This window comes from Scyliorhinus torazame, chromosome 19 (assembly GCF_047496885.1).
Source record: "Scyliorhinus torazame isolate Kashiwa2021f chromosome 19, sScyTor2.1, whole genome shotgun sequence".
Taxonomy (NCBI): Eukaryota; Metazoa; Chordata; class Chondrichthyes; order Carcharhiniformes; family Scyliorhinidae; genus Scyliorhinus; species Scyliorhinus torazame.
In genome coordinates, this window is record NC_092725.1 from 34,095,983 (window position 1) to 34,168,071 (window position 72,089).

Genomic DNA, 72,089 nt, shown 5'->3' on the forward strand with positions numbered 1-72,089 from the left:
ATTACGCAATCATATAATTCATCTCAATCCTTCATAAAGTAACTTATGTAAAGCTGTTCTAGTGGCATGCGAGCTATTCATTTTAAAGAGGTATACGTACGTACATAGATACATAGAAGATAGGAGAAGGGCAAGGCCTTTTGGCCCTTCGAGCCTGCTCCGCCATTCATCACGACCATGGCTGATCATTCAACTCAATAGCGTAATCCTGCTTTCGCCCCATAGCCTTTGATTCCATTCTCCCCAAGTGCTGCATCCAGCCGCCTCTTGAATATATACAACGTTTTAGCAACAACTACTTCCTGTAGTAATGAATTCCACAGGCTCGCCACTCTTTGTGTGAAGAAGTGTCTCCTTATCTCTGTGCGAAATGGTTTCCCCTGAATCCTCAGGCTGTGACCCCTGGACACACCTATAATTGGTAACATCTTCCCTGCAGCTACCCTGTCTAGTCCTGTTAGAATTGTATAGTTCTCTATGTGATCCCCCCTGATTCTTCTGAACTCCAACGAGAACACTCCCAACCTAGTCAATCTCTCCTCATATTACAGTCCCGCCATCCCTGGAATCAGTCTGGTAAACCTTCGCTGCACTCCCTCGAGAGCAAGAACATCCTTCATCAGAGAATGAGATCAAAACTGTACACAATATTCCAAAACTGCACACAATATTCCAAGTGTGGCCTCACCAAGGCACTGTGCAATTGCAGTAACACATCCCTGCTTCTATACTCAAAACCGCTTGCAATGAAGGCCAGCATACCATTAGCTGTCTTTACCGCCTGCTGCACCTGCATGATTACCTTCAGCGGATAGTGCACAAGGACACACATACTCCCCTTCCCAATTTACAACCATTCAGGTAGCAATCTGCCTTCCCGTTTTTACTTCCAAAATGAATAATCTCACACTTATCCAAATTATACTGCATCTGCCATTTGTTTGCCCACTCGCCCAACCTGTCCAGATATTGCCTTAGGATCCCTGCATCTTGGTCACAATTCACCCTCCCACCTAATTTGGTATCGTCTTTGCGATGTTACATTTTGTTCCCTCATCCAAATCATTAACATGTATCGTGACTAGCTGGAGTCCCAGCACCGATCCCTGTGGTACCCCACTGGTTACTGCCTGCCAATTTGAAAAGGACCCATTAATCCCTACTCTTTGTTTCCTCTCTGCGAACCAGTTTTCTATCCACCTCAATACATTTCCCCCAATCCCATGTGCTTTAATTTGGCACAATAATCTCTGATGTGGGACTTCATAAATCCATGCTGACTCTGACTGATCCTGACACTGCTTTCTAAATGTTCCATATAAAGTCCTTGATTAAAGGACTCCTTGATTCTCCTCCATTAGTCCTCCTCCTCCTTCAGTCTCCTTCATTAAATGTGTTTCAGATAAAAATAGATAGTTTTTTGAAGAATAAAGGGATTAAGGGTTGTGGTGTTCGGGCCGGAAAGTGGAGCAGAGTCCACAAAAGATCAGCCATGATCTCATTGAATGGTGGAGCAGGCTCTAGGGGCCAGATGGCCTACTCCTGCTTCTAGTTCTTATTCTTATGAAACTTATAATGGATTCAAGCATTTTCCCCACTACCGATGTTAGGCTTACTGGTCTATAATTCCCTGCTTTCTCTCTACCTCACTTTTTGAATATCGGAGTGAGGTGAGCTACCCTCCAATCTGCAGGGAACGGTTCCAGAGTCTATAGAATTTCGGAAGATGACCACCAATGCATCCACTATTTCCAGAGCCACCTCCTTAAGCATTCTTGGATGCAGATTCGCAGACCTTGGGGTGGCGGGGATGTACGCCCCGCCACCCCCTTCAGCCCATTCTCTGACTGTCTCCGAGGAGAACACCTCGGAGGTGAGCTCCGAGGATACAGGTATTATAGTCACAGCACCGCTGTCCTCCCCACACTCCACCAACGCAGAAACACGCACCGCGGTGGGAAATGTTAGTGGTCAGGCTTCTGGGGCACAATCTCGTGAGCACTATACTGATGCTGATGTACAGCTGGTGTAGGTAGGAACCCCCAGGTGAGGCACACGTTGGAGGTCTGCTGGATCCCTGGACCCGGTTGGCTCCCAACCTCACGCTGAGCCTCTGAAACAGGGTTACCCAGAGCTGTTGGAGACGATAGGGACCGGCCGGGACGTTCAGAGGGAGATATCATAGTCACTTCAGCAGATTCTTGGCCGCTTGGAATTGTCCCAAAAGCTATGAGTGCAGGAGATGGCGACAGAAATGAGTGGCACTGAGGCCAACACGGGTGACCGCAGTTGAAAGCCTGGTGCACAACGTCGGCACCATGAGTTAAAGATGCCCAATGCATTGCACAGTCGGTAACGGCAATGTCTGAGGGTCTTGTCAGGATGTCTGCCTCAAAGCGGGATGTCACCCAGTACCAGGTCGACTTTGATGGGGTTCTGCGGGACATGTCCTGCTCTCAAATGGGAATATCCGTGGATTTGGTGAGCACGTCCCATGTGCAGATGGGCATGGCTGAGCCACTTCAGAGCATGTCCTAGTCACTGGGGAATGTGTCCCAGCCACTGAGGAGCATCACACGATGGTACAGACTGTGGGGAACCACAAATGCTGGCAGAGCCAGATGATACAGCGACCGTCGGGGCTCCAAACAACTGCCCTCATGTCCCGAAGTAAACCCTAGAGCCCTATGGGCACAGACCGGGAAGAGGGTTGCTGCGTGACAGCATGGGCAGCTCCCATGGGGAGGTGGGCCAACAGCACTGGCAAGTTCCACCCCACTGATTAAGGCGCCTCTCGCACCCAGCACACGATACAGGGTGGCACGATGTGCATGTGCCGTCGACAATTGAGCTGGGGCCCTCCGGTCACCGAACCTGCAGAGGGCGCCAACCACGGGCATGGAAGGCCACGTAACGAGGAAAGCGGCTGGCTTCTCCCACCTCAGATATGCATCTGGGGACACATATAGACATAGTGCTAGAGCTAGGGGTAAAGCATGTTGAGCATCACTAAGAGTACCAGGATAGGGGAGAGTGGTTATGTAGGGTGTGGGGATGAGTTGGGTTTTGGGGTTGGGGGCAGAACAATCGGGAAAGGGGTATTGTACAACACATCAATCAGCTTTTTTCAAAAACATGGTGGTGCGTTTTTCCAGAATGCGGGATGACCTCCAGACTCTTTGCCTATCTCTCCAGTCAGACTGCAACACCCCCCTCCCCCCACCCCACACTCCCCCCCACCCCCCACCCCCCACCCCCACCCCCGCCCACCCCGGTGTTCGGATGTTGGCTGCTGTGTGTGTGGTGTTGCCTCCCACATGGTGTCCAGGCAATTGCTGATCAGAATGCTAGGCAATGACTCTCGCATGCGACAGACTGTCGATCGCGTGCGTCCAGAATCCTCAGCAGTCGGTGGGGGTTACAGATGTGACAGACGGGCAGTGACAAGGGTTGCCCCCGGACAAGGATTGGTGTCCAAAGGTTGGCATGGGGGTGCCGCGAGCGATTTCTCTCTCAGTTGCGCCCCCCAGCGGCTCCCTCTCCCCACTCCTATACACCACCCCTGAGGAGGCTCCCCACCCCTAGACGAGGGCGCCCCACCCCCCCGCCAAACACAGCGCCCTTGGTCTTCTTGTCTGTGAGCAACATGCGCCACTCCCCTCCTCGGCTACCAACGCGAGCCTTCCAGGACGTTCACATTGTTCTCAAGGGGCACTAATCGGCACCTGCATGATTATTTGCTGGGGAGACCGCTGACTGAAAGAAGGCCATTGGAAAACAGGTGGCTCTCGTTAATTGTGTGAAAATGGGGCTTAAATTGTGATAATTGGTTTCTAACCACGCTGACGTGAGATTCCGATTTCGCCTACGTGAGCAGGCCTGTTGCATTGCAAACTCTTTCGGGCCTGGTATGGTTCCCGTTTTTGACCTCTCATGCTATTCATTACGCTTGGCTGCGAGTGTATCGTGGCCAGAAGAAGGCACCCATCAAATGCAATTTCATGTTACCTATCTTCATTACGCCAATACTTGTCAATGACATTGGCCTAAAAAAAGTGCTTGTAGAACCGCTCTACAGTTACATAAACCATTCATCCCTCTAAAATGTATCACAAAAAGGCCAATTTACTGTTTCTGCAAATAAACCTATGAGAACAAATTAATTCAGATTAAGCCATTCTTTCGAGGTTGTCGCAATTAAATGATTATCATTATTAGTAGTAAATCGCAAAAGATACTTGCAGACCACTGCAGCAATTTCGGCGCCATCTCTGGAGGCTCGCGTTCACAATTACAACTGCATGCACATGTCTATGGAGTTATTGAACAATGAGAGGAAACATTGCATTTCTGTGTGACTTTCAGCAGGAACAGGTGCATCAGTTAACGTTAAACAACCCGCTACATTTTAATGTCCATTGATTTTGCTCCAGCACCAACTGGAAATTCCACCCAGATTTGGTTAAAATTTAATTTCAGCTGTACAGAACACGCGGGGGTTAATTAATTATTCCTGACAGGCAAATAAATAATTATCTTGCTATTGATCTCTAGACAAACGAAAATATTTCCAGAGTTAACTTATGTTTGGTTTATTGTTGCTAATATCACATTTGTATGATGAAAGCGAGTTTCATTTCATTGAATATCTTGATGAAAGCGTTGAATCATTTTCCTGACTTAATTATAAGAATAAAGGGATATCTGAACAGATTTGTAAGTTCCTTCCTGAATTTCCTCTGGGATACTGCATAAATAATTGTATTGGTGCAAGAACTCAAATCTTGCAGCATATATCCAATTCGCTCCATGATGGTGAACGGGTCATTGTAGCCTGTCTGCAAATATTGTACTGCTGTAATCTGAACAAGTATGGAATGAATAAACATTACCATCCACAATAGTACAAAGCTACCAGATATAACCAGCAGTAAAATAATGGACTTCCTTCGGTTTTCCATTTCCAGGTCACTATGGTTGATCCGGAGGGCCGACCTAACCTTGCTACTGAGCAGAATATATCGGATGGTCAGACCGTTTAATAAAACAATACAAAGAAATGGAGCAAATGGCATTAACACCGCGTCAATCCATAAGAATGTAACCCATATAGGAAAACTGTAGATATTTGAATTTAGTACGCAGTACCAAGGTATATTTTCAACGATTGTGTGAGGTTCAAAGGTGAAGTAGATTGGTAAATTTTGAAGCAAGCTGATACACAATATGGTTGCTACTACTGTGGCTGCAGTTTTCTCTGTGCAATATTGTGTTCTAATTTTTTGACAACAAATGGCAACAAATCGATCAAAGGTGAACACGACAGTTAACCAGACAGAACATTCAATCGAAGTAAAAAGCAGGAAAAATTTCAGTCTGCAGATTGGAGTGTAGTCCAGAATTGACTCTGAGAAGTAAACGTCTTTAATCTGATATAGGACGACATCCACTGACAGGACAAGCAGATCAGCGGCTGCCATGGACATCAGGTAAACAGTGATGCATTTTGAGAGGCCACACTTACCCCGTGACAGAACAGCGATGGTCGCCAGGTTGCCTGTAAGTGGGAGAGTAACAGAATTAAAGAGGATTGTGCACGTGAAATAATTTCACAGAACACCTTAGTATCAAAAGTTTTGATATTTACTTCATTCAATTAATAGTCCTTAGGCGGGATTCTCCGTCTCTGAGGCTAAATACTGAGGCCAATGGGGAATCTGTGGACTTTCATGGCAGAAAAATCGGTTGCACACCTGACCCGATTCAACGACTATTAAGGGACTAACGCCAGTGCCACATGGAACGCAATCGATTCTAACGGAAAACGGTGTGAGATTCGCCGGTTCCGGGAGTGACCCTTAGGAGGCTGATAAGCTGCAGCCGCACAGACATGTTACACTCCCCACACACACTTATCCAAGTCAAACCAGATGACACTGTTTGTGCCACTGCGCCCATACAGGCGATGCATTGCCTGGGGCCAGAGGGCACCCAGGGGTGTGCCCTGAGGGACACCTATACTATACTACCCATGGCACCATGTTCAAAGTGGGCTTTGAGAGGTGTGCGCAGCTGCATGGCTGCCTTGCCAGCTGCGGCAATGGTGCTCTTCCAACCCGACCTCACAACCCACCTCCTGGCCACCCGCTACTCCCACCAGCCCTGGCAGAAGTCCCCGGCCAGATTCATAACTGTCAGCATACCATTGTGAAGTTGGACACTTTCCGTACCCACTCTTTCTTCCCCCAGCAACCGCCACGCCGGTTTCACGATTTATAAAAGCACAAGTGACCTGCGCGGTTTGGAACTCAGCGCATTCGAGGCGGAGAAGCGCGGAGTCCCTGGAGAGTACCAGTTCGGGCCCGATAATGATATGGTGTCTACTGTACGTGTGGAGTGAAATGCATTGATGCCGTTTTTGAGGTGATGGGGAACAGCAATTTGGCGTCAAATCTGCACCTGCTGCAATTTTCGCGTCCTAAGCTATTCTCCGCCCAATCGAATTTCGGTGTCGACCAACGCCGAATCCCACCGCTTGTATTTGAAACAAACGTGACATTTTTGAGTATGTGTACTCTCGGTCATATTTTGAAATATGAGTTACCACGAAGGAGCATTAGAAGCTTCTGTGAAATTGCTTAGTAACTTTATTCTACATATCATAGATCATAGAATTTACAGTGCAGAAGGAGGCCATTCTGCCCATCGAGTCTGCACCGGCTCTTGGAAAGAGCACCCTACCCAAGGTCAACACCGCCACCCTATCCCCATAACCCAGTAACCCCACCCAACACTATGGGCAATTTTGGACACTAACGGCAATTTAGCATGGCCAATCCACCTAACCCACACATCTTTGGACTGTGGGAGGAAACCGGAGCACCCGGAGGAAACCCACGCACAAACGGGGAGGATGTGCAGACTCTGCGCAGACAGTGACCCAAGCCAGAATCGAAACTGGGACCCTGGAGCTGTGAAGCAATTGTGCTATCCACAAGGCTACCGTGCTTCCCTATGTGATCGAAGTATATAATATCAGACCAATTAATCATGCTGTGTTGTGTTTTAAAAAATATATGATAATACAAATATAACAGTTTCAAATGGTTAATCCAATTTTTTAATCATTGTATTATTGTGGTGACCTGATCGATGAAATGGTGGGAAGGTTTACAAACTGATAGGAGAATTTTCCTCCGACGAAATTGGGTCGATTGGGCTTATATGCACTGGATGTTAGAGGAATATGAGGGAATCGAACTAATTCGTAAATTAGTCTGCCAGGAGTGGTCAGCCTTAATTTAGGGATGATATCTTCTTCGGCTTGGGGGTCAAGGGCATTGGACTAGGTTCTCTGAATGCGGAATAGTACATTTAGGAACCTTACACAGAGAAACATATTTATTCAGAGGGTGATGATCCTGTGAAATTATCTATCTCAGAAGGTGCCAAGTAACTGGATACATTTAACATGGGTCCAACCGGGAAAGAGTAATCAAAGAGTACGGTGAATGGTTTTCGGATAGCGGATCAGCCACGGTCACATTAAAGTGGTGGTTCTGGTGTAATGGTGTTGCCACTGGGTGAGTAATGCAGAGTTCTAAGCCAATACTTTGGGGATGCAGTTTCTAATCCTACCATTGCAGATGGTGAAATCTGCATCAATTAACCATCTTGTATTGAAGTTTTAATGATGACCTTGAAACAGTTGTCGACAGCCGTATAAAGCCTTCTGGTAAACAAATCTCCTTTGGGGAAGGAAATCTTCCATCCGTACCTTGTCTGGCCTACATTTGAATATAAATCCACAGTTTTGTGGTTGATTCTTAAATGCACTTTCTAATGACCTAACAGGCCATTAATTAAGGGGAAGTAGGTGTGGGCAATAAATGTTGGCACAGCCAATGACACCACATCCCTTGAAGGCTACAGAAATGCCGAATATCCTCGAAAGGCCGTTTAGTCTTCCGCTGCTCTGAGGCGTCCATGTTTCTGTCGTTTACGACTGTAAACATGACTATCTCTGGAGCTGCGAAATAGGGAAGCATATAATCAGTCACATTACGTCGTCATCCATGACGAATTAACAGCAATGCAGAGCAGCCTGGTCCCGGTGTCTGCCAATGACAATGGCCTAAATCAGGTTAAGGACCATCATGGAAAGGAAATGAATGACTAATCAGATGGACGGAAACTGTTTTATTCACCCAAGATGGTTCAGAACCATGTTGCATACTGTATAGAGCAAATTGTTGTATTTTATTAATCCTGCATCACTTATAAGGAGTAGAGAGACTCGAAAGCAATCTACCACGAAGAAACAGGGCATCCAGTAGTCCGATTGGCGTTCCGTTCGTGAATGTAGCTGGTGATCAGTAGCTTTTTCGAACTATCATGATGCTTGCTGGAATTCGACGATTGAGATTCGCTGTTCGCGGGCAGCGTGTGCCAGTACATGAATTTCCCGTCGGCATGGGGTGGCTTCAATGGGGAATTTCAATGGTGGCCGGCGGGAACGGAAAATCCCGTTGCCTGGCAACGACGCTTATCCGAGAAACACGTGGCTCAGGGTTCCGGAGGGCCCGCTCGCTATCTTTATTGTGGAATACTTATTGTGAAGCTTGTGATCACACACTCGCACCCATGCGTTTGGTTATAGCTATTCAGGTCTGAATGCCCCGTTTTCATTGTCTCTCCAATCGAATTCAATTTTCAAAAAGTCTCAGCCTGAAACCTGAATTATTCAAAATCGAAAGCTTAGAGGTCAGGAAATCAAATTAACACTTCCCTTCCGTTTATCATATCAGAGGAGGTCAAACCCATGTTCAGCTGGTACTTGCCTGTAAAACCCAACACGTAACATGCAGTTTAATTCCGTTATTGCAAAGATCTTGCCGAACAATTGCGAGTGAACGGACATCTACCATGAAAATTAGTTCACGATAATCGGTCGAAGTCGCAATGTGGCTCAATTATGCTTGCTTCTAGAAGCGTCATACTCAGGATTCGTAACTTTATAATAATAATCTTTATTGTCACAAGTAGGCATATATTAACACTGCAATGAAGTTACTGTGAAAAGCCCCTACTTGCCACATTCCGCCGTCTGTTCTGGTACAGAGGGGGAAATTCAGAATGTCCAAATGACCTAATTGCACACCTTTCGGAACTTGTGGGAGGAAACCGGACCACCCGGAGGGAGTCCACGCAGACACGGGAAGAACGTGCAAACTCCGCATGGACGGGAAGAACGTGCAAACTCCGCATGGACAATGACCCAAGCCACGAATCGAACCTGGGACCGTGGCGCTGTGAAGCCACAGTGATAACCACTATGCTACCGTGTTGAAAGCATAAGGGTGTATCTAAGCTTTCCGCTTTTTATATTTTAATTGCCAGACACCTTGGTGAGCATATATTTGCCCATCCATTCATTGGAGGCACGTTTCGGTCAATGAGCCTCGACTTAACCAACAGTGAGCGGCGTTTTCTTGTGCTATCAAATTTGTTGTGAACAATAGACATTTCCATTCAATTGTCTACTCGCATGGGGTAAAGATAAAACAAATATTTGGCAACGTGTATATCTTTTCATCACCATTCAGCTGTTGTACAACAAAGCGCCTGTTAATATTCAGTTTTGCCTTTAAACTAAAAGTGCTTCGACAGCTAATATGGAATCCTGATGTGTGTGATCAAAACTGCACTTGTGTCTCTGTGCTGTGGTTGCAAGTGATATCAACATATTCCAAACTGAAATGTAAGAAGGACAAATACGTCCCTAGTTAACAAATTTCGAAACTGAACAGCTGAGTCCATGGAAGACATTAGGTGTTTTATACGTTCGAATATACTATGGTTTAAATAATCAGACAAATTTGTATATTTACCTTTAAAGTGCAGGACAATTTTACATATTCCTTGACGGTTTGATCATTTGTAAAACTGTAGACAAATTTTGAAAATAATATCTGGTGACATGACAAATAACTTTTGATGGAATGGATTGGCGACTCTGAATCTGTGCTGCCCAATAAGCACGTCGCGCACAACACTTTTCCCCTTTCTCCGAACCGTTTACTGATCCACATCGGTGAGTACTGCCACCACCAAGTGAACAAAAAAACCCTCAAGATAATGCAAACGGGAACCAGAAGGAGTCTAGAATAAACAATTCCCGCCATAACATTACATTTCTGCTGTTGCCGAAACCTAAAAGACCCTTTCGTGTCATTCGGATTAGCGCTCCATCAGCAAGAGGAAAGCCAATCAAATATTCAAATCTCCTCTCAAGCGGATAGCCAGCAACACCGCGAAAGATACAATTGAGGTGCTGAGCACAGTCTGCTCTTAACGAATGTAGCAGCTCTTTCAGAGAATGTTTTTGCATTATGCAGCAGGAAAAGTAATGATCTCCTGTATTTACCTTTAGCATTTTGAATTATGCGTCTCCAATTGTGAAACAATAAATGATTGTATTGCCGTCCATAATAATTAAGTCACTAATAGCAAATCCAGACGGGAACTTCATCTGCTTTACAATCGAAGTGTCGTGTGAACTGCAACCCATTGAAACAGAAAAAAACTCCAAGCTTGCTTTTGTTTTCCAAGTTCAGGGAAGACTAGCATCAACGATGCCATTCAGGCAAAATCACATTTGGAAAATGACTATTGTCAATAAAGTGACAAACTAAATGTATTAGTATGATAAAACGTAATTACTACATACGCAGAAGGATAACTACGAAATTCAGATGTTGGGAAACAAACGTCAAATCGGAGAGAATACCCTTACCAGGAATACCAAGTATAGCAAGAATAGGGTAGTAGATTGCCTCTATCTGTGGGAGAACTGGACATGTCATTTTAGGTGAAGAGCGATGCAGCTGGTCGATCAACAACCCCGGAAGGGTTGCCTTCCAAACAAACCTCTTATGTAGCGAAGGACGGTCCCTTGAGTTAGATTTCACAATCGATATGAGTCATCGCATTCGAAGTTAGAACGTTAGGCACGTACTCATGTGATTGTGTAACAGTTTGCATCTCTGTCGTAACTGAAGAAGGCACAATGAACATCGGACCGAATATTCATTATTTCACTAAATCCAAGCAGCAGATGTATTAAGAAATGTTCTAAAATTGTAACTGAAAAGAAATGGGGAAATCAGACAGCTAATCCTGATACACTTTTTGACGACAATGCAAGGACCCACAGCCTAACATCTTGGCAACGTTCAAAAATTAGCACAGATTTCCCATGGACGCTGAAATCAACAGCCTCCCATTCCAACATCATGAGGTGATATCTCACAGAGATTGACCCAGAGAGCACCATCAGCATCGCGGGTTTTCTGTATCATCCGGTAAGAGAGAGCCAGCGGAGATGGTGGTACAAGTATATACAGTGGGGACGGGATTTATTTCGGAGTCCTCCCCATCGACTCCAGACTGATAATGTCGCATGGCATTAGAATACACATGGACAAATAATACTGCTGATTACCACGTACGGCCTAGACACCAGAATTCCCTTCCCCGCGTTGCAGCAATCATCCATGTTGAATACCAGAAAACACCAATTGTTGAACGGGCACATCAGATGACCTTGCTGCTTGTTGCTCTTTAATGTCCATCATCACCAATGGCTCATTGGCATTGCTGCTGTCAGAATTGCTCAAATCTTAGCTGCGAGGCTGGTTCATCAGCAAGCAGTGAGGGAACACAAAATAATGATCGAAACATATTTGAACATAGAACAAAGAAAAATACAGCATAGGGCCAGACCCTTCGGCCCTCCAAGCCTGTGCCGTCCACGCTGCCTGTCTAAGCTAAAATCTTCCATACTTCCTGGGTCTGTATCCCTCTATTCCCATCCTATTCATGTATTTGTCAAGATGCCCACTAAATGTCACTATCGTCCCTGCTTCCACCACCTCCTCCGGCAGCGGTTCCAGGCACCCACTACCTTCTGTGTATAACACTTGCCTCGTACATCTCCACTGAACACTTGCCCCTCGCACCATAAACCAACAGGCCTTAACTACAGGCCTCCCAAAAGCGAAGGTGAAGTAGAGGTACAAATATGTAGACAGATTATAGAAAAATGGAGGCGCAATAGGGTGGTCCTGATGGGAGATTTTAACTTCCCCAACATTGAATGGGACTCATGTCGTGTTGGAGGCGTAGATGGAGCAGAATTTCTAAGTAGCATCTAGGGGAGTTTTTTAGAGCAGTATGTAAATAGTGCAACTCGGGAAGGGTCCATACTGGACCTGGTATTGGGGAATGATCATAGCCAGGTGGTTAAAGTTTCGGATAAATTGGGGAAAGACCAGGTATAACAAAATACGGCAGGAGCTAGGGAATGTGGATTGGGAGCAGCTCTTTAAGGATAAATCCACATTTGAAATGTGGGAGTCTTTTGAGGAAAGGTTGATTAGAGTGCAAGACAGATATGGCCCTGTGAAAATGAGGGATAGAAATGGCAAGATTAGGGAACCATGGATGACGGGTGGAATTGTGAGACTAGCTAAGATGAAAAAGGAAGCATACATAAGATCTAGGCGACTTAAATTTGATGAAGCTTTGGAGGAATATCGGGAAAGTAGGACAAATCTCAAACGCGCAATAAAGAGGGCGAAAGGGGGTCATGAAATATATTTGGCTAACAGGATAAAGGAAAATCCAAAAGCCTTTTATTCGTAGATAAGGAGCAAGCGGGTAACTAGAGAAAGGATTGGCCCACTGAAAGTCATAAGAGGGAATTTATGCGTGGAGTCAGAGGAAATGGGTGAGATTCTTAATGAGTACTTTGCATCGGTATTCACCAAGGAGAGTTGGTGAATGATGGTTGTTAAGGCTACGGATGGATGTTTAAATACTCGAGGTCAAGTCGGCATAAGGAAGGGGGAGGTTTTGGGTATTCTAAAATACATTAAGGTGGACAAGTCCCCAGGTCCGGATGGGATCTATCCCAGGTTACTGAGGGAAGCGAGGGAAGAAATAGCTGGGGCCTTAACAGATATCTTTGCAGCATCCTTGAGCACGGGTGAAGGCCCGGAGGACTGGAGAATTGCTAATGTTGTCCCTTTGTTTAGGAAGGGTAGCAGAGAAAATCCAGGGAATCATAGACCTGTGAGCTTGACGTCAGTGGTAGGCAAACTTCTGCAGAAGATACGGACGATAGGATCGATTAGCATTTGGAAGAAAATAGACTTATCAGTGATAGGCAGCATGGTTTTGTGCAGGGAAGGTCATGTCTTACAAACGTAACAGAATTCTTTGAGGAAGTGACAACGTTAATTGATGATGGAAAGGCTGTAGATGTCATATACATGGACTTCAGTAAGGCGTTTGATAAAGTATCCCATGGCAGTTTGATGGAAAAAGTGAAGTCGAATGGGGTTCAGGGTGTACTAGCTAGATGGATAAAGAACTGGCTGGTCAACAGGAGACAGAGAGTAGTGGTGGAAGGGAGTGTCTCAAAATGGAGAAAGGTGACTAATGGTGTTCTGCAGGGATCCGTGCTCGGACTACTGTTGTTTGTGATATACATAAATGATCTGGACGAAGGTATAGGTGATCTGATTAGCAAGTTTGAAGGTGAAACTAAGATTTGGGGAGTTGCAGGTAGCGTTAAGGACTGTCAGAGAATACAGCAAAATAAAGATAGATTGGGCAGAGAATTGGCAGATGGAGTTCAATCGAGGCAAATGCGAGGTGATGCATTTTGGAAGATCTAATTCAAGAGCGGACTATACGGTCAATGGAAGAGACTTGGGGAAAATTGTTGTCTCGAGAGATCTGGGCGTTCAGGTCCATTGTACCCTGAAGCTGGCAACGCAGGTCGATAGAGTGGTCAAGAAGGCATACAGCATGCTTGCCTTCATCGGACGGGGTATTGAGTACAAGAGTCGGCAGGTCATATTACAGTTTTATAGGACTTTGGTTAGGCCACATTTGGAATATCGCCGCAGTCGCCACATTACCAGAAATATGTGGATGCTTTAGAGAGGGTGCAGAGGAGCTTCACCAGGTAGTTGCCTGATATGGAGGGTGCTAGCTCTGAAGAAAGGTTGAGTAGATTAGCATTGTTTTCGTTGGAAAGACGGAGGTTCAAGGGGGACCAGATTGAGGTCTACAAAATTCTGAGAGGTATGGACAGGGTGGATAGCAACAAGCTTTTTCCAAGAGTGGGGGTGTCAATTACAAGGGGTCACGATTTCAAGGTGAGAGGGGGAAAGTTTAAGGGAGATGTGCGTGGAAAACCTTTTACGCAGAGGGTGGCGGGTGCCTGGAACGCTTTGCCAGCGGAGGTGGTAGAGGCAGGCACGATAGCATCATTTAAGATGCATCCAGACAGATATATGAACGGGTGGGCAACGGAGGGAAGTAGATCCTTGGAAAAGAGAAGGCAGGTTTAGAAAAAGTGTCTGGATCGGCGCAGGCTGCGAGGGCAGAAGGGCCTGTTCCTGTGCTATAATTTTCTTTGTTCTTTGTACTGACTTCTACCTCACATAGGCTGAGCGCCAATACTCAGGCACGTCATGATACGCCCCCCACCCCCCCCCCCCCCACCCTCCCGAGACTATGACCCCACAATCAAACATCATGACATTGTTTCCAGGACTTTGACTGACCTCACAGACCCTGTAGATCTTCTGTCCAGAGCCGCCATCATCATAGTCCCACAACTCAACACGTCCTTGATCAACCTACTGCTTCTATCTCTTTACCAAAGTCCACAAACAGGACTATGCCAGTACATCCAATGTTTCAGCCTTTTCCAGCCCACGGACTCATTTCTTCTTAACATGATCCCCACAATTCTTTCATTTTTCAGATACTCAACAGGAAACCAAGTGCAGGCTGAAAGTCGGCTCAGCTAATCAATGGTCAGTCCGAATGACTGGAAACATTTTCATAATGATTGTTGTATTATTGTCACAAGTAGGCTTACATTAGGACTGCAATGAGGTTTCTGTGAAAATCCCCCAGACGCCACACTCTGGCGCCTGTTAGGGTACACTGAGGGAAAATTCAGAATGTCCAATTCACCTAACAAGCACTTGGGATTTGTGGTAGGAAACCGGAGTACCGGACAAAACCCACGCAGGCACGGCTAGAACGTGCAGACTCCGGAGACAATGACACACGCGGGAATCTATTCCCGGGACCCTGGCGCTATTAAGTAACAGTGCCAACCACTGTTAACCAACACAGAATACGAAACGCTGACTGACAGCAGCATCAGCTAATCAGGTTCTGCCGGTGAATGAAAAACATTTGAGCAATCAGGGACTTCGGCACATTTACTAACAGACGCCACAGCCAATCCGAGACTCCACTTTCAGGTTGATTCCCACCACAACCAATAAGCGACCTCCAGATTCTGGCATAGACCAACTTCAGCGAATCAGAGATTCTGCCCGCTGACTGACAGCTGCCCCATCCAATCAGTGAGATGAATCTGTGACCGGAAAACGGTTCAACCAATCTGAGAACCTGAGTTCTATATCTCAACAGTCTCCAAAGCCAATTATCTAGCTCCGCCTCGTGCCTAGCCCAATCAGCCGTGCCCAACAATGCCCGCTGCAAGTATTCCGGTCCAATCATGAGTGGGATGTTGAAGCCTCAGCCGACGAGAAAGGCAGACATTCCCTACAACCTGCTGGATGTGTAGCGTGTCCAATCCATACCAATGTATTTGATTCACTTCCACATCAAAGCCTAATTCCTCTTTGAATGTTTCAACTGAACCTCTCTTCACCACCAACTGAGGCAGTGGATTCGGTATGCTCACCATTCGCTGTGTGAAAAAGTCATCATTTATATCATGCCTTCTTTAATTTAAATCAGAACCGCTCTTTCTCAACCTTTTCACAAATGGAAACCCTTTCTCCCCATTTTCTTTAGGCCATCCATGATTCTGGATACCTCGGTCAAATCTGCTTTGAAACTTCTCCAAAGAAAACCCACTTAACTTCTCCAATCTCTCTAAAATAACTGAAGTTCCTCACTATTGGAACCATTCTCGTGAATCCTTTCTGCACTCTATAGAATACATTCAAATCCTACCTAAACTGCAGCACCTGGAACTGAATGCAAGATTTCAGCCAATACTTTACCAGTTCAATGCAACCTTTTTGCTCTCAACTTCTATTCCCCTATCAATAAAGCCGATTCCATAATATTGGATTCTATATTTACTCAGAATGCCCCCCTGCATTCAACTACAATCATTCAGCTCTTGCTTGTTTCATTGATGTACGCTTTCTTTCATACTCTTTGTCCAAGTTTGCCCCACTGTTACGAGCGGTCCTGGGAAGAGGTCTTCTAAATTGTTAAATTCCCAGACAGGACCCAATTATGGTCAGTGGTGAGGAGGAATGACGTGTCTCCACTTCCTTATCCAACACCCTCATTTGATTGAAACAGGGGTATTTTAAGAGGGCACTATCCATTGCGGCAAACCGTTTTTCTTGTTTATAAAGAGCCAGTAAAATCAGCTTAACCTTATTCAGTGAATGAGAAAGTTTGTTCGTTACAGAAATCCGAGAAAATAATATTAAAACTCAACACTACACGCAGATGTTTTTTCAAATGTTAAGATTACAAATGAATGTTAAAATATGCACATACAAATCAGCCATTGGCTTGTCTGTGAGGCATGATGTTCCGACAATTAAGTGGGGCGATTCCAGCGATTCCAGAAGAGTATCCGGCAGAAACGCATACAGTCAGAGACATTTGTTTTCTCCATAGTAGCTCAATGGACCGCACCATTTCCTTTTGATTGTGGTTTCTGGTCAGCCTTGCCTCAAGCAAAACTGAGAGTGTCTTGGCCTGCAAACTACATGGATTACTAGTTGGTGAACCTTCATGTTTGTGCGTCGCTCACATACTAATCAACTCACCAGCACCTGAATCAGGTCTGCAGAAACGTTTTATTCATTTCCCTGTGTATTCTTGGAAGACGTCTTTCAGGCAGAGTCGGTCTTCGCCACCTCGTACCATTTCCACATTCTGAAATAGAATTCAGCATGAGATGAATTTCTAAATGACTGCTGTGATGTGGCAAACCGTCTTCATTATCCCTTGAGCCTGTTCGCACTTTATCTCGCTTTCTGTCTATTCTATACGCTCTTTATCTCTCTTTTCTCTTCTTTCTTTCCCTCTATTTAGCTCTCTCTTTTTGTTTGGGTTGCTTTCTCTCTGTTCTTTTCTATCTTAATCTGACTCTTGTCATTTTCTCTTTAGCACACTGGTTTAGCAAACTGGGCTAAATCTACTTTTAAAGCAGACCAAGGCATGCCAGCAGCACGGTTCAATTCCTGTACCAGCCTCCCCGAACAGGCGCTGGAATGTGGCGACTAGGGGCTTTTCACAGTAACTCCATTGAAGCCTCCTTATGACAATAAGTGAATTTCATTTCATTTACATTTCATTTTCTATCTTTCTCTCTGCCCACATTTCCCTCTACCATGTTTACCTCCTTGTTTTTCTAGGTTTATTTCTGTCCCGCCCCAACCCAAACTTCACCCCCCCCCCCCGCTCCCCCGAGCCACATTCCTCCTCCACCAGATTGCCCCACTACCAGTGTCCTCCCACGCCAGAATTCCCCTTTCCCCACATGTCAGATTATTCCCTTGCGGGATTTGTCCCCCACCAGATATCAAACCGCCCTGAAGTGTTTTCCCTATCTTCTCCCTAACCTTTTGCCAACTTTTAGCTTTTCACCTAATCTCCCGAACTCATTTTCTCCTCATTCCGACTGTGCCCCCCCCCCCCCCCGCCACTTCCTCTTCCCTCGAACACCCATTCCCTTAAATCACATCAACTCGCCGGCAACCCCAACTGCCCTCTGTTAAGTCCCTCTAAATTACTTCTTACCTCTAACCCTTACTTTCTCTACCTGCCCAATCACCGAAATCCGTATAACATCCATAAATCCTTCGCAACCCCCCCTCTAATTCACCCCTTATTTTCAATCCGTCGTCACAACTCAACTCCACTTTGCCTCTAACTCCTACTCCACACCTAAATCCCTCTACCACGCCTCCTATAATGCGCCCCCACATTTAGAACTCCCCTTCTAATTCCGACACGGCTAACTCCAGGACACTAACCTCACTTCCAATCGAACTCCTTCTCACCTTAGAACACCCCCAAATGCCCCTAAATCCCTCTAAGTCCCCTTAACTCTACCTCGAACAAACCGCAACAACGATTTCAATGCTCCCTCTAAACGGCCTTTAACTCCCACTCCAAATGCTCTCCCGCTTCACTCTCCATTATCGCCCTATATCCCTTAAAATCGCTCTTGCTAGCACTCTCTTAGTATATGCTCACATACTCCTCCAAACTATCTTTCTCGGTGTTTCTCCAAAATCCTCTCTGCAACCGACGTCATCTTAACGTCATTTTAACATTCCTTACCTTGCCTAATGTCCACTCCATGTGAAGAGCCTCGAATATTGTCCAGTTTCCCTGCCTGTTGACATCTGTTCCCCGAACTGATTCAACCGATCTGTTAACAGCCCCTACCGCACTTGATTATAAATACCTGTGAACAGCGCTAACCCGATTAATTTAACCCCATTCTGAACAGCCCTAATCTGCCAAATTCCACCTCCCTGTGAGGAACCTCAACCACTCACATTGTCTCTGACAAATATTTATTGCATGTGAGAAGCACCCTACCATGACTAATTCCCGCTCCCTGATACTGCCTCCATCCTGACTAACAACATTCCCCCAGTACACAGCCCCTACCCTGACTATTTCCACCTTGATTTGAGCAGCCCCTACTCTGACAAAATTCTCCCCATGTGTCAAGCCCACACCCTGACTCATTTGCATCTCTGTGAATAGCCCTTGCCCTGTCTAGTTCCCTTCCCCCTAAACGACCTTGACACTAACTAATTCCCCCTCCCTGAGAACAGCGCCTACCCTGATTAATTCCCCTTCTTGTGAACTGGTCCTACCGTGAATAATTCCTCCACCTTGTGAACAGGTAATACACATATTAATACACACTGAGTAATACACATTCCCTGTTAACAGCCCCTAGCCTGACGACCCCCCCCCCCCCCCGACTTTGAACAGCACCCACCAATACAAATCACCTTTCTTTGTAAACAGGAATTGTTTACTGATAATTCCTCGCACCCTGTGAACAGCCTCTAACCTGACTAAATCCCTGCTCTGTGAACAGCCCGTGCATTAATTAACTCTCCAGCCCTGTGAACAGCCCTTAAACTGGCTAATTCTCGAACTCTATGAATAGCCCTTGCTAGACTAATCCTAGCCACCCCTACCCCGCTCTGAACAATGCAACGACTGACTAATACCCCCTTCCTGTGTACTGCCCCGACCCGGACTATCTGTGAACAGTCATTACACTGAATACCCCTCCCTCCCTCCTTGCCTGTGTACAGCGCGAAGACTGACGAAGGAGCCCTTCCTGGCAACAACGCTCAGCCTGGCTAATTGCCCTGACGATGAACAACCCATTAACTGCTTAATATCCCTCACTGGGATCAGCGCTTACCATGACTAGCTCCCCCTTGTTTGTGAACAGCGCATGCCCGAACTAAGTATCCGTCCTGTACACAGCCACTAATTTGAAGTTTGCTGTGAAGATCCCCTAACGTTACTAATTGGCCCTCCATATGGACAGACGCTACCAGACTAAATCCTATTCCCTGTGAGTAGCCCATAACCTGACTAATTTCCCATCACTGCAAACAGCCGGCCTAATCCGTGCACACCCCTTACACTGCCTAATATCCCGCAACCTCTGAACATCCATTATTGATGAATTCCACATCCCTGTGAAAAGTCCTTAACTGGCTAACTGCCTCTTCCTGTGAACATCTCTTACCTCGACTAAACCCCATCCCTTGAACAGCCCTTACCTCGACTAAACCGTATCCCGTGAAAACCCTCACCTTGACTAATTCCCCGCGTTGTGAACAGCCCCTACATTGACGAAATCCCTATTACTGAGAATATAGGCTAATTCCCACTATGAACAGCCCCTAAAAGTCCTAATTACTCCCATCCTATGAAGCCTCTACCTTGAGAAATCTCCGTTCCTTGTGACCGCTACAATGACTTATTACACCTCTCTGTGAACAACCCCTAAACTGATTAATTCCCTATCTCTTTGAACAACCCATACTCTGACTAATTAGCCCACTCTGTGAACAGTCGTTACTGTACCATTTCCCCCTTCCTTTGAACAGCCCTTACTCTAAATAATCTCCCCTCGTTGTGAACAGTTCAAAGACTGACCATATGTCCGTTTAACTACCCCTATCTGACTAATTCGTCCTCTCTGTGAATAGCCCATATGCTGACTAATTCCACACCCCTTTGAACAGCCCCTACCAAAACAAGTTACCCCTCGCTATAAACAGTTACTACCCTGACTTATTCCCTTGCTGTGAACAGCCCCAAACCTGACATCTTGCCCTCCCTGTGAACAGCGCCTAACCTGACTAATTCCAATCCATCATAGCAACTCCTACCCACTCCATGTACAGCCTCCATTTGAACTAACTTCACGACCCCATAAACAGCCCCAATCGTAGCTAATTCCACATCCTTATGGACTTGTCGTAACCCGACCAATTCCCCCTTTCTGTGAACAAAGCCCGCATGTGAATAATTCCCGTTACTGGGATCAGAACCTACCCTAACTAATTCCCCACCTACATTGTCTAATTCCCCTTCCTGAGAAAACAATTAATGTGAATAAGTCGCCCTCACGAAGAACAGTCCCAAACTAACATATTATCCCTCCCGATGGACTGCCCTGTTATGATATTGTCTGTCTTTCTTGCGTTCCCCTTTAATGCCCGTCCTGCTGCTGTTCTGATTTGCATTCTTCAGGGTAGCTGCTGGAATGTACTGCACCATTCGTGTTTTCTGTTTAAATTCTAGTCCTGGGACACTGGTGGATGGTCCAAAAATAACCCCTTTAGGTTCTGCGTCAGAACTCGTGATGTCGTTTGATACATTTGGCAATCAGCCAATCTGTGTGTATAGGATTTTAAGCCTTCTTCTATTGGGCGAGTCTTTTGGAGAGTGCCATATTTTGTTCAGTTCTGTGTGGAAAGCAAGCGAGCAAGTATCCTGAAGTACCTCTCACTCCTTCTGCCTCTCTCTGCTGGACGATTTTAAGAGGCATTGTAACCAAATCTGTGAAGACTTTCTTGTTTAAAGGGGCACAGACAGCTAACAGAACTTGGAAAGAGATCTTGATTGTGAAAGTCCAAGTTTTCCCAAAGGCCAGTCACCTTGACAGTGGCTGTGAAGAGTTGAACAATTGAAGCTTAAAGTAGGAGCATTTCTGATAAAACCGCCAGAGCCTTGTGCAAGAATCAAGTCAGTGAAAACGGCGAAATTCCAGGATCGGAGTGTTATTGTTCTCAAAGAGAGGTGAAAGCTCCGTCGGTTGATAGAAAGGCAGAAGTGCACTAAGCTGAGCTTCCAGTGTACAGCACCGTCTAGTGGCCGGCGACATGGCTGTACTGATCTGAAAACCATCTGGAGGCCAAAGGGCGGGATCGCACTGCCCTGGAATTCTTAGCTGAACCGCCATCTGGTGGCCGAAGGACGGAACTGTGCCAACCTGAACCTCTCAAGTAAATATATTTCCCAAAGGTACCAATCACAGGAATGAAGTATCATCTCAGAACCACATGTTTAATCCCTGTTTTTGTCCCTCGCCGACCCTTTCCTTGTGCCTGCGTGTGTGTCTGGCTAGAGAGTGGGACGGGATCTTGAGATTAGGTCGCCTGGTAGACGATTTTCCCGTTATTTCCTCATATGTTCACCTTTTCTTCTGTTTATTAATAAACAGATCGTTAATGTTCTCCTGATAAACGTGAAGTATGTAATTCATTTGGGCAGTCAAGGTTTCAATATCTTCTAAAAACGCGAATTATTGGTTCATTCACTTATGTTGGGACTCCAGGATCTGTGGGGCTGGAATTGACTGTATGCTCACCCAAGATGTCGTAACAGCCCCTACCTCAAACTAAATTCATTTCCCTGTGAACAGTCCATACCCTGAGTAGTTTCACCTCCCTCTGAAAATCCTAACCCTAACCTGGCTAATTCCCCATCCCTGTGATCATCCCCTACCCTGACTAATACCCCCTCTCTGTGGACAACCCTGGCACTGATTAATTCCCCCCGACCTATGAACAGCCCTTACTTGGCTAATTATAACTTCCGGATAATAATCCTTTATCTGATTAAGTATCCCTCTCAGTGAATCCCTCTCACGTAATTAGCACCAACCCTGACTAATTCCATCTGCCCTGCGAACAGCCCTTAACCAGCCTAAAGCCCCTTCCATTAAACAGCCGCTCGCCTCCCTAATTCTCCCCCTGAAAACCCGATGTGCTGTCTTGTTGCATCAAAGTGTGTTCGAGTTTGGTGATGCAATGAATATTACGGCATACATTTTAAGGAATTATTAAATTTAACAGCTAATTTTAAACGATGATCCAGTTTGCTCTTTAGTTTAGCAATTTACCAAAAGTTGTTCTTTTGACTGGGTGAAGTTCAGTTGATGCTTTTAATTATGAGTTTACTGGATCTAATCTGTAACTAGCTAATTAGGCGAAAGGTAAAATGCTGGAAAATCTCAGCAGGTCTGGCAGCATCAGTAGGGAGAGAAAAGAGCTACCGTTTCGAGTCATCGAATTCACAGTGCAGAAGGAGGTCATTCGGCCCATCGAGTCTGTATCGTCTCTTTGAAAGAGCACCATACCCAAGCCCACATCGCCACCCTATCCCCATAAGCCAGTTACCCCACCCAACACTAAGGGCAATTTTGGACACTAAGGGCAATTTATCATGGCCAATCCACCTGACCTGCACATCTTTGGACTTTGGGAGGAAACTGAAGCACCCGGAGGAAACCCACGCACACACGGGAAGAACGTGCAGACTCCGCACAGACAGTGAACCAAGCCGGGAATCGAAGCTGTGACCCTGGAGCTGTGAAGCATTTGTGCTAACCACCGATGACTCTTTGTCAAAGCAACTGGTTTAATGCAATTTCCGAAGCCTTGATTTAGCAGCCAGAAAGGAGGGCTTCTTTGCTGCTGTTTTATCTGCACTGCGTGCTGTCTTTTTGCATCAGAGTGTAGCTGGAGTATGGTGAAACAGGAGTTCGGTGAATGCGGGAATAGCGGAGACAGCCGGATCTGTGAGTGACACCTGTACTCCGGCAGAAAACTGAGTGAAAACAAAAAATCCCGGAAATCCTGGAGCGATGTCATAGGAAAATGCTATGTTCATTGGCTGGTAAGTAAATGTTAATTTGCATTATCTATTCTAAATTGCATTCCGATTAAAGGTAAGAAGGAAGAACTATTTCAAACTATAGAACAGCTGAAAACAGTAGGAAAGTTATGACAAAAAACAAATTAACAACGAATTATATAAATTAGACATGAATGCCCAATAACCTAATGTCCAATGCTATATAGGTTAGGCAGATTAGCCATGTTAAAATTGACCCTTAATGAAATAAAAATCGCTTATTGTCACAAGTAGGCTTCAATGAAGTTATTGTGAAAAGCCCCTAGTCGAATGTCCAAACATGTGCAGTTTACGTGCGGTTACTTGATAGGGGGGGGTGTGGTCATAGATAGGGTGATCTTTCAGAGGGCCGGTGCAGACTCGATGGCCCGAAAGATCTCCGTCCACACTGTGTACCGTCTATGGAGAAATTAGGCCAGGCGATGTGGTATTCTGCATCATTTGAAGCTGGTGGACCTGCATTGTATGTCTCCTGCTGAGCAGATCTGGTTGAAGTGCAGGATTAGCGACGATGGCACTGAATACAACCATCGGATGACATACTTTGAAAATGTTTTCACTGCTTAACGGATGGTACGAGCGTGTTTTTGGTAATAGTTCCAGAGATGAAGGACTTCAGTTAAGTGTATAGGCTGTGGAAACTGAAATTGTTCGGTTGAGAGAACATGAGGACCAGATGACGTTAGATGGAGGTGCACCAAATAATGATGCGTTTGACAACAGGCAAGAGGAAGAAAATTGCGGCAGAGGGTAACAGTAGAGGATCAAAGCGCAATAATTTGAAGGGAAGAATAACGAATGAACGGCGCCATGTGATACACGTAAGTTTATCACGCAGTGTTAGGTTCGAAACTGGAAGTCGCTGCCCGAGATACCATCATTATTTTAAAAAGGAATTGGATAAGCCCCTGAAGAGCAACTTAATGCATTCATTGGGGAAAGTCCTGGACTGGTTCTAATTACGTGACTGTTTCTGGCAGCCAATGGGCTAGATTGACTGAATAACTTATTTCTATGTTCTAACCATTTATCTGACTTTAACCGAACGGATCCATGAAATTATTGAGTATTGATTTATAATATAGTTAATCATGTTGATAAAAATATGCAGCGAAGACTCTTGTTCATTTAAAGTTTCCGAACAAATATAAAGGTAGCCTATTTGTATATTGGATGAATAGGCAGGAGGCTGACACACGGAATGCTGCATTGTGTGTGTAAATATACTCGCAATAAAATAATTTGAATCTTGTTTCGTATTTCACCATGAGACATGGGTGTGTTTCATAATATCTGCCCTTAACTCAGTGAGATGTATTTCTTCAAGGGACATGTGGATAGCTGATGTCCAGAGCGCAGGAACTAAGGAAACAATACAGAGATAGATATTACGCAATCCTTCCTGCACAATCATTCTTCTCCAGGAATTACAGGCCCCTTCACTATTTCATGTCATGGCAATGTAGGATTTCTCACCACTTTTTCGGTGAATAAGTGTGTGTTGAATTCCTTCTTTAATTTATTAGTGGCTATCTCCTGTTGAGGAAATTCAGATATTTACTCCAACGTCAATGGAAACGTTTTATCCACCTTTCCCTACTGAAACTTCCTTCTAAATGTGAAGACCTGTCGCCCATCCACAGCAGTCTCCTATCGAGAGACCAGAACCAGAGTTTCTTATTTTCCTGAGACAAATAACATCTCGATTCTAATCACAATCTTTTAAACAAAGTGTATGCACCATACACAGTGTATAGAGTCATATGTGTTCACAACGTGGAAACAGGTCCTTCGGCTCAGCTTGTCCATGCCACCATGTTCTATCACTAAGCTAGTCCCATTTGCCCGGCTTTGGCCCATATCTCTCTATACCCACCCTGGCCATGTAACTATCTAACTGTTTTTTCAAGGAAACATTTGTACCCGCCTCTACCACTGCCTCTGGCAGCTCGTTCCAGATGCTCATTGCTCTCTGTGTGAAAGAATGCCCCCTCTGGCCTCTTTTGTATCTCTCCCCTCTCACCTTAAACCTAAGATACCCTCTAGTTTTAGACTCCTCTACCTTTGGGAAAATATGTTGACTACCTACCTTATCTATGCTTCTCCTTATTTTATAAACCTCTACAAGTTCACGCCTAAGCCTCCTACGCACCAGGGAAAAAAGTTCCAACCTAACCAGCCTCTCCTTATAACTCAGACCATCAAGTCCTGGTAGCATCATCGTCAACCTCGTCTGCACTCTTTCTAGTTTAACAATATCTTCCTGTAATAGGGTGATCAGTACAAAACACAGTAGTCTATGTGTTGTCTTACCAATGTCTCGTAAAACAAGACGTCCCGTATTAAACATTCTGACAAATAAAACCTAGCATGCTGAATTCATTCTCACCACCCTGTGCACCTGGGACTCCACCTTCAAGGAAGTATGAAACTGTACCCATAGATCTCTTTGTTCTGTAACTCTCTCCAACTACCTACCATTATCTGAGTAGGTCCTGTCCTGATTTAATTTACCAAAATGCATCACCTCACATTTATCCAAATTACACTCCATCTGCCATTCATCGGCTTTTTTCCTTTGATAACGTATTTCCTTGACCGGAATTAACCGTTAATTTCAATATTCCAGCACTCATCGACATTTGGCATACAGTACCCTCAACTCCACAAATAGGCAGCTATGCCAATAAATCAAAACCATGGATTTCAGCTATCCTCAGGCTGTGCTCAGAATCCATTGGGCTTCCGTAGTCTAGGTGGGAGCCTGGGTCTGTGGGAAACTCCAATCTCGTGGATTGATCCGAGGATTGTAGGATCCTGTGTCCCAGGCAGCTGGCCGAGACTGGAACATGTCCCTTACACTATAGAGCTCTGCAGATTCTGAATGACTCAAATCGCAACAATTGGTTCAGAACCGATCTGCTCTCTTATCAACTGGGATGGTCAGAGTGAAAATAATTTATATATTTCCTGGATGTGGTCAAAGTCTCCTTTCGAGGGATTGGTCCGAGCTAGTGGTATACGTCTTTCCTGAAGCTGCACCATGTCCGGGGGTTCGTCGCCTAATTTATGAACTACTCTGAACCCAAGGATGCACACCTATCTGGGTGCCCCGCACAGATCTCAATTCAAGGTCAGTTGGCTGAATCGAGGAAACGGAATTTTATTCCGTGGTGCAGTTCAAGACATTTGTGTGTATCTCTTATTTAAGGGATTAAGTACTTGGAGGGCGTTCTCTGCCAGGTGATGTGTCAGACTTTGGTTACGTCTCGCCGATAGAGACTCTTGTTTGAATGTATATGGAAGTTCAACTATCCCAGAGTGCCGTGCGTGTCTTTGGGTACGATACGCCGGAATATTCTCCAATAATGCAGGAAATGTCTCCTATCCAAGGAAGTGTTCCAATCCTGGATGACTCCAATCCAAAAGGCTGTTTTGAGTGCTGAAGCTTTTTCATACCAGTGCACTGAGGGAATATGTTCTCCTTCCCCGGGTGTAGTCCATGTCGTTAATCCATACTAATCAAGGGAAGTGGTCTGTATCTCTTATTCCGATATGTCCTATGGAGTGGTCGATAAATGATATCCTGTGCTCTGGAATGTCCTGTGTTTGTGTAGCGGTCTGATGAAGAGAAGTGATCTATATCTGGGATGTGCGCTATTCCTGTGAAGTGGTCGTTGTCTGGGCTGCTCTCCTGTCATTGGAAATGGTATCAGTAAGCACGTCAGGCCTCTACAGTCTCAATAGAACGGGGCCCAGAATTGCTGGAGAGAGAATTGACACTCACAGTGGCCATCGGTAGGGTTCCTATTTGCTTATTTTTTGCCATTACATTTTTGATCCATGAATGATTTGCGGGTATGTGTGTTTAAGGCAGCCTGTACCTCTAATTCAAGCAGAAGGAAGCAATGGCTGCACCTTTAATTCAGCAGCAGGAATGATCACTGTGCTGGTGCAAAATGGTGGGGCTATGGACTATCCCAACCCAATCCAAGGGATTAGCTGTGATTCACTTGATTTATTTGGCTGATAGCCAATGCATTGGCCCCAAAGCATATTCTCTACCTGGTGATTCGATCTGATGCCACTGGAATGTTTTCAGCGTCACGAGGGTTCCAGTTTGGCTTCAGTTTCGATTCTGGCAAACTGATGGAAGGATCGAACTAAATCTCTCCTAAAATATCCAGCTAAACTCTCTTCCAAAGACCACTGTGAGAGTTAACTGCCTATCCAGCAAGTCTGGGCACAGTTTTCTTCAGAGTACAGAGGCCTGAAGTCAAATCTTGAGCTTGAAGCAAGGTGTATGTGAAAGAAAGTCCCCAGGCCCCCGAAAGTATAGGCCTGTTTACGAATGTCGAGCAGAAGGCCCAGTTTGATACGAGCTGAAGTGTCCCTCCGGAAAGCCTGTGAAACTACATTTGTTTCCAAAACGAAAGTGAGTGACACTACAAACACGACAATTTCTGACTGCAAAACAGAGACTTTAATCAGCAAGTGTGCTGAAACAATATCACCAGATTAAGAAAAGACTCTTATCTTTTGACCTTCACCCTTTTTATTTTACCCCCCACCCCGCCCTCTCTATCCTGTGTATGCTACTTTGGGTGTGCGCGTAGAGGGTAGGATCTGAAAATGTGTAGTGGGTATTAGCTTGTTGTAAGGATCCCCAAAGTTAACTCTTGCTTTCATTGTTTAAATCTTATTTTCCTTGTGTAATTACTCCATTCTCTGTTCTGCTGGCCCAGGCTTTATTTTTGAACAAGAACAAATTCCAGTATAAGGTGCCAGTTGGACTGTTCCAAGAACACCCCCGCAACAGTGGGTTATTTTGCCTGGTCCAGTGATGACATTTTTTTGGACAGGGCCAGCAGCCAATCGGAGCCATTGAAATCCCGGGACTTGGGAGATTCTTGATGCGGATTGTTCCCGAAGGCTCCTTGCTGTGTGACTCTGTCTGTGTGGTTTCAGATTTTCCTGAGCTCAAGAGCTGAGCAGAATATTGGTAAATATATTTGGCAGAAAGAATGAACACGCACTCTGATATATGGCTGGAACTCACTCCAGGTGAACTGAGCAGCCAATGTTTTATCTCCATCCAGCTAGTAAGTATGTAAAGCCTGAAGAAAGAGGTGGGGTGGTGGTGGGGACTTCGCGGATTACTTGTGTTAGGTATTCAGCAGCACCTAGAGGACAGTGCAACAGGAAGACGCTGGGACAAGCTGGCAACTGCATCTCGAGCGCGAGAGTAGGGTCCGAAGAGTGGAGCTCAGAAAAAGCGAGAGTAGGATTATCATCGAATTATCATAGAATTTACAGTGCAACAGAGAACATAGAACATAGAAAATACAGCACAGAACAGGCCCTTCGGCCCACGATGTTGTGCCGAACCTTTGTCCTAGATAAATCATAGATTATCATTGAATTTACAGTGCAGAAGGAGGCCATTCGGCCCTTTGAGTCTGCACCGGCTCCTGGAAAGAGCACCCTACCAAAACTCAACACCTCCACCGAACACCAAGGGCAATTTTGGACATTAAGGGCAATTTATCATTGGCCAATTCACCTAACCTGCACATCTTTGGACCGTGGGAGGAAACCGGAGCACCAGGAGGAAACCCACGCAGACACGGAGAGGACGCGCAGACTCCACACAGACAGCGACCCAAGCCGGAATCGAACCTGGGACCCTGGAGCTGTGAAGCATTGTGCTATCCACAATGCTACCGTGCTGCCCTTAAGAACAAATAAATCTACACTATATCATTTTACCGTAATCCATGTACCTATCCAATAGCTGCTTGAAGGTCCCTAATGTTTCCGACTCAACTACTTCCACAGGCAGTGCATTCCATGCCCCCACTACTCTCTGGGTAAAGAACCTACCTCTGATATCCCTCCTATATCTTCCACCTTTCACCTTAAATTTATGTCCCCTTGTAATGGTTTGTTCCACCCGGGGAAAAAGTCTCTGACTGTCTACTCTATCTATTCCCCTGATCATCTTATAAACCTCTATCAAGTCGCCCCTCATCCTTCTCCGTTCTAATGAGAAAAGGCCTAGCACCTCCAACCTTTCCTCGTAAGACCTACTCTCCATTCCAGGCAACATCCTGGTACATTTTCTTTGCACCTTTTCCAAAGCTTCCACATCCTTCCTAAAATGAGGCGACCAGAACTGTACACAGTACTCCAAATGTGGCCTTACCAAAGTTTTGTACAGCTGCATCATCACCTCACGGCTCTTAAATTCAATCCCTCTGTTAATGAACGCGAGCACACCATAGGCCTTCTTCACAGCTCTATCCATTGAGTGGCAACTTTCAAAGATGTATGAACATAGACCCCAAGATCTCTCTGCTCCTCCACATTGCCAAGAACTCTACCGTTAACCCTGTATTCCGCATTCATATTTGTCCTTCCAAAATGGACAACATCACACTTTTCAGGGTTAAACTCCATCTGCCACTTCTCAGCCCAGCTCTGCATCCTATCTGTGTCTCTTTGCAGCCGATAACTGCCCTCCTCACTATCCACAACTCCACCAATCTTCGTATCGTCTGCAAATTTACTGACCCACCCTTCAACTCTCTCACCCAAGTCATTAATGAAAATCACAAACAGCAGAGGAGCCAGAACTGATCCCTGCGGTACGCCATTGGTAACTGGGATCCAGGCTGAATATTAACCATCCACCACCACTCTCTGACTTCTATCGGTTAGCCAGTTCGTTATCCAACTGGCCAAATTTCCCACTATCCCATGCCTCCTTACTTTCTGCATAAGCCTACCATGGGGAACCTTATCAAATGGCTTATTAAAATCCATGTACACTACATCCACTGCTTTACCTTCATCCACATGCTTGGTCACCTCCTCAAAGAATTCAATAAGACTTGGAAGGCAAGACCTACCCCTCACAAATCCGAGCTGACTATCCCGAATCAAGCAGTGTCTTTCCAGATGCTCAGAAATCCTATCCTTCAGTACCCTTTCCATTACTTTGCCGACCACCGAAGTAAGGCTAACTGGCCTGTAATTCCCAGGGTTATCCCTAGTCCCTTTTTTGAACAGGGGCACGACATTCGCCATTCTTCAATCCCCTGGTACCACCCCTGTTGACAGTGAGGACGAAAAGATCATTGCCAACGGCTCTGCAATTTCATCTCTTGCTTCCCATAGAATCCTTGGATATATGCCGTCAGGCCCGGGGGACTTGTCTATCCTCAAGTTTTTCAAAATGCCCAACACATCTTCCTTCCTAACAAGTATTTCCTCGAGCTTACCAATCTGTTTCACACTGTCCTCTCCAACAATATCGCCCCTCTCATTTGTAAATACAGAAGAAAATTACTCGTTCAAGACCTCTCCTATCTCTTCAGACTCAATACACAATCTCCCACTACTGTCCTTGATCGGACCTACCCTCGCTCTAGTCATTCTCATATTTCTCACATATGTGTAAAAGGCCTTGGGCTTTTCCTTGATCCTACCCGCCAAAGATTGTTCATGTCCTCTCTTAGCTCTCCTAATCCCTTTCTTCAGTTCCCTCCTGGCTATCTTGTATCGCTCCAATGCCCTGTCTGAACCTTGTTTCCTCAGCCTTACATAAGTCTCCTTTTTCCTCTTAACAAGACATTCAACCTCTCTTGTCAACCGTGGTTCCCTCGCTCGACCATCTCTTCCCTGCCTGAGAGGGACATACATATCAAGGACACGTAGCACCTGTTCCCTGAACAAGTTCCACATTTCACTTGTGTCCTTCCCTGACAGCCTATGTTCCCAACTTATGCACTTCAATTCTTGTCTGACAACATCGTATTTACCCTTCCCCCAATTGTAAATCTTGCCCTGTTGCACGTACCTATCCCTCTCCATTACTAAAGTGAAAGTCACAGAATTGTGGTCACTATCTCCAACATGCTCCCCCACTAACAAATCTATCACTTACCCTGGTTCATTACCCAGTACTAAATCCAATATTGCCCCTCCTCTGGACGGACAATCGACATACTGTGTTAGAAAAGCTTACTGGACACACTGCACAAACACCACCCCATCCAAACTATTTGAGTTTCCACTCAATATTTGGGAAGTTAAAGTCGCCCATGACTACTACCCTATGACTTCTGCACCTTTCCAAAATCTGATTCCCAATCTGTTCCTCCACATCTCTGCTACTATTGGGGCGCCTATAGAAAACTCCGAACAAGGTGACTGCTCCTTTCCTATTTCTGACTTCAACCCATACTACCTCAATAGGGTGATACTCCTCGAACTGCCTTTCTGCAGCTGTTATACTATCTCTAATTAATAATGCCACCCCCCCCCCCCCACCTCTTTTACCTCCCTTCCTAATCATATTGAAACAACTATAACCAGGGACCTCCAACAACCATTTCTGCCCCTCTTCTATCCAAGTTTCCGTGATGGCCACCACATCGTAGTCCCAAGTAACGATCCATGCCTTAGGTTCACCCACCTTATTCCTGATGCTTCTTGCGTTGAAGTATACACACTTCAACCCATCTCCGTGCCTGCAAGTACTCTCCTTTGTCAGTGTTCCCTTCCCCACTGCCTCACTACATGCTTTGGCGTCCTGAATATCGGCTACCTTAGTTGCTGGACTACAAATCCGGTTCCCATTCCCCTGCCAATTTAGTTTAAACCCTCCCGAAGAGTACTAGAAAACCTCCCTCCCAGGATATTGGTGCCCCTCTGGTTCAGATGCAACCGGTCCTGCTTGTACAGGTCCCACCTTCCCCAGAATGCGCTCCAATCATCCAAATACCTGAAGCCCTCCCTCCTACACCATTCCTGCAGCCACGTGTTCAGCTGCACTCTCTCCCTATTCCTAGCCTCTATCACGTGGCACCGGCAACAAACCAGAGATGACAACTCTGTCTGTCCTGGCTTTTAACTTCCAGCCTAACTCCCTAAACTTGTTTATTACCTCCACACACCTTTTCCTACCTATGTCGTTAGTACCAATGTGAACCACGACTTCTGGCTGCTCCCCCGCCCCCTTAAGGATCCTGAAGACACGATCCGAGACATCCCTGGCCCTGGCACCCGGGAGGCAACATACCTTCCGGGAGTCTCGCCCACCACCACAGAATCTCCTATCTATTCCCCTAACCATTGAATCTGCTACAACTATTGCTTTTCTATTCTCCCCCCTTCCCTTCTGAGCCCCAGAGCCAGACTAAGTGCCAGAGACCTGGCTGCTAGGGCCTTCCCCCGGTAGGTCATCCCCCCTCCCCCCAACAGCATCCAAAACGGTATACTTGTTTTGAAGGGGAACGGCCACGAGGGATCCCTGCACTGTCTGCCTGTTTGTTTTGTCCCCCTGACTGTAACCCAGCTATTCTTGTACGGTACCTTGGGTGTGGTTACCTCCTTGTAACTCTTCTCAATCACCCCCTCTGCCTCCCGGATGATCCGAAGTTCATCCAGATTCATCTCCAGTTCCCTAACACGGTCTTTGAGGAGCTGAAGTTGGGTGCACTTCCCGCAAGTATAGTCAGCGGGGACACCGGTGGTATCCCTCACCACCCACATCCTACAGGAGGAGCATGCAACTGGCCTAGCCTCCATCCCTTCCTACCTGACAGAATATAGCCGCTCTGTGGACTAACTAGATCTCCGCCCTCCGACTCTGCTCCCAGTCAGCTACACTTTCTGTAAACTCCCGGCTCTCTTCGCACTCTTTGCGGAAATGTCGGAAACAAAATGAAAGGAGCACCTCACCTAACTCCCTCGGTCACCAAACTCTTACTATAGCACTCAAAAAGCACCAAATTCAGCACTCCCTCGGTCACCAAACTCTTACTATCGCACTCAAAAAGCACCAAATTCAGCACTCAGTGCAAACAAAGTCTGCACTGTAGGGGATCACTTTTATACTGTGAATCTATCCTCTGAAAACTGGCCTAATCCAATTAACTAATTAACAAGCTCCAGCTGCAAGTGCCTACAAGTAGAAGCCTGTTTAAAGCTTATTGAAAATTCACCTTCTTCTAAACCAAACAGCAACTTTTAAGTTAATTAACTAAATAAAAGAAAGAATAAACTTTAGATAAAAATGAAGCCTTATACTCCCTCGGTCACCAAACTCTTACTATAGCACTCAAAAAGCACCAAATTCAGTACTCAGTGCAAACAAAGTCTGCACTGTCGGGGATCACTTTTATACTGTGAATCTAGCCTCTGAAAAATGGCCTAATCCAATTAACTAATTAACAAGCTCCAGCTGCAAGTGCCTACAAGTAGAAGCCTGTTTAAAGCTTATTGAAAATTCACCTTCTTCGAAACAAAACAGCAACTTTTAAGTTAATTAACTAAATAAAAGAAAGACTAAACTTTCGATATAAATGAAGCCTTATACTCCCTCGGTCACCAAACTCTTACTAAAGCACTCAAAAAGCACCAAATTCAGCACTCAGTGCAAACAAAGTCTGCACTGTCGGGGATCACTTTTATACTGTGAATCTTGCCTCTGAAAACTGGCCTAATCCAATTAACTAATGAACAAGCTCCAGCTGCAAGTGCCTACAAGTAGAAACCTGTTTAAAGCTTATTGAAAATTCACCTTCTTCTAAACCAAACAGCAACTTTTAAGTTAATTAACTAAATAAAAGAAAGACTAAACTTTAGATAAAAATGAAGCCTTATACTCCCTCGGTCACCAAACTCTTACTATAGCACTCAAAAAGCACCAAATTCAGCACTCAGTGCAACAAAAAAAAATCAATAAATTAAAAAAAAATCAAACAGTGCAGAAGGATGTCATTCGGCCCGTCGAGTCTGCACCGACTCTTGGAAAGAGCACCCTACCCAAGTTCAACACCTCCACCCTATCCCCATAACCCAGTAACCCCACCCAACATTAAGGGCAATTGTGGACACTAAGGGCAATTTATCATGGCCAATCCACAGGAAGCAGATGGGAAAAAATAATAAAAATTGCACGAGAGGAACAATATTTGAAAATGCCTTCGACAGAAGTACCGCTATCATACCTGTCTCTCACACAGTCTCCAGTCATTCACTCACCTTTGTAATTGCCTGCCACAAAAAGCTGTGGAGACCAAGGGCGTGCCAGGGCTCTCTTCCTCGGCACCATTTACCCCAGGAGATCTCTTCCTGTGTGCCTATTCCCCAGCAGCTCCGCTCCCCCGGCCATTCTCTCTGCCCCTGGCTTCCTGACGCTTCGCTTCTCTGGTTCCGTATTTTGGCTCCCGGCCCTGAATTCACGGCTGGTGAGAGTATCAGCAGCAATCTTAGGAACAATGCGGTTCGGAATTGGAGGAACAGCTCCCATTTAATCTTTACTGTTTGATTTGACAGTTCGGGAACCGATTCTGGCAGCGGCAGAGAGGGTGTGTCATGGACGGATTCAACCCGCGGGCCGCACGTTGAGCATTTTCTGAAATATTACTTGCGGGTACTAATTGCTAAATTGTAATTCAAGATTCATGTCATTGCATTCACTAAACATTAGGTGGAGAAATACACTAGATAATTACCTCGGTAAGTATTTTTAAAAAGACATTTAGTGACATTGATGGTGTCCTCCTGCATTCGCCTCATTCCATTGCTAGCTATCCGCGGAACAGTTCGCTGGTCTTCCCAGAGGTTTATAGATTGACGGGCCTCGCTCCGCATCAAGCATTGCTGACAAAGAGATGTATTTACTCCCATCCATTGGCATGTTGGGAGGATTATGCAGGTTGACATTAAATCTTTTTGCCGCTTTAGCAACGACCTTCCTTGGCCATCGGGACCTGGGGTGGGAATGGATCCCGGAATTTCTGGCTGAGAGGGAGGTAAGTTACCCACGGGACAGAAAGACCTCCCAGTAATAGCTACAGACCCTCTTCATGGTTGACATTATCAGTAACTCTAAAATTGAGTGAAAAATAATTTCTGCTCCCTTACTTCGTAAACTGGTTGGCAGGATTTTAAAAGACCACTACTCATCGTTACAAATTCATTACAAACGAAACAGTCCCATACAGGAAAATTGGAAGTTCGTTAATATACTTTCCACATGGAACCAACGAGCAAGCAAGCCCCCGAAATATTAGCCAGTAAGTCCAACACGAATTCACAAAAATAACAAAGTAAACACTTATGAGGGAGATAAAGAACCAGATTTTGACACGAGGAATTAAGCAGCGGCGTTTAATGGGCACCATCCTGCTTGACCAACCCTCTTGACTATTTTCAGGATATTATAAAGATATTACATAGTGCTGATATCTATGAGGAATTTCCAACAGGCACGTTTACCACATGGGATGTGAATTGCTCTGGTAAGATAATGTAGAGACAGGAGGCAAGTGACATAATGGGTTGCTGGATAGCATGAAGCAGAAGAGAATATCGATGACTGAAGCGTAGTTTTCATACTGGCAAAAATAGCACACATAACATAACATCACTGCCGAGATAATAACGGTTTGCAACTTTTATTATCGTTTTAAGCTTTATCAACAAATGCTATGTCTTCAAACCGCTCCAAATTTGTGGGGGAATGTGGTGGATGTGGGTGGAGCGACGTACATTTATAATTGAAGAAATCTGCATCAAATTACGGGATGACATCCGAAAGCATTTGTACGGAAACAATGAGAGACATTACAAAACTGATAAACACCAACTGCTGCATTTTGTGAATTCGACGGAGGATGTACATTACTTGAAAACTGCACACACAGAAAGGATAAATGATCAAATAAACATCGAATAAAATATGTCAATCAACGTACGTTTCAAAGGCCACTCTTTCACTCTTGGGCAGTCCCTCAGCGTCGAAGGCGATTTGCTTTCAGTTGAGAAAGGTAGGTTCAGCGGTGGCTGCATAATCCAAGCCTTGTTGCGCAGACTCTGCCACAGATTTGACAAGTGTTGCTTCATGAGCACGGTAGCATAGTGATTAGCACAATGTCTTAACAGCTCCAAGGTCCCAGGTTCGATTCCCGGCTTGGGTCACTGTCTGTGCGGAGTCTGCACGTTGTCCCCGTGTGTTCGTGGGTTTCCTCCAGGTGCTCCGGTTTCCTCCCACAGTCCAAAGATGTGCAGGTTATGTAGACTGACCATGCTAAATTGCCCTTAGTGTCTACAATTCGTGTTGGGTGGGGTAACTGGGTTATGAGGATGGGGTGGAGGCGTGCGGTTGGGAAGGGTGCTCTTTCCAAGAGCCGGTGCAGACTCGATGGGCCGAATGGTGTCCTTCTGCAATGTAAATTCTATGAATCTATGAATATATGAGGTGGGTGGGACACTTTGTATTCTGTGCCTTCTTTGCTGTTTACGCTTGGCCTCCACGTGGTCCAACCGAAGGATGCTCGAATGGATTGGCGCCTTTGCGGATGCTTTTATAATAATCTTTATTGTCACAAGTACGCTTACATTAGCACTGCAATGAAGTGACTGTGAAAAGCCGCCAGTCGCCACATTCTGGCGCCTGTTAGGGTACACGGAGGGAGATTTCAGAATGTCCGATTCACCTAACAACACGTCTTTCAGGACTTGTGGGAGGAAACCAGAGCACCCGGAGGAAACTCACACAGACACGGGGAGAACGTCCAGACTCCGCACAGACAGTGACCCAAGTCGGGACTTGAACCTGGGACCTGGCACTGTGAAGCAACAATGCTACCCACTGTACTACCATGCTGCCCCCCCCCCCCCCACAGTTTTTGCATTCTAACGCAAGCGATTACCAAATGTCGGCAGGGAAGCTGGATTTATTTAGCCAGGCTTTCAGCGTGCCTTTTATGTTTCCTTTGCACTCGTGATCGCTAGTCATTGCTGACCTTGGACTCGAGCAATAGCTTTGGGGGTCTTGTGTCCAGTATCGGGGCAATGTGGCCCACCCATCGCAGCTAGTCGAGTATGACGAGTGCCTCATACTGGGACTACTGGCATGGGAGCGGGTGCTCGCGTTGGTACACCTACCCAGCCAGTGGATATGCACGATTTTGCGCATTGATGATGTCTCTCCAAGAATTGTGGTGTCTGCTGTACATTGTCCATGTTTCCGATGCATACAGGAGGGCGGGAAGCACAACTGCTCTGTAGACCGTTAGGTTCGTACTGTGTTTGAGTCCTCGGTCTTCAACTGCTCTGTTCCTTAAGCGTCTGAAGACTGCACTGGCGCATTGGAGTTGATGTTGAATTATTTTGTCAATGTCTGCTCGCACCGGAGGTATGGGAAATAATTGAAATTGTCCAAGGGCTCCACCATGGAAATTGATGGTTGGGGGAAGTTTTGTGTGGCAGGAGCGGTCTGGTAGAGAACGTTTGTTTCTTGTCTGAGGCCCATTCTGCCATATGCTTCGGTGAGCGTGCCAACAATCGGTTGTAGATTGGCCCTGGAATGTGCGCCCACACAGGCATTATTTGTAGATTGCAGCTCGATAACAGAGGCGGGGGAGTCTTGGTTCTGGCCTCGAGCCGTTAGTGGCTGATTAGTTTCCCCCTTGTCGGGTAGGTTAGCTACATTCAAGTGGGGAGCTTCCGGGTGACGGGGTGGAGTGCTGTTGCAAGGAATATGGATAAGAGCATTGGTTTTATGGCACAGCTTTATTTGACTTTTGTTTGTACACGCATTGGCTTGGTCGATCTGTTGGTGACGATTGCGGCTTGGATTTCATCATGGTGCAAGAGGAGAATGGTGACGAATTTCTGTGGGCAGTCGAATTTTGAGGAGGATGCTCCACAGCCTCTCATGGTTGACAGAATGCATTGGACAGATATTTATGCTGCTCCCTGCACTTTTCCTGGATTTATTGTGTGCGATTTTAAACTTTGGAGGATTATGTTCATTGAGCCTCTTGATGGGCGAAATCCGCACTGAGACTCAGGGAGGAGCACTTCAGTCACTGGTCGAATGTGGTTGTGGAGTATTCCTCTGGCAGAGACTTGAGAAATCATTTTCTAATTGCCGCAGTCGGCGCTGTCTCCTTTCTTGAAGATGGTCACAGTTAAGCTGTCTCTGAGATCATCCAGCATGCTCTGTTCCCTCCAGACAAGGGCGATGAGGATGTGGATTCTGTCAAGAGTACATTTATACCGCATTTTAATACTTCTTGCGGCATTCCATCTGCACGAGAGGCTTTGTTGTTCTTAAGCTGACGGGTAGCATTCTCGACCTCACAGTGAGCCGGGTTTGTACTGAGATGGTGGCAGTAGCATGTCGTGGGATGTTGTCGATTGCTATTGTGTAGAAGGCTGCGGTTTGGTTGAAGAGCTCCTCGAAGTTATCTGTTCAGCAGGCGTGCAGTGCCTCTCTGTCTTTGATGAGCATCTCGCCATTTTTGGCTCTCAGTTGGGTGGGTTCCTCGGTACTCAGAACGTTGATGGTTTTGATTATGCTGAAGAAGCCGTGCAAATTATTGTGGTAGGCAAGTTTCTGAATCTCCTGACCTCTTTCCACCCACCATCTGTTCTTTAAGTCACAAGATTTTTTTGCACTTTGGCCTTCAGTTTCCTGTAGGCTTGTTTTCTCTCACTCGAGTTCTGGTGGAGCTGCCAGTTCAGGAACACTTGCGCATTCAGTCCAGGAGATCCTGAATCTTTTGATCATTCTTGTCGAAAAAATATGAAGTCAGACTCTAGATGGTATTTTGCCTGGCACAATTTGGAAATGTCTGATGCAGAACCCGCATTAAACATCGGTTTGCACAAACTGCCAGATATTGATCAGTCTATAGTGAGTTCCCATCCCAGGGACTGGTCCATATGATGGAAGTCTCCTCTGCCAGGGATGGGACAATTGACAGTAGATGGCCTCATTTAATGGCAAGTGGTCTTATTCTGGTTAATATTCCATCCCAGGTAGTGCCTTCAAGTCAGCAGGTTCTCCAATCTGGGCCAAAATTTAAAATCGCAGCACCAGCTGCGATATCGCCTGGCATATCATCCAGATAGCATAGTGAGGCCAAGTAGCTCAACTGAGTTATCTGAGATGGTGTGCATCTGGGCGGAGTATCTATTTGCAGCCATTGTTCTGGGGCGACATGGCGCTGTTCTATGATATTGAATAGTTCATACCCCAGGTGGACAAATGCACTGAAGGGGAGCAACTCATTCTGATTTGTTCCCTTCCGCCGAAATGCTACATCTAACTCGTCTCGAAAACAAGCAATATTTTGGTCTCGATAGCTTTCTCTGGTATCAAATTTCACATGTCGAGCACCAGTGGTTAGCACTGTTGCTTCACAGCGCCAGAGTCCCAGGTTCGATTCCCACTTGGGTATCTGTCTGTGCGGAGTCTGCACGTACTCCCGGTATCTGCGTCGGTTTCCTCCGGGTGCCCCGGTTTCCTCTCACAGCTCCCAAAAGACGTGCTTGTTAGGTGAATTGGACATTCTGAATTCTCCCTCTGTGTACCCGAAAAGGTGCCGGAATGGGGCGACGAGGGGATTTTCACAGTAACTTCATTGCAGTGTTAATGTAAGCCTACTTGTGACAATAACGATTGTAAAATGTAAAGAGCTCTCTGTGAAGACATTTTTTCTCGTCCCGGTCCTAAATAGCCTACCCAAATGCTCAGACTGTGACCCATGGTTCTTGACACCGTTTCCAGCTGGAACATTCTTCAAACATCTAACCTATCTAGTATTGTTAGAATTTTATATGTTTTGGGTGATGTCCACTCATTCTTCGAAACTCCTGCGAATGCAATCATAACTGATTCATTGTCTTCTAAAATGTCAGTCCCGCCATCTCAGGAATTAGCCTTCACTGCATTCTCACTGTAGCAAGAACATGAAATGAAATGAAATGGAATTCGCTTATTGTCACAAGTAGGCTTCAAATGAAGTTACTGTGAAAAGCCCCTCGTCGCCTCATTCCGGTGCCTGTTCGGGGAGGCTGGTACGAGAATTGAACCCACGCTGCTGGCCTACCCCTGTCTGCTTTCAAAGCCAGCGATCTAGCCCTGTGCTAAACCAGCCCCTTTATGAGATAAGGAAATGAAAACTGCACACAACATTCCAGGTGCAGTCTCATCAACGCCCTGTATAATTGTAGAAAGACATCCCTACGACTGCACTCGAATCCTCTCGCTATGAAAGTTCACATACCTTTTGCCTTCTTTACCAATTGTTGAACCTGAAAGGTCACATTCAGAATTTGATGGCCGTCTACGATTTTGTCTGGTCCAAATCGGATGGGGTCTCTTGTCTGGAAACTGTTCTGTCTGATAGTTGGCATCCCCAGCAGTGGCCTGAGACTACTGTGTCTTCTATGAATCCTGCTTCACAATCTGAGCACTGAAGGTTTTCAAACAAGAAGGAACATATGATTTTGGTGAGCTTCCCATCCCGCCCGGGCTACGATATGTGTGCAATGAAAATGGTTATTGTTTCTGTCTAATTCTGTGGTGTCGTCTGCATCATGGAGCATTAATTTATTGCGTAAGTAAAATTTCCAGATCTCTCCTGACCAAGGAATTGTCAGTTCTATTGGTGCGTCCAATCCGCTGGAGTTGAAGGAATTCTGGGATAATGTCGACAACGATTTCCCAGTACTTCCAAAACGGTGGTTGCTCTGAATGAAGGGTAGTCCTTAGTAATTCCCTTCTCTCAGCATGAGGGGTAATCCATTTCCGTGTGTGATCCCTGGATCTGGGGAAAGTTACGTGTCCAGGCTGTTCCCATGGTAGAGAATGGGCGAATCTGAGGATAATTCTTAACCTGCATAGGGTTCTCCGATCTTAGTGCAAGTGGAGGTTCCCTTAACCTGTGCAGTGGTCAGATTCCAGAGGCACCTTTCATAGCACAGGCAATTTGAGGATACAAGGGATGTTTATCCATTGCTACGATTGCTCACTTTCCAGGGATTGTTCTTGTAGCTTAGAGAACATTTAGAGTCTGGGGTGGCCTCTTGTACCTGGGAGGAGAATTGTCTAAATCAAAATGCTGCATCTGCAAACTTTGGGAGGCATCAGAGCCCTACAGTAGCTCACTCGGTTAAATCGCTGGCTTTTAAAGCAGACCAGGCCAGCCGCAAGGTTCAATCCTCGTACCAGCCTTTCCGAACAGTCTCCGGAATGTGACGACTAGGGGCTTTTCACAGTAACTTCATTGAAGCCTACTCGTGACAATAAGCACTTTCATGTCATTAATCTGGCAAATGATCAGAGTTTCCAATAGTTTTGATCCCACTATACCTCCAATGTTGTGGCCAGTAATCTCTGGCATAATATAAAACATGCTAAATTCAAATCTGCCAGGCTCACTGAAACAAAATGTGCTGTCCTCCGACCTTGGTGAATTCACGTTTGCTCCCGGTTTCAGCTCTGTAAAACAGGTATGTCAGCGGTTTGTCAGTCGTTGATTTTGAATTTAAGATTCAATATCACCGACCCATCCTGTCCAGCTGGTTAAGGTACTAAAAGTCGGGTCAAGACTGTTTTGGCTCAGTTTCAGAGCATGCATATTCAATGATCTACATTCTACATTCTATTCTCTCTATTCCAGTTAATGTCGTGGCGATTGCCATCTTATCTCGAGGAAAGTGTGGACTCTCCAACTGCACTACTCACTATCTTGTGGCCATGGCAGTGGCGGATCTCCGAGACATGATCACTGAGGTCATAATGACTAAGATCAGTTGGTATTATTTCCCGCTGTGTTTTCTGGACATCACTCCTGTGTGTAGTATTTCTCTTGTCCTGGTTCAAGACACTGTTCTGTGTGGTTCACCATCGCTTTTACCTTCGATCGATTTGTTGCCAGCAGATTAAAAATAGGTATTGTACCAAGGGAACTACGGCTGTGGTTCTAGCCACAACCTGCATTCTGCTCTGTTTAAAGAATGTTCCCTTCTATTTTAATGTTGAACCTAAAGACAGAGTCAACAATGTACCATGGCTGTGTGTTCGAACCCCAAGCTACTATACAAAACCTCTTTGGTTGGTATTTGGCTGGATTGATCGTGTTTTTACACCCATTGCACCCATTCTTTTTAACTTTGTTGATGAACGCTCTGACAGTCAGGTATATATTGGTGAGAAGTCGGGTGCGGAAGGGATTGAAGGGTCAGACAAACCATGGTAAGCACTGTGACCCTGAGATGGAAAGCAGAAGGAAAGCAATGCTATTACTCTTCACCATTTCCGGCAGCTTCATTCATCTTTGGTGCGGAAATGTTTTTTATCGTCTTAATGTGGCATTTTACTTCGACAATAATTCGTTTTATATCTTTCAAGTCATTGGAGAAATTCTGGTGAATTTAAGTTGCTGCACTTAAACTTAACTCCTGGGAGCCAGGCGTTTACAGAGAGTGCAGCTGACTGAGAGCAGAGTCGGAGGGCGGAGGTCCAGTTGGTCCACAGGGCAGCTATATTCTGTAAGGTAAGAGGGGATGGAGGCTAAGCCAGATGCATGCTCCTCCTGTGGGGTGTGGGTGGTGAGGGATACCACCGGTATCCCCGCTGCATATACCTGCGGGATGTGCATCCAACTCCAGCTCCTCAAAGACCGTGTTAGGGAACTGGGGCTGGAGCTGGATGAACTTCGGTTCATCCGGGAGGCAGAGGGGGTGATAGAGAAGAGTTACAGGGAGGTAACCACATCCAAGGTGCAGGACAAGAGTAGCTGGGTTACAGTCAGGGGAAAGAAAACAAACAGGCAGACAGTGCAGGGATCCCTCGTGGCCGTTCCCCTTCAAAACAAGTATACCGTTTTGGATGCTGTTGCGGGGGGGGGGGGGGGGGGTGGTGATGACCGACCGCGCGAAGGCCCTAGCGGCTTGGTCTCTAGCAGTGAGTCTGGCTCTGGGGCTCAGAAGGGAAGGGCGGAGAATAGAAAAGCAATAGTAGTAGGAGATTCAATGGTTAGGGGAACAGATAGGAGATTCTGTGGTCGCGAGCGAGACTCCCGGAAGGTATGTTGCCTCCCGGGTGCCAGGGCCAGGGATGTCTTGGATCATGTCTTCGGGATCCTTAAGGGGGAGGGGGAGCAGCCAGAAGTCATGGTGCAGATTGGTACCAACGACATAGGCAGGAAAAGGGGCGTGGATAAATAAACGAGTTTAGGGAGTTAGGCTGGAAGTTAAAAGCCAAGACAGACAGAGTTGTCATCTCTGGTTTGTTGCCGGTGCCACGTGATAGAGAGGCTAGGAATGGAGAGAGTGCAGTTGAACACGTGGCTGCAGGAATGGTGTAGGAGCGAGGACTTCAGGTATTTGGATAATCGGAGCGCATTCTGGGGAAGGTGCGACATGTACAAGCAGGACGGGTTGCATCTTAACCAGAGGGGCACCAATATCAGTGAGTTCTCCCAGTGAGCCAGTGAGGACACAGCCAGGAGTGAGACACAGCTAAGAGTGAGTTTGGGAATTTGAATCCAGGTGGGAATTGAATTAAATCAGTACGGCAGCTCCTTTTAAATTTCAGGAGTTTAAATTAATTTAAATTAAGCTAATATTGTGCAGTGTGGGTTAACAAGGGCTGCCCCAACCACTCACATAACTGGTTGGCAGTTAAGTGTCAGTCACTTAAATCTACCTTGATTTAAAAGCAGGTGGGGGAGGGGAGTCAATTCAGGACAGTTTAAAAAGAGCAACTTGTAAACTCACTCCCAGTGAGTTCTCCCAGTGAGCCAGAGAGGACACAGCCATGAGTGAGACACAGCTAAGAGTGAGTTTGGGAATTTGAATCTACGTGGGAATTCGAAGCTGGGTGGAGAGGAGCTGCTGTTTATCCCTGGTAAGTGACTGGTAAATTGTTTTTCTGTTTTCTTTTTCTTCTCATTGGTATATTTATTTATTTATTCTTTGTTGTTTTTTTTGTTGAACTTGTAGTTGTTGAAGTTAACCGAAGGTTTAAGACATGGCAGGAGATCTCAGACCCGTGTCATGCTCCTCGTGTGCGATGTGGGAGCTCAGGGACACGCCCACTGTCCCTGGCTCCTTCACGTGCAAGGACTGTGTCCAGTTGCAGCTCCTGTTAGACCGCTTGACGGCTCTGGAGCTGCGGATGGACTCACTTTGGAGCATCCGCGATGCTGAGGACGTCGTGGATAGCACGTTTAGCGAGTTGGTCACACCGCAGGTGAATGGGACTGAGGGAGATAGAAAATGGGTGACCAAAAAACAGAGCAAGAGTAGGAAGGCAGTGCAGGTGTCCTCTGCGGTCATCTCCCTGCAAAACAGATATACCGCTTTGGATACTGTTGAGGGAGATGGCTCACCAGGGGAAGACAGCAGCAGCCAGGTTCCTGGCCCCGTGGCTGGCTCTGCTGCGCAGCTGGGCAGGAAGAAGAATTGCAGGGCTATAGTGATAGGCGATTCAAATGTAAGGGGAATAGACAGGCGGTTCTACGGACGCAATCGAGACTCCAGGGTGGTATGTTGCTTCCCTGGTGCAAGGGTCAAGGATGTCTCGGAGCGGCTGCAGGACATTCGGGCGGTGGGGGGGGGGGGGGGGTGCGGGGGGCGGCGGGGAGGGTGGGGGGGGGAGGAGGGGGGGGGGGAGTGTGAACAGCCAGCTGTCGTGGTGCACATAGGCACCAACGATATCGGTTAAAAAAACGGGACGAGGTCCTACAAGCTCAATTTATGGAGCTAGGAGTTAAACTAAAAAGTAGGACATCAAAGGTAGTAATTTCAGGATTGCTACCAGTGCCACGAGCTAGTCAGAATAGGAATGTCAGGATGATGAGGATGAATGCGTGGCTCGAGAGATGGTGCAAGAGGGAGGGATTGAAATTCCTGGGACATTGGAACCGGTTCTGGGGGAGGTGGGACCAGTACAAACTGGACGGTCTGCACCTGGGCAAGACTGGAACAGATGCCCTGGGGGGGGGGGGGGGGGTTGCTGGAGCTGTTGGGGAGAGTTTAAACCAATGTGGCAGGGAGATGGGAACCGATGCAGGAAGTTGGAAGGTAGGGACTGAAATAAAAGGCAGTAAGGAGGAAAGTGTAAGGCAGAGAAGCCATAGTCAAAAATAAAAAAAGGGCGACAGTACAAGGTACAGTGACTGAGGGGAGCTCAGTGAATAGGACCAGGAATACTAAAATAAATAAAACGGGAAGTGAAAACATTAATGGTAAGCGACGCGACAGGTTGTTACATGAAGATATGGGTTCAATGACAAGGAAAATTAGGAGAAAGGTTAAGAGGAAATATAACTTAGGAGAGGTTACTGATCGAGGTGTTAAGATTCAGAACAGAGGTAAAAAAGCCAACATAAGTGTACTTTACCTGAATGCTCGTAGTATTCAGAATAAGGTAAATGAATTGATGGCGCAAATCATCGTGAATGACTATGATTTAGTGGCCATTACTGAAACATGGTTAAAGAATGGTCACGACTGGGAGTTAAATATCCGAGGGTATCAAACTTTTCGGAAGGACAGAGTGGATGGTACGGGAGGTGGTGTAGCTCTGTTATTTATGGATGACATCCGGGCAACAGTAAGGGATGACATCGGTGCTATGGAGGATAAGGTTGAATCCATTTGGGTGGAAATCATGAATAGTAAGGCGAAAAAGTCACTGATAGGAGTAATCTATAGGCCACTAAATAGTAACATTCTGGTGGGCAGGCAATAAACAAAGAAATAACTGATGCATGTAGTAATGATACAGCAATTATCATGGGGAATTTTAATCTACATGTCGATTGGTTTAACCAGGTCGGTCAAGGCAGCCTTGAGGAGAAGCTTATAGGATGTATCCGCGATAGTTTCCTAGAACAGCATGTAATGAAACCTATAAGGGAACAAGCGGTCCTAGATCTGGTCCTGTGTAATGAGACAGGATTGATTCAGGGTCTTATAGTTAGGGATCCTCTCGGGAGGAGCGATCACAATATGGTGGAATTTCAAATACAGATGGAGGGTGAGAAGGTAAAATCAAGCACCAGTGTGTGTGCTTAAACAAAGGAGATTACGATGGGATGAGAGAAGAACTAGCTCGGGTAGACTGGGAGCAAATACTTTATGGTGAAACAGTTGAGGAACAGTGGAGAACCTTCCAACTGATTTTTCACAGTGCTCAGCAAAGGTTTATACCAACAAAAATGAAGGAAGGTAAAAAGAGGGAAAATCGACCGTGGATATCTCAGGAAATTAGGGAGAGTATCAAATTGAAGGAAAAAACATACAAAGTAGCAAAGATCAGTGGGAGACTAGAGGACTGAGAAATCTTTAGGGGACAACAGAAAGCTACTAAAAAATCTATAAAGTGTAAGATAGATTATGAGAGTAAACTTGCTCAGAATATAAACACAGATAGTAAACGTTTCTACAAATACTTAAAACAAAAAAGAGTGGCTAAGGTAAATATTGGTCCTTTGGAGGATGAGAGGGGAGATTTAATAATGGGAGATGCGGAAATGGCTGAGGAACTGAACAGGTTTTTAGGGTCGGTCTTCACAGTGGAAGACACAAATAACATGCCAGTGACTGATGGAAATGAGGCTATGACAGGTGAGGACCTTGAGAGGATTGTTATCACCAAGGAGGTAGTGATGGGGAAGCTAATGGAGCTAAAGGTAGACAAGTCTCCTGGACCTGATGGAATGCATCCCAGAGTGCTAAAAGAGATGGCTAGGGAAATTGCAAATGCACTAGTGATAATTTACCAAAATTCACTAGACTCTGGGGTGGTCCCGGCGGATTGGAAATTAGCAAACGTGACACCACTGTTTAAAAAAGGAGGGAGGCAGAAAGTGGGTAATTATAGGCCAGTGAGCTTAACTTCGATAGTAGGGAAGATGCTGGAATCTATCAGCAAGGAAGAAATAGCGAGGCATCTGGATGGAAATTGTCCCATTGGGCAGACGCGGCATGGGTTCATAAAGGGCAGGTCATGCCTAATTAATTTAGTGGAATTCTTTGAGGACATTAACAGTGCGGTAGTTAACGAGGAGCCAATGGATGTGGTATATCTGGATTTCCAGAAAGCCTTTGACAAGGTGCCACACAAAAGGTTGCTGCATAAGATAAAGGTGCATGGCATTAAGGCGAAAGTAGTAGCATGGATAGGGGATTGGTTAATTAATAGAAAGCAAAGAGTGGGGATTAATGGATGTTTCTCTGGTTGGCAATCGGTAGCTATTGGTGTCCCTCAGGGATCAGTGTTGGGCCCACAACTGTTCACAATTTACATAGATGATTTGGAGTTGGGGACCAAGGGCAATGTGTCCATGTTTGCAGACGACACTAAGATAAATGGTAAAGCAAAAAGTGCAGAGGATACTGGAAGTCTGCAGAGGGATTTGGATAGGCTAAGTGAATGGGCTAGGATCTGGCAGATGGAATACAATGTTGACAAATGTGAGGTTATCCATTTTGGTAGGAATAACAGCAAAAGGGATTATTATTTAAATGCTAAAATATTAAAACATGCTGCTGTGCAGAGAGATCTGGGTGTGCTAGTGCATGAGTCGCCAAAAGTTGGTTTACAGGTGCAACAGGTGACTAAGAAGGCAAATGGCATTTTGTCCTTCATTGCTAGAGGGATGGAGTTTAAGACTAGGGAGGTTCTGCTGCAATTATATAAGGTGTTAGTGAGGCAACACCTGGAGTAGTGTGTTCAGTTTTGGTCACTTTACTTGAGAAAGGACGTACTGACACTGGAGGGTGTGCAGAGGAGATTCACCAGGAGCTGAAGGGGTTGGATTACGAGGAGAGGTTCAGTAGACTGGGACTGTACTCGTTGGAATTTAGAAGGATGAGGGGGGGTTCTTATAGAAACATATAAGATTATGAAGGGAATAGATAGGATAGATGCGGGCATGGTTGTTTTCACTGGCGGGTGAAAGCAGAACCAAGGGGCATAGCCTCAAAATAAGGGGAAGTAGATTTCGGACTGAGTTTAGGAGGAACTTCTTCACCCAAAGGGTTGTGAATCTATGGAATTCCTTGACCAGTGAAGAAGTAGAGGTTCCTTCATTAAATGTAGTTAAGATAAAGATGGATAGTGTTTCGAAGAATAGAGGGATTAAGGGTTACAGTGTTCGGGCCGGAAAGTGGAGCTGAGTCCAGAAAAGATCAGCCATGATCTCATTGAATGGTGGAACAGGCTCGAGGGGCCAGATGGCCTACTCCTGCTCCTAGTTCTTATGTTCTTATGTTTACCCCTCCCCTGTCTCGCCTGAAGACTTTATGTGAGGCTGTCCTCTGTCTCCCACAGTCATAATCACAATGACGGTCGGGAGTTTACCAGTTTCCCCGCTGCTTCCTCAGGCTAAAACCAGATGTGTGGAACCTGGTTGTCCATGGTCCATGAATCCAGCATGCTCCCATCCCCACAATTCATGAATAGCCACCCAAACAGAACTCAAACCTTCTCTCACCTTCCTGAACCTGAATAAAGACTGTACTCCCTTGATTCTCAATCATAACAAAGTTCTCGACAATAATTACCACGCCATCCGCAAACGCCAAGTTTTTCCTGACGGTTCCCACGCTAACAAGCTGCTCATATCCTCTGTGACAAGCTACACCGGTTTTTATTGAGTTATTTAATCTCTGTGACGATCTTTGACCTCTCCTTCAATCTCTTCCTTGCTGACCCCCACCACACCCAGTCATCAATTGTTGTGGACACTCCCCGTTCTCTATCCGACCATGTAGGGCAAGATTCCGCCACATCTTGTGCTACACTAGAAGCAGATATTATTCAAGGGGCCATTCCGTCTGCATCTTGAAAACAGGGGAACATGTGTGGACGCTCCTGAAACTAAAGCCATATTGGTTTTCAATGAAATTATTGCAAATACACGACCTTCGCTTAACAAGTATATATCAGTCTCAAATTGAAAATTAACAATTCTGGTCGCATATATTGACCTCTGCAGAAGTAATTTCCAAACTTGAAGCACACTCTACATGCAGAAACCTTTTTAACTTCACACTCGCTGTCATCTGGTCCCCTGTCTCTCTCCGCAATGTCCTTCATTCGGACTGGTTTCCCAATATGATAACCCACTTTACTATTTATTCCACACCCTTGCTATGGATTCTACGGTGCTTTCGTTTATCTGGTGTTCTGCATGCACAATTTACATTATGATGTTCGAAGTGGCCGCCAGTCTTGACTGGATGCTTGTGTGTTAATACTCCGGACGATGGGGAGCCTCGCTCGGGGCTTCCACTTAACTCGTTGGAGAGAAGAATAATCAAAGGCCAAAAGATACTCAGAAGCTGTCTCCCAGCGAAAAGAAGACAGTGGCTGTTTAAAGTGGACAGGCTGGAACAGAACATACTTTATTTGTTATAATTCATTTACGGGATGTGGCCGTCGCTGGTTAGGCCAGCATCTATTGTCCTCCCAAAATGCCCTTCAGAAGGTGGGGGTGTGTTGTCTTCTTGAACCACTTCAGTTCCTTGAGGTGCAGGCACACCCACTGTGCTGTCAGGGAGGGAGTTCCCGGATGTTTCTCTAGCGACAGTGAAGGAGTGGCAATATCTTTCCAAGTCAGAATGGTGAGCTACTTGGAGGGGAACCTTCAGGTGGTGGGGTGCCCAGGTATCTGCTACTCTTGTCCTTCTTCATGGTAGCGGTCGTGGGATGGCCGGTGCTGTCAAATGACCTTGGTGATTTACTGCAGTGCATCTTGTAAATAGTATCCACGGCTGCCTCAGTTTGTTGGTGGTGGAGGGTTTGGATGTTTGTGGAAGGGGTAGCAATCAAGCGGGTTGCTTTGTCTTGGGTGGTGCCGAGCTTCTTGAGTGTTGTGGGAGCAAGTGGAGAATATTCTATAACACTCTTGACTTGTGCCTTGTCGATGTCGGAATGCTTTGCGTGTCCTGAGGTGCGATACTCGTCATAGGAATCCTACCCTTTGACCTTCCTTGGTACCACAGTATTAATATGTTCAGTTCAGTTTCTGGTCAATGTAACTCCCAGAATGTTGACTGTGGGCGATTCAGTGATTGTAATGCCATTGAATGTCAAATAATGGTAGTTAAATCCTCTATTGTGGGTGATGGTCATTGCCTGGCACTTGTGTGGCGCGAATGTAACTTGCCAATTGTCAGCCCAAGCTTGAATATTGTCCAGGTCTTGATGCATTTGGGCATGGAGTGTTTAATTATCTGAGGAGTCGAGAAAGGTGCTGAACATTGTGCAGACATCCGCAAACATTTCCATTTCTGACCCTATTATTAAAGGGAGGCCATTGATGAAACAACTGACGATGGTTGGGCCTAGGACAGTTCCCTGAGGATCTCCTGCAGTGAAGTACGGGCGCGGAGATGAATGAACTCCAACCACCACAAACATCTTCCTCTGTGTCAGGTATGACTGCAACCAGTGGAGAGTTCCCCTCCTGATTCGCATTGACTCCAGTTGAACTAGGGCTCATTGATACCATACTTGGTCAAATGCTGCCTTGATGTCTAGGGCAGTCACTCTCATCTCACCTCTAGAATTCACTTTTTTAAATCCATGTTTGAACTATGTCAGTAATGAGGTCGAGAGCTGATTAACCCTGGCTGAACCCAAACTGACCATCCATGAGCAGGTTATTGTTGAGTAAGTACCACTTGATAGCACTGTTGATGATTCCTTCCACCAATTCTCTGATATGGAGTGCAGACTGATAAAGTGGTAATTGACTAGGTTGGATTTGTCCTGTGTCCGGTGCACAGGACACACCTGGGCAATTTTCCGCATTGCTAGGTAAATGCCAGTGTTGTGGATGTACTGGAACAGATTGGCTATGGGTGCAGCAAGTTCTGCTGCATAAGTCTTCTGTACCATTCCTGGAATATTGGCAGAGCCCATAGCCTTTGTAGTACCCAGTGCCTTCAGCCGCTTCTTGATATCACGTGGAGTGAATCGTATTGGCTGCAGACTGACATCTGTGATGCCTGGAGGAGACCGAGATGGATCATCCATTCAGACTTCTGGTAAAGATGGTTGCAATCTCAATCTTGTCTTTTGCACACATTTTCTGGGCTTCTCTATCATTCATAATGGGAGAATTTGTGGAGCCTCCTCCTCCAATGAGTTGTTTAATTGTCCACCACTATTTACGGCTGGATGTGACAGGAATACAGAGCTCAGGTCTCATGCATCCGATATAGAATTGCTTAGCTCCATTACGTCATGCTTATGCTGTTTTGCACACAAGTAGTCCTGTTTTGGAGTTTCACCAGATTGACACCTCATGTTTTGGTATACCTGGTGTTGCTCCTGGCTTGTCCTCCTGCATTATTCCTTGAACCAGGATTGGTGGCCTGGCTTGGTGGTAACGGTAGAGTGGGAGATATGCCCTGCCATGATGTTGCAGATTGTGGGTGAATACAATTCTGCTGCTGCTGATAGTCCACACCGTCTCATGGATGCACAGTATTGAGTTGCTAGATCTGTTCGAAGTCTGCGCGATTTAGTACGGTAGTAATGCCACACAACACGGTGAAGGTTATCCTCAATATGGCTTGGAGGTATAGGACTATAATTCTACCATGTTTTGTACAAGAAATGGGATTCATGCTTGAGCTTCTAAGTTGCTGCACAGATGTTTGTATGTATGCTCTAACACAGGCTGAACTCAGGCAGCAGTTAAAGAAGCTGCTGCAATTCCCTTTTGCTTAAAATCATTAAACAATGATAAAATCTGAACATTTCTCAAGCTCTCAACTGAATCTTCTCCAATATTGCGCACAAACAGCTTTCCCGAGCTGAACCAGTTTTCGAGGTTAAAGGAAATCCAGTGGTCGATTGACAGAGACGCACAACGGCCTACAACACAATATATATTCCTGTTTAGAACCGATTGATGAATTCTTCGCAGTTTTTTGATTTAATGATAAATTGATCTCGAAAGTGAAATGCGTATTCCTGCAAATGTTGTCCACATAACTTCAGCGGAAAAGCAGTCTGCTCTCTGAGCTCAGTTTTGCATATGCCACGGCTCAGGGAGCCGGATTGTTTCTTCAGAACCTGGCCCATCTACTTCTTGTGGCTTCACTGAGCCTACAACGCTAAAGTGAATTCCTCTGGCCATTATTCTGCTGTCGTCCCTGTAATCCTGATTAAATGTGCTGGTGTGTTCAGTGAATACACGTCTAAACATTTGCAAAGCTCTTTGACAGATTTGAGGTTGTGCAGCAACATCCATGAGCAAAAAGCAAACTGATGCGTTGTTTACGATGAAAGAAAGATTGCCATAGAGCCTTCACAAGGAGACATTGGCCTTTGGAGTGATTCGGGATGGGATATCAACGAGGTATTGTGCGTGGCATTCTGAGGGCAGAGACGAAGAAGGGCTTTATGAGTGGCGTGTTGCTGTGGGATTGCGACGATTTTAGAGGTATGACAAGTGTGGAGAGTAGGGTCGGGAGGATTTACTATCGGGACAGGGCGGGGCAAAGGGGTGGCGTCGGGCAGGTGCTTTCCCGAGATGTCAGTACATTGGGGAGGATCAATGGATAATGCGGGGTTGGGAATGACTGGGAGCTGACGATATTTGGGGAGGGAGAAGGTGGCAGTTGGTGATATTTCTGGATGCGACTAGCGAGGAGTTGGGGATATTTCGTCGAGGGACATAGCGGAGAGTTGGGGATCTTTTGGAGAGCTGCTGGTGGGGGGGGGGGGGGGGCATTTATGGGAGGAGGGGATGGCGTGAATTTAGTATATTCCAGCGAGGGGTTCGGGGGAGTTGTGTCCATTTCAATCGTTTAATAATATGATCTACAAATTGCTGTGCGTACCCTCCTGTTGTTTACAAAACAACGCATGCAACTGCTGGGCCAAGAGGTCCTCTTCAGGATTCATGTAAGCTTGAACTGGGTATATATATATATATATTTTTTTTAAAAATAGAGGTGCTTTAGTTTATTTTCATGCTGACTAATTACTGTATACCATTGATGGATCAGTGGTCTGAAATATCTCCTGATCTGGATTGACTGTATCTTTTTTTAACATTTAAAATACCCAATTCATTTTTTTTCAATTAAGGGGCAGTTTAGTGTGGACAATCCACCTGCCCAGCACATTTTTTGAGTTGTGGGTGCAAAACCCACGCAATCACGGGGAGAATGTGCAAACTCCACACGGACAGCGACCCAGAGCTGGGATCGAACCTAGGACCTGGGCTCCGTGAGTCCGCAGTCCTAACAACTGCGCCACTGTGCTGCCCCTATGGACTGTATCTTAAGGTCTTGAAAGAAGTTTCTAATGAGATAATCGATGCGTGACTTTTAATTTTCCAAAATTACATAAATCCGGGGGAGCTTCCTTTAGATTGGAAGAAAGCAAATGTAACGATTTTATTCGAAAAGGGAGGGCGATATAAACAGGGAACTGTAGCCAAATAGTCAATCATCTGTCATGTGGAAAATTTTAGCAGTCATTATTAAATATGTTGTAGCAGTGCAATAGGAACAATTCAAGACAAACAGACAGAGTCATGATGATTTTTATTTAAAACACTGACCCCCTCGTTCTATACTCTCCAACAACAGGCAGCATACTCTCCACATCCACCTTTTTAACACTCCTCAGCATCATAAAGTTCTGGGTCAACTGGCATCTTACACGTCTAATCTCCACTCGAGACAAACCAAAGATCTCTCACATGTCCTCGTACTTTCACCCCCTTTTACCCAATTTACTTCAGTTCCATGAAAGGTTTTCTGTGCTGTGGATAAAGACGAACCTGTGTATGCGCTATACTTACATTTAGTGCAATTCATAATTTACCATATCTAGGATTAGTGCATAAAATAAAATCTCACGGTGTGGGGGTGAAAGCGTGCGATGGATTGAAGATTTGCTAGCTAGCAGAAAACAGAGAGCTTGCTCAAATAGGTCTTATTCTTGTTGAGTTGTTGACACAAAAATAGATAGGAAGGTAAATCGTAAAGTCGAATTATGAAGAGAGGATAGGGGATTGACCAGGATAGGGTGCTATTTCGGAGGGTAAGACTCGATGGGTCGAATTGCTTCTTTCTGCACTGTAAGAATTCTATGGTAATATCATGTAAGAAGACTACTAAATGTCACATACAGGTTAAGTCAGTTGGCAGAAATCTGGAAAATAGAGCAAATGTGGGAAAATGTGAAACGGCCACTTATATAGCAGGAAGAATAGGTAGAAGTTTATTCGGTAAATGATGAGAGATTGTAGGTCTCTGACGGGTAAAAGGCGTTTGGGTGCCCTAGTGTATGGATCAAAAAAGGTAGAGGAAGGAACTAGGAAAGCTTATATAATGTAAAGTTTATTGTGAATGTTTTTTTTACAGAAGTATGCTTCGTATGTACAGGGCATTACTGAGACCACAACTGGAGTATTGTATTCAGTATTGCTCCCCTTATTTAAGGAACGATGTGCACCCGTCAGATACAGTTCCGAGGAGGTTCATTAGACACGTGAATCGATTCGGCGGTTTGCCCGATGAGGACATATGAGAGGGCTTGGGATTGTCTCCAGCGGAGATTATACGTGTAAGATGCCAGATGACCCAGACCTTTATGACCCTGTTGGGGTCTTGACAGGTTGGATGTGAAGATTATGTTTCCAGTTGTTGAATAGTTTAGAACGAGGGGTCATTGTTTAAAAATGAAGTTTTCACATTCTGGGAAAGGGAACACGTAAAATATTGCCAACCAACCAATTAGGAACACACCATGCTTGGCTGGTGGCTTACTGATCTAAATTAATAGGACATTTGAGTAGACATGAAACAATGTCACTGATTCAGAAGGAGACGGAATTAGGAGAACGTTTCGAACTTGGAGAAGGTGCGGGTCTCATTGTGCTAGCTTTGATAGCCATGGCTATGGGGTCTAGATGGGCATGTAAACGGAGTGTTGAATGTGCTGGACAATTCTTCAAATATAGTAGGGTCTGTAAAATCTGCAGGGGCTATCAGAGATGATGTACGTTGCTAGTCTTGAGGAGATTATGGAACGGTAAATAGAGAGGAACTTGAAAGAAAAACAATCTTAACATTTAAATCAAGACGGTGATTTACTTTGGACCAGTGCAAATCAACGCGAACAATGCAGCACCAGGAATTCACACAGATGATCTGGTTTGTTGGCCTGTGTAAGATTACCGAAGTAGAAAAAGGGAGACTTTGGATGGATTTGAAATAATAATTTAAAAAGTAAAGTCAAGCGTTTCCTCACTTGTACTCAATGTAGACGAGGAAGGAAAGTGTTGACCACCGAAATAGACTTGGGGCGAGTAAGGACAAGTGCTTGTCAGGAAATCACCCTGACGGAGGGCAAAGTACGACAACCTGTACAGGGGTGTGTTAGATTAATCATGTTCAGCTTTAGGAAATGCATCAAGCAGGATCAAGGCATCAGATATGCTGAGGAAGGGATAATGGCGGCCATCGAGGATCGGATGGCCAGAGGCTTTCGTCCTGACAGAGGGATAAGTGACTCAAAATTAATCATGGCTTCGAATACAACAAAAGCTTTGGAAATAGACTGTTTTATCCTCAGGTACTTCAGGTTGAGAGAGATGAATTTTAAACTGTTTGACAGAATTTGTGGTGTGGACGAAGACAAAGGATTTTGTGTCTATCAGATAGTTGATTGGAGGACGTTACTTAATGAACAGCACCTGATGCCAGGCAAAAATACTCTTTTTGGCAGAGTGGAGGAGTTGAGTGAGTTGTTGCTGAGTTACCTCTGGGGGTAGCCCAGCGACATATGAAGTTTGATGTGTTGTGAATAAGGACGTCACGAGGCAACGTATAGATTCAAAATTGGAAGTTGGAAAAGTTGTTGTGATGTGATGTAATTGATTGGTTAAGCTGCATGTGCAATAATTAGATTTCGAAATCAAATAATTCAGGCGACTGCAGTCCCAGCGGAAGGATCCTGGCTGGTCAACAGTGTGCAAGTTTGCAGAAAATGACGTGAGATAAATTTAACCTTACCGATGGCATGTGTGACCAAACAATTCCAGTGCTTGACAAGAGACCTAAACATGACGATATGGATTTCGAAATCGACTCTTGGGAGAACTGGACAGGCATTGTGGAGACGACAACACGTTGAAGGACATTGGAGAGAAGGTGCAGTCGGAGATGTAACAGATGCACCCTCAGACGTAGGAACCTATGTTTTTTTCCCATATGAGGAGAAGGGTGATGATGACTGATTAAAAGGAGGGAGGATAGAAACCGTGCAGAGTGGCAGCTTACCAATATCAGCTGATACGGCAGTCAATTAAACACGTCCATTTGAAGGCAATGCCCCAGGGTGTGTTGTTCCTGTGCTGAGCGAACTGGCTCGTCCTCGCCCTATGGCAAGTCTCCCCTCAACAAAATACAACTACATCCTCCAATCTTAAAACAGGCGAAGCCAATCAAGGCCTTCAGTGAAAGATCAGGCCTCGAAGGGAAATGGAGTGAGCAAGAAAAAGAGTGTGAGAGGGAGCGAGTGGGAGACGGAGAGAGAGTGGAGAGAGAGAGTGGGGAGCAGGAGAGAATATATATAAATATATATTCTGAAGTAAAGCAGTCTCAGAAAAGTCACAGAGTTTTACACAGAAAAGACCCTTCGACCCATAGAGTCTGTGGCGGTCAAAATAAACTACCTAAGTATTCTATTCCCATTTTCCAGTACTTGATCCATAACCTTGAATGCCTTGGCATTGGAAATGTGCAACTAAATATTTGTTAAATTTTATGGCGGTCTATGCCTTCACCAGCCATTCAGATAGCGAGTTGCAGACTCCCACCACTCTCTGGGTGAAAACTTTTGTCCTCACATCCCCTCTGAACTTCCTTACCGTTAATCAATACCCCCATGTCAGTGATCCTCCACCAAGGGGAAACATTTCTCCCTGTCAACTCGACCAATGCCCTTCATAATTTTACACACCTCAAGCAATCATGTGCCCTCTCAGTCTCCTCTGCTCCAAGGAAAACAACTCCAGTATATCCAGTGTCTCTTCGTGGCTAAAACTCTGCAGCTTGGGCAACGCCCCGCAAAAAGGAAAGCAACCTAGCCATCTATTGACATGCCGTTTCGCAGGGACAAATCTAGGCCATTGTAAGTAGCAGACCAATTTGGATATGAATTACCGTGTTCTGCAGGGTATCCTCCTATGTATCCTCCGCCTCCCTTTACCCCAGTGCTCCAACTGCCGCCTCCTGGCGGATACGTGTCTCTCCGTTAATTTAGCCCCCGTCCTGCAAATGCACAGTTGGCAAATCATTCCAATCCTTCGGCATTCCCCACACCTTAAATACAAACAAAAATATGCAGATTATGGAAATATGAGATAAAAACAAAGGTCCCATATGCGTTCCAAACATAAACTCTGTTTCTCTCAGATCAGATGCTGCCAGACCTGCCGTGCTTTTCAAGGGTGTCTATTATAATTATCTACATCTTGTTCGTCTCATCCTTCACTCCGTCCTTTCCCTATCGTTCTTCCCATTTGGGATTTATTTCGACAATTATCTGGTTGCAGTTGCCATTTGCCTGTTTCTATGTCAGTAACGTATCTGGCTTCTTTCACACCCACAAGTCAACTTATGCTGGGTGTATTTTCGCATGACCACTGAATATAAGTGTCATTCAGTTTGTGGAACTATTGGGATAAAAACGACTTGAAATGGCTGTGAACAATTGGCCCAAATAGATGTCAGTTTTCATGTTTCTTCATTCATTCGTTCAATAATTGATGAAAATGGTTTTTCACCACACGCTTGAACGCTCTCCGAAGTTGGACTCTGTCGGCCCCTAAATAAATTTGTTTGTGCAGCAAATTAAATTCCCGGGAATTTCTCGCATGCCTTGAAATAAGAATGCCGAAATAAGAAGCCACATTTAGGTGATATTAAGCATTTACTATCCACAGAAGCTTCCAGATATGGTGAAGAGTAAAATCACAGATTTCTTCTGCATTCCATTGCAGGGTCAATGCGACGACCATGCATGGCCTGACCCTTCAAAGTATATCTGTCTGTCAGAGCGTTCAGCAACACAGTTAAAAATAATGCGATATGGGGTTAAACGACTCAGTCAAATCCTAGCCAAGGAGTTTCTGTATCGTAGCTTGGTTTTCGAAATACACCGCAATGGTACACGGTTGACGATGTATTTAGGTTCAACTGTAAAATAGAAGGGAGCATTTTTTAAACAGGGCATACTGAAGGTTCCCTTGGTACAATATCTAATTTTAAGCTTCTGGCAACAAATTGTGACAAAACAAACAAAGGGAAACGCGAAGATGAACTTGACAGATGCAGAACCAGGACAATAGAAATATTATACACAGGAGACATGTCCAGAAAACACGAAGGAAAATAGTACCAATTGATGCTATTCAGTATTACCTCACTGATCACGACAAGGAGATCCGCTAATGCCATGACCACAAGATAGCGGGTGGTGCAGATGGAGAGGCTACACTTTCCCCCAGAGAAGACCACAATCGCCACAAAATGAACTGCACGCGATCGAATAGAATGTAGACTGGAAATCTGCTGGGTTTCTGGAGAGTAGGGATCACGAAAGAGAACGCCCGGGGTAAGAGGTGCCTGGGAATAGGCCACGGGTATGCTGGAGCAGAGCCCAGCGCATCTGGGCAGAGCACAATGCAATAGGAATGGGACTCACTTAGTTCTGAATGAAACAGAAACTTGGAGCAGGAGTATGCCATTCAACCCTTCGAGCATATTCCATATTCAATATGATCGTGAATAATCCTGTATCTCACTGTCATATTCTGCTTTCTCGGCAAACCCTTGATGTCATTATTTTCTAAAAGAAATCTGTTTATTTTTTCAAAGAATTTCGTGACTTGGCCTGCACGGTGTCCTGTGGTAGAGAATTCCGAACGTGAGCGGGAGACTGTGGGTGTGTGAGAGAGAGAATGTGATGTCCCAAGGGCCTCCTCTTTAGGGAAATAAACACGTGGCTAAAATAGTAGTGCGGGAAAGAAAGCACTCATTTCACGAGGCATTGGCATCAGTCCTGGAACAAGAGGGGTCTGTACTGTGGGACGGTCTTCACCTGAACCGATCATGGACCAGCTTTCGAGCGGGAAGGATAAATAGGGAGATCGCAACGATTTAAACGAGCAAGTGGGAGTGTAGGGTTGGTTGGTTGGGTGGGCGGGCGGCGGGGGGGGGGGGGGGGTGGTGAAAGAAAGTGTAAAACTATGGAAAATATAATGGTTAATGAGAAGCGAAGCAGCTGGTTAGTACGTGGAAGGTGGGTTCAACTATGCAGTAAATTATGAAAAAGGTTAAAGGGAAGAAGAACTCCGGAGATGTTATTGATGGAGGTATTAGGATTCAAGTATATGGTATATAAACGAGCATAAGGGCAATTTGCCTCAATTGTTTATTGATATAAATTAAATAGCTAAAACTTGCAATGAGTAAACTAGAATAACGTCCTGCTATTCTATTATTTTCCCTTTTGACCGTCCTACACTGTACCGAAACACACAAAAGAGATGCACACAGAAAGGAAAGGGTAAAATGCCAATAATTTAAATATGGAAGCCATGATGTGGATGATGCACCTGAGGAAGGAGCAGCGCTCCGAAAGCTAGTGACATCGAAACAAACCTGTTGGACTTTAACCTGGTGTTGTAAGACTTCTTAAATATGGAAGAAAGAGGAATGTGCTCTTTTTGTTGATGTCTTGCATATCTTCCCAGGATGCAGATGATTATCCGATTTTAAAAGGAGGTTTTCAAGTAACCCAGCCAGCCAGCAGCTGGGGCTGGTCTGAATCTACCTGCAGGTTTAACTGGAGCGAGAGAGAGAGAGAGAGAAAGAGGAAGATAGATTTACTTCAGGACCTTAGAGAGGTGACCAGGAGAGAGAAATAGATAAACTGTGGCTCTCCAAACCTCTGAATCAAAAGAGAACTTCAGCCTGAAAAATGGACTTTGCGTGAATTTGGCAGAACATTCCATTTTTATTAGCTTTTTAAAACATTTAGAATATCCAATTAATTTTTTCCAATTAAGGGGTAATTTAGCGTGGCCAATCCACCTATCCTGCACATCTTTGGGTTGTGGGGGCGAAACCCACGCAGACACGGGGACAATGTACAATGAGGCAAGACTTAAGATGCATCGGATGGAGAGGAAAACTGCAGGGGATGGGCACAATGGAAATGTGGAGCTTGTTCAAGGAACAGCTTCTGCGTGTCCTTGATAAGTATGTACCTGTCAGGCAGGGAGGAAATGGTCGAGCAAGGGAACCTTGGTTTACTAAGGCAGTCGAAACACATGTCAAGGGAAAGAAGGAGGCTTATGGGGCTGGTTTAGTACACTGGGCTAAATCGCTGGCTTTTAAAGCATACCAAGCAGGCCAGCAGCATGGTTCAATTCCCGTACCAGCCTCTCCGAACAGGCTCCGAAATGTGGCGACCAGGGGCTTTTTACAGTAACTTCATTGAAGTCTACTTGTGACAATAAGCGAATTTCATTTCATTTCATTTTCATGTAAAGATGACACATGCAGATTCAGTTAGGGCGCGCAAGATTTACAAGTTAGCTAGGAAGGACCTAAAGAGAGAGCTAAGAAGAGCCAGGAGGGGACATGATAAGTCTGCTGATCGGTTCAGGTGCAAAGGGACCTTCAGCTGAAGTGCAAAGTTACTTGGGAGTCCTAGTCCAGGATTCTCTAAAGGTAAACTTGCAGGTTGAGTCCGTAATTAAGAAAGCAAATGCAATGTTGTCATTCATCTCAAGAGGCTTGGAATATAAAAGCAGGGATGTACTTCTGAAGCTTTATAAAGCATTAGTTAGGCCCCATTTAGAATACTGTGAGCAATTTTGGGCCCCACACCTCAGGAAGGACATACTGGCACTGGAGCGGGTCCAGTGGAGATTCACACGGATGATCCCAGGAATGGTAGGCCTAACATACGATGAACTTCTGAGGATCCTGGGATTATAGTGATTGGAGTTGAGGAGGTTGAGGGGAGATCTAATAGAAACTTACAAGACAATGAATGGCTTAGAAAGGGTGGATGTAGGGAAGTTGTTTCCATTAGCAGGGGAGACTAGGACCCGGGGGCACAGGCTTAGAATAAAAGGGAGTCACTTTAGAACAGAGATGAGGATAAATTTCTTCAGCCAGAGAGTGGTGGGTCTGTGGAATTCATTGCCACAGAGGGCGGTGGAGGCCGGGACGTTGAGTGTCTTTAAGACAGAAGTTGATAAATTCTTGATTTCTCAAGGAATTAAGGGCTATGGAGAGAGAGCGGGTAAATGGAGCTAAAATTAGCCATGATTGAATGGTGGAATGGACTCGATGGGCCGAATGGCCTTTCTTCCACTCCTATGTCTTATGGTCTTATAACGCTAAAGCTTTCTATAGATGTGTCAGGAATAAACGAATGACTAGGGTAAGAGTAGGGCCAGTCAAGGATAGTAGTGGGAAGTTGTGCTTGGAGTCCGAGGAGATAGGAGAGGTGCGAAATGAATATTTTTCGTCAGTATTCACACAGGCAAAAGACAATGTTGTCGAGGAGAATACTGAGATTCGGGCTAGTAGACTAGAAGGGCTTGAGGTTCATAAGGAGGAGGTGTTAGCAATTCTGGAAAGTGTGAAAATAGATAAGTCCCCTGGGCCGGGTGGGATTTACCCTAGGATTCTCTGGGAAGCTAGGGAGGAGTTTGCTGCGCCTTTGGCTTTGATCTTTAAGTCATCTATGTCTACAGGAATAGGGCAGAAGACTGGAGGATAGCAAATGTTGTCCCCTTGTTCAAGAAGGGGAGTAGAGACAACCCAGGTAACTATAGACCAGTGAGCCATTCTTCTGTTGTTGGCAAAATCTTGGAAAGGTTTATAAGAGATAGGATGTATAATAATCTGGAAAGGAATAATTTGATTAGAGATAGTCAACACGGTTTTGTGAAGTGTAGGTGGTGCCTCACAAACATTATTGAGTTCTTTGAGAAAGCGACCAAACAGGTGGATGAGGGTAAAGCAGTTGTTGTGGTGTATATGGATTTCAGTAAAGCATTTGATAAGGTTCCCCACGGTAGGCTACTACAGGAAATACGGAGGCATGGGATTTAGCGTGATTTAGCAGTTTGGATCAGAAATTGGCTTGCTGCAAGAATACAAAGGATGGTGGTTGATGGGAAATGTTCTGACTGGAGTCCAGTTACTAGTGGTGTACCACAAGGATCTATTTTGTGGCCACTGCTGTTTGTCATTTTTATAAATGACCTGGAGGAGGGCGTAGAAGGATGGGTGAGGAAATTTGCAGATTACACTCAAGTTGGTGGAGTTGTGGAAAGTGCGTAAGGATGTTACAAGTTACAGTGGGACATAGATAAACTGCAGCGCTGGGCTGAGAGGTGGCAAATGGAGTTTAATGCAGAAAAGTGTGAGGTGATTCATTTTGGAAGGAATAACAGGAAGACTGAGTACTGGGCTAATAGTAAGATTCTTGGCAGTCTGGATGAGCAGAGAGATCACGGTGTCCATGTACATAGATCCCAGAAAGTTGCCACCCAGGTTGAGAGGGTTGTTGAGAAGGTATACGGTGTGTTAGCTTTTATTGGTAGCGGGATTGAGTTTCGGAGCCATGAGGTCATGTTGCAGCTGTACAAAATTCTGATGTTGCCGCATTTGGAATATTGCGTGCACTTCTGGTCGCTGCATTGTAGGAAGGATGTGGAAGCATTGTAAAGGGTGCAGAGGAGATTGACCAGAATGTTACCTGGCATGGAGGGAAGATCTTATGAGGAAAGGCTGAGGGATTTGAGGCTGTTTTCGTTAGAGAGAAGAAGGTTAAGAGGTGACTTAATTGAGGCATAGAAGATGATCAGAGGATTGGATAGGGTGGACAGTGAGAGCCTTTTTCCTCGGATGATGATGTCTAGCACGAGGGGACATAGCTTTAAATTGAGGGGAGATAGATATAAGGCAGATGTCAGAGGTAGGTTCTTTACTCAGAGAGTAGTAAGGGCGTGGAATGCGCTGCCTGCAACATTAGAGGACTCGCCAACACTAAGGGCATTCAAATGGTCATTGGATAGACATATGGACGAAAAGGGAATAGTGTAGATGGGCTTTACAGTGGTTTCACAGGTCGGCGCAACATCGAAGGCCAAAGGGCCTGTACTGTGCTGTAATGTTCTATGTTCTATTTTCCACATGGCCAATGACCCAGAGCTGGGACCGAACCCGGGACGTCGGCGCCGAGAGGGAACCATGCTAACCATTTGCTAACCCCGGCAGAACATTCCAGATCATCAGGACCAATCAGCATAGACTATTAAGTGTGACCCGGGAATTAAAACTAGCTGATTGGCTGTCAGCCAAGTCCACCCATCGTCAGGCCTGACCAAATATCTCTAGTACCAGGGTCCTCCAGGTGCCGAACCAAACAGCATATCTGCCATGGATGAAGGTCACCGGCTTTCCCAAGGCAGTGGGAAATCTTCACAGAATCAATGGATGGGAGACGGGTGCGCGTGCTGGACTGGTATGTGTTGACGATTCTCCGTAGTTTCTTACGGTCTTGAGCCGAGCCCATGCCAGGCTAGGCTGTTATGCAGCCAGATAGGATGCTTCCTTTCGTGCATCTGTAAAAACTGGTTCGAGCCAAGGTGGACACGTCGACTTTCTTTAGTTTCCTGAGGAAGTCTAGGCGCTGTTGTGCTTTCCTGGTCGTAGTGTGTCGACATAGGTGGACCTGGACAGACATTTGGTGATATTCACACCTAGGAATTGGAAGCTGTCAACCATCGGCACCATTGAGAAATACAGGGGTGGTGTGTGATACTTCGCTTCCTGAAATCAATGTTCAGCTCCATTGTTTTGCTGATTTTGAGGGAGAGATTATTGTCATTACACCACAACATTAGGTTCTCTATCTCTCTCCTGTATTCTGCCTCACCTTTGTTCTAGATCCGCCCCACTGCGGTCCTGTCATAAGAAAACTTGTAGATGGCGTTGGAGCCAAATTTTGCCACACAGTCGACTGTGTATAGTGAGTACAGTAGGGGGCTAAGTACGCAGCCTTCTGTGGCCCGGAATTGAAGACTATTGTGGAGACGTTCTTGTTGTTTATCCTTACTGGTTGTGTTCTGTGGGTCAGGAAGTCGAGGATCCAGTTGAAGAAGGATGAGCCAGGTCCTTGGTTTTAGAGGTTAGATATGAGGTTCCCTGCGTTATGGTGTTGAGGGCAGAGCTGTTGTCACTGAATAGGAGTCTGATGTAGGATTCCTTGTTGTCACGATGCTCCAGGGATGAGTGTAGGGCCAGGGAGATAGCTTCTGTTACCAGCTGTGGTGATGTGCGAATTGCAGGTGCTCAAGACATTTTGGGAGTTGCTGTGTCTCAGGAGCAGCCCCTCGCAGCAGTTCATCATGATAGACGTCAAGGCCACTGGACGGGAGCCATTGCCTTTGTTTTCTTTGGCACCGGTGTGATGGTGAACTTCTTGAAAACGTCGATGAACGTACCTGCCAGATGGTCCATGCAGGATCCGGGTGTACAATCACGGACTCCATCACACCCCGCTGCAGTCTCAGAGTTCACTTTCAAGAAGGCTGATCTCACATTGGAAGCTGTTCCAGTAGTTAATGGTGTGCCGGAGGATGCTGGAGCAGTTGACGATGGTTTGCTGGTTTCCTGCTTGAACCGAACATAGAATCAATTGAGTTCAGAGATTGTCAGAGATTCTACTCGGATTTGCTTTGCGACCCCCTATGTTGTTTCATCCTTGCCACAACTGACGAGAGTACGGGTCATTCGCCTGTGACTGTAGCTTAGTATGGTATTGTCCCTTGGCACCTCTGATGGCTTTGCGGAGGTTATACTTTGTTTTTTGCATACGTCTAGGTCTCCTGTCTTGAACGCCTGAGACTGGCCTTCAGTAGTGAGTGAATCTCTCGGTTAAACCATGGTTTCCGGTTGGCAAACACACATACTAGGTTATTTGGTACACAGCCTTCTACACACTTGCCACTGAAGTCTGTGACAGCGGTGGCATACTCATTTAGGTTGACCACTGAGTTCTTGAATATGGACCAGTCCACTGACTCAAAATAGTCACGTAGGAGCTCTTCCGCTGCCTCAGATCTGCATGGCCTTCTTAACCGGATGCTCCCGCATACGTTTCTACTTGTGTGCCGGATGAAGGGACCGTCTTGTGGTCCAATTTTCCTAAGTGCGGTCGGGGATGGATCTGCAGGCGCCCTTGATGTCTGTGTAGCAGTGACCAAGGGGGCTGGGGCCTCTGGTGGGACAATAAATGTGTTAGTGGGATTTTGGCAGACATTGTTGAAGTTGGCCTGTTGCATTCCGTAGCCATGATGAACAAGGCCTCCGGATATTCTGTTTCATTGTTATTTATAGTGGTATACAATTCATCCTGCACCTTCTTAACATCCGCCTGGTCTGAGATGAAGGCTGCGCTGATGATGACAGAACTGAACGCCCGTGCACCATAGTATAGGCGGCGCTTCATAGTCAGGTATTCCAGGCACAGGGAACAGTAATTACCCAGGGTCTCCATTCCGAGCGCCGGGAGGGGTTTTGAGGAAGCAAAACCCTCCACCCTTCAATTTGCCCGATGACGTCGTGGGGTCCATCCGGTATTTTGAGAAACCATCACAGTCTAGTGAGGCAGAGGTGAGCCATGTCTCCGTGAAACAGAGGACACAGGTCTCTTACTTCCCTCTCATAGGTCAGTCCAGCCTTAAGCTCGTCCAGCGTGTTTTAAATCGCTTGGACGTTTGCCAGGAGTATGCTGGAGAGGGGAGATTCGAAACCGACTTGAAACTAGAAATCAGGTTTAAATAGAAGGATTGTTACACAGGTATATTTAAGGCAGTCCTGTATCTTTAATTCAAGCAGAAAAATCCAGAAGTTTCGGGGTGAAGACTCTTCTTGTTTGGGCGAGTTTAAACAAGAGCTGTACATTTTTCAGCATCAGTGAGAGAGATGGGATGGTATTCGGTTTAATTGATTAGCTGGTGGTCAGTCAATTGGCCTAAAAGATTGTGCTCTTCCCTATTACAGGTTTTGATTGATTTCTAACCCACTGGAGTGCTTTTCGGAGTCCTAAGGTTTCAGTTTTGATGCTGGCAGCACAGAGGCAAGATCCAGATAACTCTTTAAAGAAAGCCTGCTGTGAGGGCTCTCCGTCTCTCCAGAAATGTTCTTGTTAGTGCTATATAGTGCTTGTTAGTGCTCCATACGGCCCGTGAGTGATGTATCTCAGACACTACAGAGGCCTCATTACAAACTCCGAACTGAAAGCAAACTTTGTAGAGAAGTAGGATACCTCCACAGAAAAGTTGTGAGCACTGCATTTCAAAACAACAGAGAACGACATCCAATGAAGCTACATGTAAGACCATTCCAAGATATAAACGGAGACATTAAACGGCAATTTGCTGTGAAGAAATGTGTGCTAGAAAACATACTCTGAAACAAAGGCAGGTTTTCCTTTCACTTATGATTTCTACCCTTTCCACCCCTCTGGTTTTGTTTGTCTTGTACGTGTCGTGGTGGGGCAAGTTCATGTGGGAATTAGATATTAATTGATCGTTAACCATTTCTATTTGCTGCGTATTTAAATATCGTTCTTGTTATAAATAAACAGCAATTGTTTATACATTTACACACCTCGTGACTGTAATCATTAGCCAAATACCTGGGATACTTGTATACAAATTATTGGCTAATTCAGTTCTGTTATGATTCCGGAGCATGTGGGGCTGGAATTGACTGCGCCCCAGCCAAAGATGTAACACGTAGGAGGTTTATGTGGAGGAAAGCGAGTGTTCTCGAGAGAGGAGCGAAGGTAGGGAGATGGGAGGGTAGGTTCGAGGGGAGAAAGAGGCAGCGATACAGAGACAGAGAGAGAGAGAAACAGAGCCAGTGGGATAAAGCAGGAGAGAGAGAGACAGTGAGAAAAAAATACAGGAGGAGAGAGACATTGAGAATACAGAGATAAATGGAGAGAAGTAGATAGAGAGACAGACAGACAGACAGGCAGGCAAACAGACAGGTGAATTGATAGAGAAGCAGAGCGAGAGAGAGAAAGAGAGACATTGGGAAAGCGAAATGGTGAAATAGAAAATGGAAATAGAGACAGTCGCAAAACGACAGGTAGAGTAACGGAGAGAGAAATGGAGAGGGACACACATAGACGGAGAGAGAGAAATCGGCAGGGGATAAATGGAGAGAGAGCGCAATAAGTGGAGGGAGAGAAATGGAAAGAGACAGACATACAGTCAGAGAGCGAGAAAATAGCGAGAAATATAGAGACAAAGCGAGACAGGCAAGGAGAAATTGAGGCAGACATAAAGAGAGGAATGTAGTGGAGGATGGGGAGCAAGGAAAACTGGAGAGTGAAAATGTGGAGAAACAATGTAAGACAGAAATTCAGAGACAGAGAAATTGAACAACGAAGAACAGAGAAATTGGGAGAAAGAAAGACGAAAAAGATACAAAGATAGAGACAAAAGAGGATGATACATACACAGAATGTAGACAACTATCCTGTGATCATAGACTTTACAGTGCCGAAGGAGGCTATTCGGCCTATCGAATCTGCACCAGCTCGTGTAAAGAGCACCTCACTTAAGCCCAGACCTCCACCCTAACCCCGTAAACCAGTAACCCCACCTAACCAAAGGGCAATTTAGCGTGGCAAATCCACCTAACCTTGCTTTCAAGTTATGGTGGAGATAACATGAATATTGTGGAGCTACATAATGTCAATACGGAGCTATCCCTCTAAACTTCACTCCATCCCAGTTGATTCCACACTATCCCATTCGATTCCACTCCATCCCAGTCGATTGGCAGAAAAGCGGATACGAATGAGAAATGAGGCGTGCATAAGAGACATTGATCAGTGAAGCCTGTTTTTTTCCACAGGATTCAGAAAGCAGTTGTTTAGGCGTCATTAGGATGATATAATGAAGCAGATAGTGAATTGCAAAAGAAAAGTTAGCTTCAGTCGGTGCCTCAGATGGGATTCGCAAATGGACTTGTTCCTTTCTGTAACTCATTCAGCCTTCCAGCACTTGAGGACGCAGACGTTTTACAACCAACAGAACCTCGCCTTTACATTCTGCATTTCGCTCCAGGTTAATCGCTTCGCTAAATGCGACCAAAGAAACAAAAGTAAGATATAACTGATAACAGTAGTCACCGATTCTCATCGGTTGTGATCCAATTGATTGGCAGCACAAAGCCGATCAGCTTGATATCGTCCTCGAGCCCATTCAGATTTTCATACTTATCGTATACTTTTATACATAATGTCCTCCTCTCCTAAGTGAAGTAGCTTCACTTCCATCGGCAGCTATAGTCTATATTAGGAATCCAAGTAGCAGAAACAGCGACATTATAATTCTCCACTGATGGCCCGACGGTCACAGTGAAATATCTCAATCACAAGAGCTTTTTATACGAACACACAGAGCAGACTAAGCACATGCGCACGGCACGGGTTAGCTCCATCCTCGACATGTGGAACGGGCACTTCCACAAAATAGTCTAACATTGAATGAAATCAAATAGATTTAGTATTAATAAGTGGAGGGATAGTTGCAAATAATGACTGGTCTGACCGAGGAAGACTTTGTTACATTTCAAAAAATACAGAAAGCATTCGACCCTTCGTGCCTCGTTCAAACTGCAATTTATTTATTCTCAATTTCCGCTTCGTTGTGTCCCATCATGCAATAACCACTCCTCTCCTTCAATAAGTTATCCAATTCATTTTTTCAAAGTACTGGTGAAATCAACCTCCACTAACAATTCAGGGACCATGATCCCTCATAACAGCTAATTGCATATAAATAAACCCATATCATATTTCCTTTAGTTATTTTGACAGTTCTGTAAAATCTCTATGTAACCACACAAAATTTCTCATGGCCATTATTATGAGGATTGTTAGGGAGCCATCGCGGTTGTCCTGGGCCAATGTTTCCCGATCCTCGAATACAACCAACGCTGTTTTTTTCAGCTGGTCCGCAAATCATTTCGTGGCAGTTAACTGTGAGAAAATTGGCTGCCACATTTCCTATATTGCAATATTAACAGTCCTTCGAAACGACATCAGTGGTTCTGATGTATTTTCAATATTATTTTGAAATATGCCATATAAATCCCAGTTTGAATTTATTCTCTCCCTTATATACATTTCATTCTCTATCTCCCTTTCATAAGGACTTAAGAACATAAGAACTAGGAGCAGGAGTAGGCCAGCTGGCCCGTCAAGCCTGCTCCGCCATTCAATGAGATGATGGCTGACCTTTTATGGACTCAGCTCCAGTTTCCCGCCCGAACACCAAAACCCTTAATTCCTTTCTTATTCCAAAGACTATCTATCATTGTCTTGAAAACATTTATTGAAGGCGTCTCAACTGCTTCACTGGGCAGGGAATTCCATAGATTCACAACCCTTTGGGTGAATAAGCGCAGTCCTAAATCTGCTTCCCTTAGTTTGCAGCTATGCCCCCTAGTTCTGCTTTCACCTGCCAGTGCAACAACTTTCCCGCATCTATCCTATCTATTCCCTTCATAATTTTATATATTTCTGTAAGATCCCCCTCGCATCCTTCTAAATTCCAACGAATACATTCCCAGTCTACTCAACCTCTACCCGGAATCCAATCAATTCAGATCTGGGATTAGGACTAGGATTAGGGTCGGATTAGGACAAGTCAGCATGGATTTAGTGAGGGGACGTCGTGCCTGACAAACCTGTTAGAGTTCTTTGAAGGGATAACAAATAGGTTAGACCAAGGAGAGCCAATGGATGTTATCTATCTTGACTTCCAAAAGGCCTTTGGTCAGGGGCCTCACGGGAGACTGCTGAGTAAAATAAGGGCACATGGTATTCGAGGCAAGGTACTAACATGGATTGACGATTGGCTGTCAGGCAGAAGGCAGAGAGTTGGGATAAAAGGTTCTTTTAACAGCCATATCGAACAGGAGAACACAGAATCAATGGTCGCTGGCCCCCAAGCAACCTCTGACCTTCAAGATAGTATATGCCGTGTTCCATAGAATCTGATGCATCCGACATGTAAATCAGGATTCCCAAGGCATGGTAGCCAACTCACTCGGGATATCCACTTCCACCTCTCGCTCGGGGATCGGACACAGAAACACATCCCACCGGCGCCTCTCTCCCGAACAGGGCACGGCACTGCATGTAGCGGGATTTAGATGACACGGAGGGAGGTATTTATGAGGGAAAGTGTTTTTCCATGTGCAAGCAATTTCAATTGTGCCTCAAGCGCTCTCATTAAGGCACCTCGTAATTATTTGAAGCTAGTTCTGATGTCCTGCACCGGAAATGCTGTCTAATCTTCGCTGGCATCAGCATCCGATTCACACAGTCAAGGAGAAAACATGCTCAGCAGAAAGTGTGCCACTCCGCTCAGGGCCCCATCCCAGCCTTTCCGATCATCAGGAACAAACGAGAATTTGAACATAATACCTCGGCTCTTTCTTGAAACATCTCTGACCAACACCTTCCTGTGACATAGCACAAGCCATGTTACCCAAGGAAAGACATACAAGAATGAGCACCAGGATGAAATGATAGATTAAAAGATGAGCAGACTCGGAGTTCCCCAAAACGCGCTCACATCACGTGACCCTCTGATTACTTGTTTTCACGCCCCCACCCCACTTCCCACATACACACAGAGAGACATTCCTCTGGAGCATTCATTGTTTTGAGCCCTCTATACCTTTCATGGAGCTCAGCTTTCCTCTGAAGCCATTACTGTATTTCACTTTACATCCAGGATTATTTGGTCCCACCCTTTACCTTTATAGAAATGTGATGAATTTGTGCCCTCTCTCCATTTAGTTTGTAAATAGCTCCCACTCTTCAGAAATACACTTCCCTACAAGTAGTGGCTCCCAGTCCATTGTGATCAGATTCTGCCACATTCTATTTAATTGGCATTCCCCCAATTCAGAACATTTATTTCTGTAACATATTAGTTGTTTTCCGGAACTACCTTACTGAGGTAAATCTTACTGAGTTATGGCCACTATCACCGACAACTTCCCCAATGGTTCGGGTAGCACCTCCCCGGCTTCCTTGAACAAGAACAACAAAGAACAAAGAAATGTACAGCACAGGAACAGGCCCTTCGGCCCTCTAAGCCCGTGCCGACCATGCTGCCCGACTAAACTACAATCTTCTATACTTCCTGGGTCCTTATCCCTCTATTCCCATCCTATTCATGTATTCGTCAAGCTGCCTCTTAAATGTCACTATCGTCCCTGCTTCCACCACCTCCTCCGGTAGCGAGTTCCAGGCACCCACTACCCTCTGCGTAAAAAACTTGCCTCGTACATCTACTCTAAACCTTGCCCCTCTCACCTTAAACCTATGCCCCGTAGTAATTGACCCCTGTACCCTGGGGAAAAGCCTCTGACTATCCACTCTGTCTATGCCCCTCATAATTTTGTATACCTCTATCAGGTCTCCCCTCAACCTCCTTCGTTCCAGTGAGAACAAACCGAGTTTATTCAACCGCTCCTCATAGCAGCTAATGCCCTCCATACCAGGCAACATTCTGGTAAATCTCTTCTGCACCCTCTCTAAAGCCTCCACATCCTTCTGGTAGTGTGGCGACCAGAATTGAACACTGGCGACCAGAATTGAACCCTACGACCAGAATTGAACACCATAACTATCGATCTCCTGCGCTTAACACTGGGTCAAATTCGTCCCCGTCTCTTATAGGAATTTCTATATGCAAGTTCAAAAAGCTCTCCAGGACGCACTTTACGAATTCTAGCAACGCTAAGCC